At 39.9% G+C, this 72089-nt stretch overlaps 1 protein-coding gene across 1 annotated transcript; it reads left to right on the top strand.

Annotated features, from left to right (window-relative positions):
• The first annotated feature begins 40927 nt into the window (after window positions 1-40927).
• BTG1 (BTG anti-proliferation factor 1) lies at window positions 40928-43782 on the top strand. The gene is made up of 2 exons (XM_085321294.1): window positions 40928-41343; window positions 42494-43782. The coding sequence occupies exons 1-2, from the start codon at window positions 41196-41198 to the stop codon at window positions 42856-42858; spliced, it is 513 nt and encodes a 170-aa protein (XP_085177420.1). The 5' UTR covers window positions 40928-41195; the 3' UTR covers window positions 42859-43782.
• The last annotated feature ends 28307 nt before the right edge of the window (window positions 43783-72089 follow it).

Genomic DNA, 72089 nt, shown 5'->3' with positions numbered 1-72089 from the left:
TAAAACAACATCTGGAATTTTTGACTGCTCAGGGAGAATGAAGTTACCTGTGAACAAGTGAAGAGGACTGCAGGAATTAACACAAGAAAGGAGAATCCGCAGYAGAAATAAAGGTCAGCAGGGCAAACTGTTTAGATTCCTGGAAGAAAGATTAGGTATGGAAATACTGTTCTGTAAAAATATGAAAAATATGTCAGGTATTTTAGACCCCAAAGAAAGAGAGGAGTTGTTCAAGCTAAAGGATAGCACTTGCACTAGGAAAAAAAAAATGACTGAAAATTAGAGGGCAGTTTTGAGATGTCTAGGGAATAAAGCTCTGAGACAGTCTCTTGATGGGTGTCATAATTGTAAAGAAACATAGTTGTTTTAAGAAGGGCTTTGCTATGTTCATGGCCAGACTTGTGCAGCGTGTTTGCCAGTGATAGCTGAGGATTGGACCTTTTGATTTTAAGCTTTTTTAAACCTCTTGACTTTTTTTTTTTTTTTTGAATTTTGGATTGATTTTAACACATCCCCTCCACTCATGAGTATCAGAATTGAGACCTGTGGTAACACTTAAAGAGTATTTCATGTTTATGTGTAGACGGTGATTCATTTTCAGTTGTTGTTTCTTAGTTTTACCTTTTAAGTATGTAATAGTGTGATCTTAATGTTAACTTAAAATAATTTCTGTGGAGGATATATATTACGCAAAGATATWTATATATATGCTAAATAATGTCATACATACTGCAAGACAGCTGCTCAGAAGAGAAAAATATTCTACTCTAAATAGAAGAATACAGTATTAATATATTCCTTGAGTTCAACACCTTTAAATAGGCCCACAGAATTGCTCTATTAATGGACAAAAAATCAGTGCCTTGGCCTCTATTGAGAGGCTGTGTCCTGAGTCATCAGTCTGCTCTGAATGGCTTTATTATTATTATTGTTGTTGTTGCCATAGAAACTTTCAATAATTTTTTTCAATAGTTCAGTTTCAGAGAAATTTTAGAAAACTCCCAGGGAAGAAATCAAAACAATACCTAGGGAAAACAGAGCTGAAACACTGCAGGGGGAACTCCAGACAACAGATACTAATTTGTGAGCCGGTGGAGCTCAGGTTTTGTTATCAACAGGAAGTGGTGGTTCTGTAGCTGCTGCTTGCTTTCTGTTCCAGTAATTCTGTACCATTTTAACAGAAAGCAATATGTGGTTCAAATATTTATAAGTGTATAATTAATTTACGAGTGTCTCTCTYTCTTCTTTCTTTTTTTTAAAGAATTGATATTGTGGTAATGGAAAAATAATGGCAATAGTCAAAGTGTTTGAGAGGGAGAATGAGAAAAATCATTTTATCTGCAGTTTCATTTTCAATTATTTTTTAGATCAGGATAATTCTGCTTTTTTTTTTTTTTCCCTTCTGGATTTTATGTAGGGTACAGAAAAAAAATGATATTTTTTCTGTACTTCATGTTCTCTCTGGATCATTTTGCTACCAAGTGCTAGAGCTGAGTTGGGTAATATGCTTATTATTACTCTGGCAGAGTCTGGGAACAGGAAATGAATGTCTGCTGTCAAGGGAGGAATGGTTCAAAGCCCTGTGAGGTCAACAGACGATTTTCCATTTACTTCAGTGGGTCTGGATCAGTCTGTTTATCTCTGGTAATTCATTACAGTTTCAAGTGAGGTAAAGGGGCTACAGAATCAAATCCATGTATGTGTGAGTACGGAGAGGCAATTGGCAGCGCTTAGTGTATTGTGTGTAAGAAACAACTGGGCGCTTTTCTTATCAAAATGTGGAGGCTGATACTAGATATTACAGAACGAAGTATCATTGAGAATGGGGGAGTTTGATGCGGTGATAAAGCTAAGCAAATAAGCTGTATAATCAAATCAGAACTATAAATTGTTAAGGAAAATGGGATCTGGCTTATTATACCCTTTCAGTAAATTCTGCCTTTGATTTATAATCTTACCTGCTACACTTGCAAAATGCTGAGTTATATTACTATATCTGTTGGGGAAAATTACATCACATAATACGATTCTCTATCCATTTCAACCATAAACCTGATTAAAATAACATCTGGGAGGGCAAAATAAAATCCTCTGTACCGTATTCTTCAAATCTGCAGGATTTGATAGCACTCATAAATATACCATAAGCAATGCTGCTTTTATTTATTCCACTGACTTTTTCACATTAAAAAAAAAAAAAATCTTCCTTTATAAGCTAGAATTCCCCTTCTATTGCTTAGTTCTGTCAAGAGGTTTTATTTACTTAAAACATATTTTCTGTGATAAAAATGATTTTTTAATAATCAAAATGATTTCTGCTTCTTAAAAGCGAATCTACTGTTAACCAACCCGTCCTGGAGAAAAATGGCTTTAATCTCAGAGACTGCATTAAACTTAGGAAGAAGCCGAATCAATAAAGGTGAAGGTCATGGAAACAGATGATTAGAGCAAACAGCGGGCTGCCTACTGTAAAATAGGGTTATAAAATAAACCGAAACAAAAGCCAATCAGAATACATCAAGACTGAACTTTATGAATAGGTTCCTCTTCAGAATGCTGAATAGTCAGATTTATCTCCCTCAGGCTTTTTCCCCGCTCCTTTTTTTTTTTTTTTTCCTTCCTTCCCTCCCCCCAGGTCCTTTCTCCCTGCCCTTTTTCTCTTGCTTCCTGCTATTTTATAAACCAAATTCTCTGCTGGGCCTAACACGTCAGGTCTCGAATGTCCACAGACACCTTGAGCTGACACGTGTGCGATGTGAAATGCATACGGCTCTCAGAACGGGGAGAAGTAGACCTAACCTGTGTGCGTGGTGTCTATCTCGCTACACATATGTAACGCAAATTCCCATGTGCAATTTTTACCTGATTTTTGTGAGAGTCAGAAGGGCAATGAGGGTGGGTGGGTCTGGAAGCAGGAGGGCTGAATAGCAGCCACTATGATTAAGGACTTGGTTTGGATCCTAGAGCGTAATAACAGTTAGGGTTAATGGCTTGAGGTGATTAACTGGTTCCAACCAGCCATTAATCTGCAGGAGGCGTCTTTAACCTTGTTCATTATTGGTAAGAAATGACACCCTAGCATTTTGCTTGAACTTTCTTCTTTTGTTGTTGACAAATGAGTCTGAAAACAAATGTGGCTGAATCCAAACCTACAGCATGATGTCACTCCTCTGGGGCTCGTATCGAGGGCTGGCCCAGGGCTCTGCAGAGCCCTGGCCTGACCACAGTGGCTGAAATTTGGTTCCTAATTCCGCATCTAAGAGTCTGATTCTTTTTTTTCCTTTTCTCCGTGAGGGTACTGCGTACCGAGCAATTCTCAGCACTGTTGAAAACCAGGCCACCCACTAAACTGCATGTGGATTACAATCTTATGCTCATATTTTAAAATCAGGGATCCTAATTTTTACCCAGATATAAATTCAGAGTGGTGATGTTACCTTTGTCCACTCCCAGCATATCTGAACCTTATGCTTGCAACACAGAAGAGAATTTGCAGGGGTTGACTATAGATATTTTAATTTTGGTCCCCTGCACTAGMCTAAGCCAAGCGAAAACCTTGACAGTCCCCTTCAGCAGCAATGACAAGAGCAGTGCTGGAAATTTCACTGCAGTGAACCAAAAGCTGCTGCTAAGAATACACAAAATGATTAAGCTGAAGCTGGAGARGGTATCAATCATTTTGAAAGGAGGCTGTTTGATTCTTTCCTCAAAGTCCAATCTCACCTGACATGAGCCTGACAACATCCTTTCATGTGGTACAGGCCCATCACAGTCTCCTTCTGCTACACTGCTAATAAGGCTGGTGACCAAAAAAAAAAAAAAAAAGAAAAGAAAAGAAGAGCAATATTAGTGCATATGATGAGGATGAGGCAGAGGGTAAAGTAGGAAGGTTTAAAGGTTTAAGATGCAGCAAAAAATACATTTTAACTACTAATTTAAATTTACTCTACTGTTGCAGGCCTATTAGGCCTGTTTCTGACATCCATAGAGGCATGTGAACAGCCTGACTGGCACTTGCAATTACACTATGAGATAAAATACATAAGAAAAGCCTAGCATTTTCTTTTATTTGCAATACTAAATCTGTTCTTCCTCTCTCTTTAATATCACAGTTGCTTAAAAATAAAGAAAAAGAGAAGAGAAGAGAAGAGAAGAGAAGAGAAGAGAAGAGAAGAGAAGAGAAGAGAAGAGAAGAGAAGAGAAGAGAAAAACTAAGAACTGCTCCTTTTCATGAACAAAGATGGAAGGAGAAGAATTCTAAGGAAACCTCACTGCAGAAAAACCTTTGGCAGTAACAATGAATATCATGGGTAAAAAGAGTAGCTAGCCAAAGATTACCCTGACTCCAGAATTACATTAGACTTGGTGCAAAATATGCTTGCTGTCAACCTTAAACCTAGCATGTGGTCAAAAAATCAAGATACAGGCAAGGCTGCGTTCTGGACTTCTGTGACTTGAGCAGTCTCTTCATTTRAATGACTGATCTTTGTGCATACACAGTAGATGATTGCTTCCTGTAAGATGAGAGCTTTTTAAAAWTACATTATAAAATCAACACTGACTGTGACACAGGTGAATTCCTAGCACGGAGAGCTGAATGGGATGGCACGACGCTCTTTTTCCAGTGYGCGCTTCAGAGAGACTTGGCAAACGGGTCAGTCCTGAGAGCAGGCTCGAAAGCTGAAAGCCCTGGAGCCTGTTAAAACCACTACTTATGCCTGATCAGCCTCACCCTATGATTAAGGATTATTGTGTAAATAACAGTTTAGTCCTAATGCAGAAGATGTCACAGAGGACAGCGGATAAAGAACCATTTGCACTAGAAAAGCCAGATTCACATCAAGGCACAAGTGGCTCAGATTCACTGGTTTGATCTGGGCCAAGTGTTCCTGTGGTTCAAAAACCTCGTTACTCACCTTATTATAAGTGGCAGATCTAGTATGCCAGGAAGTATTTGTTTCATATCTTCTATATCAGGGTTTAGCAGCACTTCTGTAATGACAGTTGCCTATAGTGCCTAAAAGCCATGGAAAGAGGAATTTCTGACCTTTTTGGGCTAGTATGTCGAAGTCTGTTACTGGACCAGTGGTCTATTCATCTCTTGGCATTCTCTGAGAAGCCAAGTTAAACCTCTGRTATCAGACTTACCCTCTGGCTTCTGCATGCCCATGAGGCTTGCTTCAGTGCTTGCGTGTGAACCCACATGGCTATTCCTGGGCTGAGTGTGGTGCCCCTCCAGACACCTAGAAGGACCAGCTCTGGATCTGCTGATGGTGGAGAATGGACTCCCATATGTGGAAGCTGCTATGTGTGGCAATTTCTTTGCAAGTAGAAAGATGTGTGTGGCATGTAAAACTGGGAAACTGGGGCTCAGGGAGGCCAGGGTACACCTGAGCATGGCAGCCCCAGGCTCCTTCCAAGTTGCCTCCTGGCTTGGCTGGCCCTGCATTTTAGGGAAGAAGGGCTGAAATCTGAGCCATCAAATCGATTTAAGGTAGCCTGAAGCATTCCCAAGTGGCAAGCACATGAGTGGTGACTCCCATGTCTCTCTATACACAACTAGATGGAGGAATTTTGAACAAGATTTGAGGATAAAAGTACTTTTTGATCTAGTGCCCCTTTCACTGTCTTTTATTTCAGCAGCCCTCTTTTCTACATCATGAACATACTGTTTTATCAGCTTAAATCATATGTGGATTAAGGGCAATGTGCAACTCTATGTAACTCATGCTGATGAATTCCTCTTTGGGGGTAAAGTTGTAGAGGGGTGCTGTATAGCTTTTCTGTCACTTACAGAAATATCAGATAAATAGATGCAGTTTGTCAAAAACCCCACTGCAGTAATACATTTGTGCCTGAATGCAATATTTCCTTTAGCATTTAAATAAGTTTGTTTATGTTCAATATAACAAAAACAGAATGTATTTACTTTCAGCTTTATAACTAAATCCATGACGATTTATTTTGTCTGGAAGGTTAAATGACTTAATAATGATTTCTCTGAACATTTTCATATTTTCTGGATGTTGGAAAATAAGTACTTTTTTTTCCCTAGATAGGAAAAAAATACATCATTATGTTCTTGCTTTAGCAATGTAAATGACCTTACTGATAAATGAAAATTGATATTTCATAGCCGTAGTTTATTATAGCCTGATGGCATGTTAGCCCTTATCATTCAATGCAGTATTTAACTCTGAATAATATATTATGCTAACTCTCTGAAATTGTTATTATGAGATTTTAATGCACCATAAAGCATGTCTTATGATCTTCAGCACGCTAGAATGTCAGTCTAACATATTAATCTTGCATATATCTCGGAAAGCAGTAGTTTGACAAAATCTCTTCTTCATGTATAGTATTTCTTGTACTATATCTTATAYATGGATTTGTATATTAGCATGGGATTTGCAAATAAAAGAATAAAAGAATTATCTTTATTTTGCGCATATAAAACCTAGCAGAATGAGATCCCAGCCGTTAACTTGGAATTCTAGATTCTGTCACAATTTAATCAGAGTTGTTTGTAAAATCAACAGTGTTCGTGGCAAAGCAGCTATGAAACTGAAGCAATTTATGTGAACAGATTTTCATTTTTGCATTAGGAGCTTTCCAGGTTTTCCCTTTCTAATTTGAAAGTATTGGTGTTCGGTCTTAGTCTAGAGGTATGTATTTTATTTTGGAAGTTATGAGGAAACTGTATTAGCTAGTCTTGAAATGGAGGAAGATAGGGAAGAACAAAGATGGGGAAGTAGATTTTTTGGGGCTCAGACATCTGCAGCACCGAATTTCTTTGGAGGGTACCGAGACAGGATTATGAACTGCTGTCTCCAGTTTGGTGGGCCAGACTTGGATGTATTTGCATTTGTGCCAGCTCAGTTTCGGTGATGCTCTGGGCCTTGTGAGGATCACTGCAGAGCCATACAGTCAATGGGCTTCTCTCAAAACTGGAGCTAAAAGRTTGGCAGTGTACGTGTTGACACAAAGTAGTCAGCTAACCTTTGGAGTCTGCTGGGCCAAGGTGATACCTCCATCACACTCCTAATTTGGGTGATGGTCAGGGTGGGGAAAAAGGAAACACAAGCTGTCAGAGTGTTGTCMCACTGTCCAAGTATTCCTATGGTTAACTGATATAACTAGAGACCAGCCTTGCTCTACAAGTCTTACAGTTAGACCACTGCAAAGTGGTCAGCTTAGCATTGTGTGCATCAACCACAGCTGAAGCGGAGAAGTGAAGACTTTGAAGAGAAGACTGTCTTTTTTTCAAGTTTGAATTTAGCAAAGGAAGGTTACAAATTTAAATATTTTGAGCACCTCTCATTTCTCTCTATATTAAAATAATTCAAATCTTGTAATTTGGGTATTTTGATTCAATGGAATTCGAGAACTCCCCTGTRAAGAATGGTTCAGAGTTGAACTTTATTTTTTTATGATCTTTCCATTTTTGATGTGAATTGATAGTTCACAMAAAACACAAAAGATTAGATATTTTTCAAGGTAAAGCAAAAAGTCAGTGTATATGTTGTTAAATGTGTTCAGCATGGTCTTTGTTTAGTACCTGGAAAGTTAGTAACTGTAACCTACATAATTTCAAAATGTAGTGGAAGTTTAAATTAAGAAAACTGGTGAACGGAAAAATGTTCTTATTTAATTTTATCTATCAGTTAGGCAATGAGATTTGGATCAGTGAAACTTTGTAGAGAAAAAACAGCTTTCACTTGAAGCCAGGTGTTGCCTGAACAAATTCTTTCCCTGTGCATGGACTAGATGCAGTATCTTTACACAGTAAGTTCCTGTGAAATAAAGATACAGCAACAGTTGTCCTTGAACATGCTTATATTCTTTTCTTTCCATTGTGAAGCACTTTCTATTGCCATGCTTCGCATTATAAAGATGTGTTAAATTTGGTGTCTTACCAGGTTCTGAATTAGTGTTAAAAACACAGGCCCTGGAGACTCTTTCGAGATCRCTATTAGTATCATTTGAAGATACACATTCAGAAGCATCTATCTAAACATGCCTAAAACTATCTAATCCAAGTCTTTTACATTTAGGTGTTCTTCTTTCTCAAATTTATCATTGCAGCCTACAGGAATGGCCTTTGATTGTCCTAGTTAAATGTCTGTAATGATCAGAGACACCATTTTCTGATTTTAAAGGAGTAATAGAGAGGAAAGAGGAGAAAAATAATGACCAGATATAATGCTAAAAACAGAATAATTGAAAAGAAGAGCAGCATTTCTTAGTATATTGCAAAAGGAATGAAGGCTGTGTTGTTTAAAAGAGAGGTTACAGAGTCTATTGCACAAGAAAATTTCAATTCAGGGCCAGCAGTGGCCACCTGCAGTAGGGGAGATGCTAGTGAAGAAAAGGAAACAAGGAGTAAAATGCATGGATAACAGGCCTCATAAAGGGAGAGGATTCAATAAAACAGCGGCTGGAGAGATACCCTTGTGCTCCAGCAGTCTTTGTTAGGTGTGTGCTGCTGCTCTGCTCATTCCTGCTGCAGAATCAACAAGCAGCTAGGCAGTACTTAGGAAAAATAGATTGCATTTTGCCCTTGTTATAGGAAATGCGCTTTTTTGTTCAGGAGGTAATAATAGAAAAATCTATTTTTTATTAACGAGTTTGTGCATATCTTCTTTCATTAAAAAAAAAAAAAAAAAAAAAAGTCCTCCAACGAGTCTTTCTCATATGAATTTCAGGGAAATAGTTTTATCTCAGGGAAATTTCTGGATTGATGCTCACGAAGAACAGTCAAGGGCAGACACAGACTTCTCCAGTCCAAAGCCAAGATTTGTAATATGTGCATAATGACTTATCCACAGGAACTGCATATAGGCAGGCATAAATATAAATATAAATAAATAAATATGTACACATACATATATACGTATATATATATATATATATATATAGGCAAATGATTTATCGTGAATGTTATTGACACTAGCCAACTGCAGACAAATGGCAGTATGTGAAAATCCATGAACATCTAGTCATCACCGAATAGTTCAGTGCCAAGTAGCTCCAAGCTCCAAGTAGCTGGTTCTTGAAATGGCAGCATATAAAGCAGCTGAAAATTAGTTGAGTTCAGATCTTCAAATCTTCAGCAAACACAAGTGTGTGAAACTCCASTGAAATTCATGGCCTGGCACACACTTACATCTGCAAAAAAGAGGGGTTCCTCCATTTGAACACTCAGCAAGATGACTGCAAGTGCAGGGATGCCTCTGCACCGAGGCCCAAGTCAGGGACTGGGAAGGTGCGGGAATAAATGGGAGCAAATGACTGGACGGCCGTGTCTGCATTGCTCYGTGCCCCGGGTCCCTGCCAGTCATCCTCTCCCGTACAGGCTTCAGCATCAGTGAACAGTCCCCAGTGTGCACTGAAATCAGCCACGACCCTCCTCAAGCTCTGGTTAACCTCAGGGTGAATGTTTTAAACTATTGAACTTCATGCTTTTTCACTCCAGAGAGATGATCACACCACCTACTTAGAAGTGACACAGTCTACAAAACCAACCCAGCCAACCAGCCCCTCCAAACAAGCAAGCTTTGAATCTTCAAGTGAAAGTGAAGAGGGAAATTATTCTCTGGGATGACAACAAGGGAAAAATGAATCACAAAATATTTCCATCAAGAAGCTGTTGACAGTTTGAAGAAGGCAAATAATGCAATGACTAAGTGAGAAGTCTGTTATTTCTCTTTGTTGTATATTATTTGGGAAGTGTGATTTTTATTTATATACTCTCTGAGTAACAGTAGAGGAGAAGGGATAAAATCCAACACATTAGAAGGGAAAAATATCTTTTAGTTACACTCAGTAAGCGAAAGATGTGATCTCAGATAAAGGGTCCTAATGTTGGAAACTTGAACATTAATAGGGCAGGAAGACAAGCATGTATGYAGGTTTGTGTCATTACATGGATAAATTATTCTATAGCTTTTGTTTCAAGTGTGACCCCTAACACAATCAATCACAGTAAGACTGTCAGTTGTATAGGTCTGAGTGTAAGATGAGGYAACTCCTGTATATTTAGAGATGTTTTGGAGACAGGGAAAATATCTTCCATGTATACCTTGAAGAAGAGGAGAAAAATGTTTCTGAACTGAATCCAAAATACGTCCTGTGATAGGAGGATAAGAGCCAAAATAGGCTCTTTTTTGTGAATTTTTTTTTTTGTACATGCATGGGCAGTGGACAAAATATATTATTGTGGCTATGACAAACATATATTAGATTTCCCACGGCATAAATCATCAAAGCTCTGTTGAAGTCAGTGAAGCTTTGGCAAGATACAGCTGGCCAAAGATTCAACCCATAATATAGAGTGACAGCATTTTCAACAGGCTAGAGATGATATTTTGCATGACCCTCCTATACACAGCTGCACCGACATAAACCAGCCCACTTTTTTCTTTTCCCTTTAAGCAAGCAAGCAAGGACAGTATATATAATGGGGCTCACTCCATGCACATGGCTGATGATAGAACAACATTTTAGCTTAGACTATAGCCTTTCACGAAATGTTGTGCTTAGCTCTGACTTGCGCAGGGAAATTCTTCAGGGAAGTTTCTACAGAGAACTGATGCTTCATGTAGATGACTCAGTTACTAAAGTATCACTCTTTTTTTTTTTGAGTGAACGGCCTGGTATTATAGACAAAGTCACTTGGACGACCCATAAAACAGGAGATACTAGAAAGACCCAGGAATCTTCATTTAGAGTATAGATACTAGCTATGATTTTCTTGTGAAAGTGAAGTTTGAGATACTAAGTTTCTTTTGAGGCTTAAACCATTGTCCAGCATCTTATTTTCCTCTTTCCTGTTCTTTGCAGCAAATAGCTCTGGTCCTAAGCTGTTTATGGTAGTCACTGTGTGGTTGAGTTTCAGGAATATCTTAGGATGCTTAAATCACAAGTTCTTAGTAACGAGTATGAACTTATTCAACTGTCAGTATTTATCCATAACATACAGACATGCCTGTTTGCAGCTATAACTTTTTATTTTCTTCATGCACAAATGGGGCCAAACCTTGGCTYGCACTAGCAACACTGTAGATGGAAAATATAGCCATATTAAGTTTTTGCAATTTCATTTTTTTCTGTTGTGTGTTTAACTTTTGCTGGAGATTGCTCTAGAAAATATCAGTTTTGAGATGAAAATATACATTTATTAATTAGGACAATAATTAACAGTGGCTTATCATGAAATCTATCAATTTTTTAAAATAGATTTTTTTCTATTATTATTATGTGAGCTATGCATTGAAGCCTTCCCTATAAGCCAAGCTTGACAACCACAGAAATAATTTATCTGGCTTAATGTAGCATAAAAATCATTAAGAGTTTTTGACCCTTCTAATTTAAATCGTTCTCCGGCAGCTGGCCCTCTTGCAAATAGTTTCATTACCTTCAATCTCTTTCGGAAATTAAAGACAACTTGAGACTAAGAGACTGCAACGGTTGATTCAGTGCTTACTTTGCATCTAGAATTTGAAGGTCTTTAAGATATTACAGTTTAGACATAGCAATTACAGAAAAGGATAACTTTAATTTTCAAGATGAGTCCTGCAATTTGAATAGCTCAAAAGTATTCATTTTCAGGGACCACAATGTGTAACATTTTCTGAAAATCAGGCTGAATTAAAATGTCTCAAGCAGGTCTTTCAAAATCTTTGGTTTATTGAAATTTAAGCTYATGGTGTTCGCAATGGCCTACACATATTCTATTCTGCTATTCTGAATGTCTCGTTGACCTTGTTTCTGTATTATCAGTTACTAATATCTCTACTAAAGCTACTGGAGTGTTTTGAGAACAGTATCTCTGAGTTTCAAATTTGGGATAGTATTGCTCCTTTCAAATCTCAAGGACATGACAAGATAAACTTTTGATGGATTTTTATTTTTTGCACTTCCCTTAATCTGTTTAAATAGTTTGCTGGAGGCTCCAGGATGACTTCTGCTATGCTCAAAACTAAAAGGTTCCAGGTTTGTTTTCCTATATAACATTCGTTAGCACGGTATGCAACACAATAAAGTAAAAAGAGAGAGAGAAAAGTTCTCAATTAACTTCATTTCTGCTATTTTCTTAACAAAATGCGGATTCACTACTCATAAACATTCAGGCAAATCTTTCTTATTTCTTGCTCCAGCCGACTAAAAGCAACAATCTCCAAGCTCTGAAGTGTTCTTCTTCCTGCCCTAAGGGGGTGCTGATATCTTTCAGGGTAAATGCAAAACCCTTGGGGCTTTGCTTTCAGCGAACAATGTAGGCAGATGTTTCTTTCACTCCAGGCTGATTTTTCATATAAGATTTGTCACCTCTTCCTATATAGCCAAAAGAATATCTTACTTTTGCAGGATCCTAAGTGATGATGACCAGAAAGGGGAAAAAGTGTATATAAATATATTGCCTTGTATTTTCCCTAAATGAGTCACTTTGGAGGAAAAGGGGAAGCAAAAACTATCTTTGGTGACTTCTTTTTTAGAGATGTGCTTATATCGAGGAGGCCAATATAGCATTCCCTTAGGTATAAAAAGTGCTAGAATGAAGTCTGAGAGCTTGTCTCTTACGGCCAAACACAGCTGCAGAAGCTGGGAAAGCATAGCACCGGCTATAGAATGAGACACACGAACAATCGCACTTTTCTTTCCAAAATCCTCTCCCCTCCTCATTAAAGGTCGAGCAGAACAGCTTTCTCGTCTCCTGGTGTTCACGGCTGAGGACACGCATGGTAATCTTCCTCGACACCGAGCAGCGTTCCTAAAAACGCATTATTCATACTTAAGCGCTGCAGCCTTATGGAGCAGCTGCTTTGTAAATTCGMGAGAGGAAGGCGATTAAGCCCTTGTACGGGCATTGTATTACGCCCAGGCCTCTTGGTGTTCCCTTGCTCTGCTGCTCTGAACTCCGGGTGCCAGTGATTGAAAGGCTGCGTGAGATGACTACTCGCAGTTCAGCGCTGATGCGACGCCCTAGTTTATCCTACCGTCGCTGAAAAGGTGCCACAACAGCTGGGGGCCCTTTGGGATGTCACGAGCCCCTCGCTCTGTCCTAATGCTGGTTGAGCTTTGTCTATTTTTTTGCTCTCTCTGCCTTCTTGTCTTCTAATAGTTCTCTCCTGTCTTGTCTTTCTGCTCCTTGACCATTTGTCCCTTTTCCTGCTTTCCTTCCCTGGCCTTGCTTTCCGGTGCTGGTGACCCTTCTTTTCCTTTCCTGTTTTAGCTCTGCTTTCTGTTACCACTCAGGGATCCCTTGCAGGTGACATTGGTACAACATTAGCGATGCTCCCAAGGCACCATGGAGCAGGCTGCGCTTTGCTAATCAAATCCTTTTCCTGCTCTCTACGAGACGACTTCAGAATAAATAGAGAGTGTGACTCCAGTGATAGCAGTGTAATAATCCACTGCCGTATGGGGTGTAAAGGCTCTTTTTAAAGAGGGCATTTTTTTCCTGTTTTACTGTTTTCCATGCTCCTTCTTGCCTCCTACCCCTCCACAAAGCACACAGATGCACTCGGGCCTTAYATTCTGCCGAGAGCATGTTTTTACAAGCTAGACGGACTTTAAAATTATCCCCATGTGCCATTCCATCATCCTCCCAACACTGTGTCGCTGATATACATGTTGTATACCCAGAGGTGGCAGTAATATTTTCATGGCTTGATTTCTTCGGTGTCCTGTAACAGCTGTGTCGGGCAGCAACTGTCTTTGCAAGGATGTCCCTCGAAAATGAGATCTTCAAGTCTCCGTTGTATCCACAGTCCCTGTGGGGTAAATAAAATGAAGCTGTTATCTTTGGCCAAAGATACGAAAGCTGARAGGGCTGACTTGGTACAACTTTCTCACTGAACTTGGGTTAGGCAGAAACTGTGCTTCAGCCTAACCATGAAAAAGTATTTGTAAGGGAAAGAAGGGACGAAGGGAAATCAAAACTAAAGCAGACACAGCATAGATTGCCACTTTGGAAGAGAAGAACAGATTTTACTTTTCATCTGTGCTTTGATGCAGAGAACTGATACATATAAATAAATCAAAATATGGAATCACAAGCGAAATAGGGAATCACAAGCAAAATTGACCAGTGCTGTATTTTTTGCCTTATCTCATCCTTGTATTAAATTAGGTGACCTCAATTGCTTTTTTCAGTAGCATTTATAAGTTTGACTTCTGCATTTTTAATAAGAAATTTGCTCCCAGTTCAGATATTATATTGCAGCTATTTCAATTAATGACACTACATCTGCAGTACTTTATTTGGCCTGAGAGGGAAAATGCATATATAATATATGAAGTTACACACAGTCTGTGTTTCAATAACATCTGCTTCTGTTTCGGAGTGTTTCTCAAGACAGCTTGATTTTCCTGAAAATGCAGAGCATCTGCTCTGAGAAGCTATGGCTCAACTGGTACCAAACTTGTTAGTATTTTCTAGGGTAGCACTTAAGTGTATTGTGCTCCCTAAAAATATATGTACTTTGCATGTGCCTATACATGTGTATGCATTGCTATCTCTCTTGCCATTTGAGGCCACTTTCAAGTATTAACAGGTGATGCTTCCATTTAAAGGGTAAGCTCCTCAAACCAAGAAATGTGTTTTCTCCGCATAATATTCTTTATGAGCTGAAAGCTAAATTTCCACAGCACTCCCCCAGCACTGAGTAGCTTGCTTTCCAATAYTATTTGAGTATTCTCAAATAAAATACACACACTTGTGAGTAGGATTATTATGGAAAAAGAGAACAACTGTATGCCATTGCGCAGGAGCATTCCCCGGGCCACTGATTATCCACCCTATTTATTGAGCCTTAGCATTTCTATGGGTCATTTGGCATGTAACTGATTTTCTGTATATATCATCTTTGCAATAGGGCATCTTACCTATTTCCCAGATAATATCTGTATGTTGTTCATCTCATTACARGGAAGGGTTATTTTCCTATTAGCTCCTAAAGAAGGCAGAACTAATCAGCTGTCGATTTTTATCCCACTGATCAATGTCATCCGTTAATTGTATCAGAAGGCTAATTCCTTGTTTTTGCACTAAAGAACAATAGAAAAAATGCAGGTTAAGGACAAAGACATATATAAGCAGACAGACTGACTCCTGCCATAATCTGTAAGCAGAAAGGTAACTCTTGTTTCCTTGAAGCAAGTTCTGACCTGACAACAGCAATAAGCTCCTCAGAATTGGGTCAGAGAGACTGGAGAGCGAAAAAATTAATTAATGTTCTGCTGAAGCTACATGATTTGGTACTGCTGAGTGCACAGTCATTCCTCCCTGCTCCTGCTCTAAACTAATATGCCTAGAAAAGTCATATGAAATATGTCTCTGTTCTGATCCTAAATAAAACATAGGAATATTTTAAAGCTACATAAAATCAGTGATGGAACACTGTAAATCTTTTCAGCTTTGTTTCTGCAGATAAAGGGTCTTCTTTTTTTATCAGAGGAGATAAAATATGTAGTATTGCTGCCTCTTCTGAAAACCAGACATTCGTCTAAAACACATGCCCATTGGTCATAGATCCAGCAATTCTGATATTGCTACTACCAATTAGATGACTGTACAGCTGAATTAAGTTTGTTAGATGATGCCCCTCTAAATTTAAGTGAAATGCTCTCACGATGACTTGCAAAGTGTGAAGACAAAAGTCTCACCCTAAAGCAATCACTGAACAGAGCTGTTACCTCTCCTCTCTTCCTCCTCCTCCCCTTGCTGTCACATAGGGTAGTTGTGAAGGGCATTCTTTTGACTAATTGTTTTATCCGTCCACAGTGTCTGTCTACTTACTGTCAAGGCTGCAAGTGTGGAGGAACTTGGGTTTTTTTTGCTCCTTGTGTGGGTGGGTAGTGCCTCATGGAATGAGAAAAGCCATTGAACTGGCCCCACTGGAGCTGGGAGCGTGATAGCGGCTGCATATTTGAACATGACTCTGGAGGCTAGTGAAAGGCTTACTGCTTTATTGAATTAACTTTTGTAGACTTCACTTATATTCTTGCCTTGTCCCTTTTTTTTTTTTTTTTTTTTTTTTTTTTTTTTTTTTTTTTTTTTTTTTTTTTTTTTAATCATTCTTCAGGAGAAATCTATGCTAGCAAACACCCTGCACCAATAAAAACTTGCAACATTTCTCTTGGGCATGCACTATGTTTTGCTTCAGAGTCTTCATGGATGGATAATTTATAGTGAAGGAAGAAGCTGGGAACTTTAGCAGCCCCATGAGATGTCCAAATTTCTTTTTCTATGGAATTGTCTATGAAGGACATTTTTGGAGGCCTTCATTGGGAAGGCTATAGAGCTATGCTAAGGGGACCGAGAAGAAGCCAGAAAACAAGTATGCGGTTTCTAGGCAGATGGCTCTGTGCTCAGGGTCCAGGTGAYGATGACATGCTGATTTCAGCACAGACACTCTGGCAACGGCAGGTAGTGCAACCTCTGGAGAGTCTGGATGAAGCTGCTCTGGAGTCTTCCTTTCTCATGGTAAATGAGTCTTCCTGCTCGGATGTGTTCACACACAGRGTTTTTATGTAACTGTTGACTTTTATGCTGTTTTTGTGAACATATGCAAGCCCACTTCTTGCTGTGACTAATGCCCCGAGCACGTGATGTTTGTAACTCAGTGTTTGCATGGGGCTTATGCCTCTGAAGCAGCCACAGAACGGCTCCGCTCCCAGGTGGCTCCTGGCATGGGGCAAATGYGCTAGGCAGCCTGGGCTGAGTTTCTGATGTGCCATAGACGCATATCACCCCCTCAGTTTACGACGAGCCAGTTTATGGTGATAAACCAGGCATAGAAAAGCTTTCCCACAATCTGCAAGGCAAACAGATCGTGCACTGCAATTTCACCTATCATTCTGATCACTCTGCACATGTGTTTGTGTGCACCTGACTGGTGTGCATATGTGTATAACCAGTGTTTATGCAGAAAATAAATCTGCTTTTATCCCTTTCTACCCRCTGACGTGGGAACAAAACTCTGTGAACACCTGTGGAGGCAGAAAGTAAATAAAAAGTGTTCACACATGCTGCTGGCTCATACGCGTTGTCAGGTGCTTAGTGCTGTTTCTGTCTCTACCTGTTTCTGTGAATTTTGCATAGTAGTAGCTGGGATGCTCTAATACAACTTGTCATCTTTTTAATCTGTTAGCTTAAAAGAAGAAATCATGTTCTGAAAATGTTTAGTTTATAGTTTTTGATTATTTGCTCAACACTAAAACTGAACTTATATTTCCAGGGCATTGTTAGCTAATGAATAATGAACGTAACAATTGTTTTCCCTTTGTTATTTTAAGAAATACTTTTAAATGTGTTACCCACTTGCAGTCATAAGCCATAAATATTTCCTTTAAAGGCTTGAATTGGAGAAGTMTGTGTTTAAGGTTGCCTTTCCAAACTGAAGCAAATGTTTCAAACGTGCTCACATTTGTTCTTTTGTTATCTGTATGAGCTGCTCTCTATTGCTAGATAAAATTGGCTGTTTCGTCGTCCTTGGGTTGTATTACAGCTCAGAGACTAAATCTGTGTATCTGATTCAGGAGCTCTTCTCTTCTCTTCTCTTCTCTTCTCTTCTCTTCTCTTCTCTTCTCTTCTCTTCTCTTCTCTTCTCTTCTCTTCTCTTCTCTTCTCCTTTTTTCTTTCCTTTTCTTTCCTTTTCTTTTTTCTTTCCTTTCCTTTTTTCTTTTCCTCTCCTCTCGTCTCCTCTCGTCTTCCTCTCCTCTCGTCTTCCTCCTTTTCCTTTTCCTTTTCCTTTTCCTTTTCCTTTTCCTTTTCCTTTTCCTTTTCCTTTTCCTTTTCCTTTTCTCCATATGGTTTGCAGCTATAGAGTATGGCAATAGCCCTGTCTCCTAGCTAGCTAGGGAGAAAGCCTGCTCCATTATAGTCAGATAAGCCCCATACTTTGTGTCCTGCTACCCAATCTGGACAAACTCCTGAACTTCCTCTACCTCTTACCATCATGTAAGAAGAGAGACTACAAGCTTAATATCTGAAAGAGGGGGATYTTGTGCATGGCTCAGCTAAAACATTATCATTTGCTTAGCTGATACTTATCCCAGTTATAGTTTTGCAAGTAGGCATATTGTGGTTGGCTGCGCTTTACCTGGAATAAAACCAATTGGATCCATACCTGTGACAGTACCTGAGAATTAAAATGATGTCCTGTGGTTTTAGCATCTGTGCTTTGAAGAGAGGTGTGGGAACATACATCCTAAATGTATAATCAAGTAATGTGAAAAGATTAACAAGCAATATCTGCCCTCTGTAATCAACTTTGGAAACAACAATAATAAATCTCACTTGCTTGATTATTTGATGTGGTCTGGTAAATATTTGAACCAAATTAGAAGATGTGTCTATAACTGAAAACAGGAGAGTTCAAATAATCTTCAAGAAGTGAGAGCATCAAAATTCTCCCTCTCGCAGCCCTTCAYCCTGCACTGATCCACTTTTTGTCTGCACACCACCTTTCTATGGTCTGTGTCCTGACATAAAGAAATACCTTGCTGATGGGGCAAAATTAGGGTTTTGTGAAGCTTTGTCTGACTGACTGACCAGGACTATGCTATCTGTTTTGTCAAATGGTGGGYTACTTAATGCTGTTTCCCTGGTCCAGACACCTGGCTTCTAAGGAATGGTTCTCCCCTAAAAATCCCAATATTCTGGGTGAAAAAATCTAATTTTATGTATTACTCTATATCATTTTATATATCACTCTCTAAGTATTCAAGAGTCTCTCAAGCAATGACACTCTGATGCTACAACTAGTTGCTGGTTTGTTGCTTTTGCAACTCATACTTAGCAAGAGAAACACCTAAAAATATGAGGCTGTATTTAGTCCAATATTGTTACACCAAACGTGAGAATGCAAGAAACTTGACTGAAAATTACTAGAAAATTTGTACTTTTCCTTGATTTACTGGCCTATTCCGTTCTGTGTTCATACCAGCCTTGAGTCATTTTCCAGTATTTCTTAGAAGTTCCATTAGCATAAGTCATAGGATGCCAGTCAGTTAAGAAGAATAAAACTTAAGTCATATCTTGCGTACACTAGAATCATAAGGTTGGAAGGGACCTCTGAAGATCATCCAGTCCAACCCTCAGCATAGCCCCGTATGGGGACTGAACGTGCAACCTTGGCATTAGCAGCACCATGCTCTAACCAACTGAGCTAAACCTAATCCCCCACACACAACCTCACAAATTCATATATTTTTCTAAATTCTTTATGTAGGCCAAATAATGGCAGTATTTTTACATTCTTGTTTCTGTAGATCAATGTGTTGATAAAGATAAATCATTTTCTATTTTAGAGTGTATTGGTGGGCAGAAAAGTCTGTGGTGTGCAAATACTAAATTCACATTTGCATGTTATTCTGGGTTATCTCAATGTCTCCTCACCAGATGTGAAAACAAAATTGTTGGATGAATGTGAGGACTGGATAAGGCAAGGGCAACATTAGCCTCAGAGCAAAATGGTTGAGAAACAGATTACCATGATAAATACAACATATCATAGCTTTAATTTAGCTGACAAAGTCACTTATATCTGCCCTGCACCAGGATAAGGAGGAAGCAGAATCTGGGTCAAGAAATAAGCAGTCTGCTGGGACTAAACACTCCACATTTTTGGAGACTGGCTCTGGGTCAAATTTTGGAGTCTTTGCCCCATCATTTTTCAAAATCACCAGATTTTGCTTAGTCTATGAAAACACTTTTTCCCTCCCCATCATTTGGTTATGAAACCATTCACAAGAAGCACAGCTAAAATCAAACATGGGATCCTTGAAAAAATGCCTGGACCTCACAGGCTACCTAGTCCAAATGTTCATCAYGGCAGAAATTCCAAACTGGGCATGTTTTTGGTTTTGTTGTGAAACCTTTTGGACAGCTTGATGACTCTACTTGTTCATGATATTTTTGTCCATTATGAACATTTTCAGGACTATTTTCTTACTGAAGACAATCATTTTTATTTCTGTGTTGAAAACACTGAGTAACACACATACTAACAGGATGTTTTGTTATTAGTGTATAGAGCAGACTGTGGTTCACAACTAAGTACTTTTCATTAAACATATGAATCTCCTGTCCAGTAGTGCACAGCTAGTTACATAAAACACAACAGCTGCACAAGACATAAACTAAAGAAGTTGAAATGAAACCTCTTGAAACAGCATTTGCTAGATTTGACCRTAATGTATGTATGTGTGCATAATGTGTGCCCAGGACAGAGGGAGGGACACTTGGTCTGTCCTGCTCTCTTGGCTGCATGTATTTTGAGTAAGCTCAATTAAAAATCTATATTAAAGCAGTAACTTATGTTCTGATTCAAAAGTGAAAATTAAATTAGATGCTTTCATAAATATGCCTATAGTTAGGTAAACTTACAGACATTTTTGGAAATAAAAACCTGCAAAACAAGTTTAAAATTATTTAAAAAGACGGTCAAACAAAAAATCAATTTGTTTTGTAACTGAGCTTGGTTYTGAAATCATTTACAAAGCCATGGTTAAAGTCCTACTAGACAGGTTATAGAGCTCTGTACTATTAAATACACGTATTTTAAACTGGGTTAGTCTGTCCTTCAGGGCAACGCCACAATAGTTAAGGTAGTGCCAAAAAACCTCGCGCTTGCAGAATATTTACTTTTAAATAAGGAGTGTATTGTCAATGTGTCAATGTCAGCGGTTTCAGGATCCCATCTCCACCAACCCCGTGACTGCACGTGCTRGGAAGCACTCCTGGACAGGTTTCTAGAGGCATAATATAAGCAACATTATGCAGGGGTGGAAAAGGCTTAATTTCATATGGCTGCACAGCTCAAGAAGTGGTTAGCGACAGCCTTGTTCTTTTCGTTTTTTTTCACACTTTGTTGTGTGAACAGGCAGTCAGATGCATCAGCAGGAACAGCTTGCTTCCTTTTAATAGAATGGCATGGCACAGCAGTTCCCAAGCTGTAATATGTTGATTACGGTTGTGTGTAAACTGCAATCAGGTGATAGCTGAACTGGTTTGAAAGTATAGGATCAGAGGAGGAATCCATTTAAAATGCAATGATTAAGAAAGCTGGTGTAACTAGGTGTCTGATCTTCAGTGCAGTGCGCTAGGGATGATCAGAAAGCTACTGATAGAGCCAGTCATGAGCTGTAAATTCAAGACTGGAGTAAAGGAACAGTGTTGGTGCTTCCCTCTTTGCTTGTACAGTGCTGAGCACTGCACTTTATAAATAATAGATCTTTATACAGAGCCTTAACTTATTCCTTAATCACCATGATGACTGTGGTTGTGTGCTTGAATCCCAGTTCAAGCATTTGCAGCTGCTCTGACGTGTATTTGCTTTGTGCCCCTGGAATCCAGCCACCCCTTCCCCAAAGAGCAGTCCTTATTTTTTTTTTTTTTCACTTTCCATGCTTTCACTGTGCTTGGATACCATTGGCAAAKTTTTAGAGTCATTTAAGAAAAATGGTTGAATTTGACTTGAAATACTAATTCCAGCTTAGAGAACATATTTTTCAAGAAGAAAACTTGAGCATTAGGAAAATCTTCTATATTCTCAAAAACTTATTTCTGTATATGTGTGTGTGTGKGKGKGGGGTGCACGCATGTGTGCATTACTTCAGGAAGTAATGGGGCACTGGGATCTAGAATCTAATAAACTGGGATTGAGAAAAGGGAGGGCGCACTTTAGCCTTGTCTTCATGTTAGTAGAATTTGTTTTATTTTGTTTTCTTACTTAGCAATAAGAATTTTCAAGGACATATATACTAGAAAGCAAACATGACTGAACACCAGCTGCCTTTTTGTTATAAAGAGCCGTTTTCACCTGGTSCATGAAACATGTCTGCGCTAGTACGCAGCTGTCTGACATTTGTGCTTATCTATATTGTTGTCATTTCTGATTGTTGGATTAAACTTAGGAAAAGGGAGGAAATAGTGTTTTTGTATGCAGTTTATATAGGTCACAAAAGATTTTCTTCAGTCATTGTCTGTAAAAAAGAGAATGGTGTGCATGCAGCTCTTTTCCTCTTGTATCATTTTACTTAACTTCAGTTTAAAAAAAGAAAAAATATATATAGTAAATAGGGAGCTATAAATCCTTATATTTTGGGCTTGGGCATGCTGATGTCTGAAAATATTTCAGTGTTTTGAGTATAAATGTGTGGCATGCAATATTACTTACATACCCTGAGTCACACTGCGAAACACCTCCACAACATTTAGACAGGAAATAAGCAACTCATGCACTTAAATTTCCAAAGATAAACACTCCGACATTCAAGAACTAACAGCCTGTACTGTTTTGCATGCGGACGTGTACATACACATTTTATCTAAGACCATCAGTTTAGAGCTCTGACAACACTGAGGGTAAGAGGAAAGTATAGGTGTGTTTTTTGTTACTGAGGACTAGACTGAGGAAAGAGTCTTTGATTGATCTGGTCTGGCTGGGAGAACACCTAAAGACACATTTCTTCACATCTTGTTAGCATGACCTAGTTGAGTTGCAGCGCATGTGTKGAGTTTGACATTTAGATGTGCATGCAAGCATGCACAACCTCAATATGATACAAAACAGACAATCGAATCCACAACGGTTAGGTTAGCTAACACCTACAATTTCCTTCAGGCCTCTGGCAGCAATTGTTTTTTTGTAAGAAGAATGAAAATACTGTCTTCCTGAAGCCTCAGTAAATTTGGTATTGTTCTCTGCTTCCTACTGCAAGCAACTGAATTATGTGAATGAGTTATAAATTGGTAATTTACTTTGTGCAACATACGCAGTTATACAGGTTTTCCTGTGTTTCATCACAGAGGTGGTTTCTTTATAAAGTRCATCTTATCTGGAGCTGACACTGTCATTTGTTGTCCTGATAATGTGCTTTCAGCTGTTCCGAAGCAGGAGATCTCACTGAAATAAGACGTAATTTTGTTAGTGGTGCATCCCTAGAGTGTCCCTTCAGCAGACGTATATTGCAATTATTCTCACTTGGGAATAGTGATTTTTTGCTTGGATCAGCCTGCGCTCCTGACACGTTTGAACACCAGTTTCTGTGTAAATAAATTTSTCTGGTTCAAGAATGCATGGAGATGGTTAAAACATCAGGGACTTAATACTTCACCATCAGCAGGATGACTGGCTATATTTGGGGTTCTCTGATGAGCCAGGATCTGTCCCGCGCTGGAACCATAGATGAGGTTATGGACTGGCTGGTTGACTCTGGTGACCCAGTCAGTCAAGTTATGGGAGCTATAACGTGCAGCAGTTTCTAAGCCTCTTCATCTTCATACAGTTTTATTGCAGGATCTCAGTGTTTGCCTTATTTGTGGAGTCTGGGGCTTCCCCCTCGAGAAGATAGCTTCTCTCCTGACCTGAATCAATGGGAAGGATCAGTTCTCCAGCAAAATTACCTCCATATTACCCTATGGTGTAAAGCCCACATGACACTGTGGCTTGTACATACCTACTCATGGGACTTTTCCCTAAGGCTTACTAGCTACTAGGACTGAACCCAGTTTCCTCAGGATATGCACGTGGTAAACACCACTTTCTGACTTCCAACACTTTCTCAGGATTTTCTCACCTCCAGAAGCTCCACCTAGAACTGAAGTCAGCAGCACATGGGAGGATGAAGGCTATGTGTGATGCTGYGGATAAAAATGGATTTGGAGAGGAAGGTAAAGATTCCTATTTTGTCTCGCATTTCCATACTGTTCTTTTCCCCTTGTACACTACCCAGGGAAGCAGGCRGACACCAGGGGTAAACCAAAAAAGGTACTGAGGAGGTAACTGCACCAGGTTGTCCCTCCCCCAGTGAACATCTGCTCTTGGTGCCGAGGGAGATGCYGTGCAGGCAGCGTGCCCAGAGCGCCTGCTGGTAGGAAACTCCTTCCTCCTCCTCCCTGCCCTAACCCTTCCCTCCCTGTTCACATGCCTCCTGTGGCTCAGAAACAATAACTCGTTCGGCCATAAACTTTCACTGTTTGTAATTCCAACGATTTCAAAGGCTGCTTCGCTGCCATAAAACAATTTGAACAAGCCTGTGAGGGTTTTCTTGCCTTTTCAGCAGCGCTCGCTTCTGCTCTCCCAATCGCCCCGTTCCTTGCCGTTACGGAGGGCCAAACGGCGGAAGCAGGGCTGGGCGCTGAGCGCTGCTCCCACATGCAGCAGCGTGTCTTGCCTGTGTTTACAGTAAATATGAGAAATAAGATACCAAGGTGAATAAGGATTGGATGTGAAGTAGTAATTCAATATCAAAAAATTATTTCAATCGTAAATGTMTACTTACGTATTCCTGCAAAACAAAATAATTTATATTTGATTTACAACTTGCACTAATATATTTTAAACCTGAGTGCAGCAAAAAGAATAGCATTCTTGTGATTTTAGATTCTGTCAGTTGGCATGTTGTGTTTTTTTGCATTCCGAAAGAAAGAGGTCATGTACATATTTAGGGAGCAAAAATGATAGAATGAATATGACATTTATTTCCAAAAAAAAAAAAAAAAAAAAAGGTGAATATATGTAAAATGCAGTAGAGATGATCTCATCAGAAGAAGCTATACCTCCTTAACACGTTGTCATGTTTTCCCCTTTGTTCTCTGAACCTAGCCAACTCTAGTGTATCTTTTAAAGACAATAAAAAATAGAATGTACAGTGCCCAGATTGCCTGTTGCTCTGTAACCTGCCCTATAACCTGGTCAGAGCTGCTTCTAAGTTCTGCAGCATCTATTCTTTAAGGTAGATCCCAAATTTGTTACAGAGCTTAAACACTTATTAGTCGCTATATTAGAAGCCCATTCTCTCTTTCCTTCCTCAAGGGCACAGGACGCACAGACATAAATGAATATCGGGGGGTACTTATCCGGAAAACTATTGCAAATCTCTCTAAAGAAATCAAGCTAGTATGTAGAACTGTGGTGCCTGAGTCCCTGCGCCCTGGTACGAGGCTTCCTGGGAGCACAGCAATAGCTCCCCGTTCCAGGCCATATGCTGTCTTCATTTGCCTATAAAGAGAGACCCTGCAGTGGTCAGTGCACTACAAATGCCTAAGTAAATTAGGCAAATACAGAGTAGAGCATACATTAAAGCAGCCTCAGGCAGCACTGCAATATGTTAATGGAATAACAGCACAGTACAGTGACCGTGAAAAACAAGATTAATGAGGTCAGGCAGCATATACATCCTAGGGAGGAGCAGTGAACTCCAAGAGTCATTTTTTTTTCATTAAAGGTGCATTATTTCCCATAAAATGCTCATGTGGGAGAAACTCACATAACCTACAAGACCAGAGCCAAGGCCACAGGCCACTGGTCTCCTAACAAGGTCCTACCAAATAGGTGTTGGGTGTTTGCATGCGTTGTGTAARGACAAAGCTCTTCCTGCTCACCTCACCCTTATTTTGAGATACTTTGTGACTCAAGAGTATCTGGGAACTTGCCAATGTCTCACAGTCTTCATGCTCATTTACAATTGCTCCCTGGGAATTTTTTGATTAGTTTGATCCAAAGCAGGGTTCAGGAGCCAAAAGTAAGAGCAGATATAGCTATTTGCTTTGTAAATTGTCCTTGTGAAAGAAGATCCATATGCAGATACTCTAGCTAGGGCTACTACCTGTTTTCTCATATTAGAAGATGAGAATTTGATGCTTTTTTTAAGTCCAGTCATACAGATTGAGAACAGCCAGCTTTTTCCATATTTCTCTTCCTTGTTGTTTTTCTCTCATCAATTCTTCTGCCTTAAACAACATGTCTGAGAACTACTCAACTCCTCAAATTTACCCTGTCAAGCACCTTGGTGTCTTTGCTAGGTTTGAAATCCATGTCTAGATTCTCATATTTTTATGGGTTTCAGGAGAGAGGGTATTTTTTAGAATATTTTTCTGAGCTTTCTTTTCATTTTAGGTATTTTTTTTCTTCTCTGGGTCARAACAGGTGCTTCTGAGTTCTATATTTGGTAACACATGACGGCGTTGGTGTAAAAGTAGTCATCATGGCTATATATATATCATGGCTATATGTATTTTTTTGTTTAATTCATTAAAATACATTTCATCTCTAGCATTGCCTCATCTTTGTTACTCATTTCTTAGGGCTTAAGATCAGGTCCCTGATCCTTCCCTTTGAATACTTTAATTTTAACGATTTTACGATTTTAGTTAGATTTTAAGTCTAACTTCCATTTTCTTCAGTCACACATTTTGGCAGCTAATACTTTGACCACACAGAAACGTCCACATGTGGTTGGATGTTTATAAGACCTCTCAYGATTCCTCAAAATGTGTCTGAAAGACTGTAATTTCAGATTTTATCTAAATCAATTCATTATTTCTGCTTTTGTTTTCCCCCTAGGCTTCAAAAGGAGGCAATTCAGAAGTAATATGTATACCATTGATCTCTTTAGATCACAGAGGCCATTTAGAAAACATGCTTATTGAATCTCGAGTACCTAAATCCAGTGGCCTATTTTAAATCAAAGATTGGAGACAGTGAGCCAGGAATTCATCTATAATGTTGTCATCTAATACAAACTAACCTACTTCAGAAGTGGAACCTTATAACAAAACTGCTACTTGAATTGTTTATATGCCATTAAKTTTTTCGGCAGTTACATTATTAGTAGCAACAGTATCTGACTCTTGCTAGCTCTTTGCTTTAGCTTAGGGCCTTAATTGAATTAAAGGGTATGAACATAAAAGAAGTTTCAAGGCTCCCCTGTGTGTAACTTCTTCATGCTGAAATAGTGAACAATTAAAGTAATAAGTTTTTTTTTTCTTTTTGCAATTCCCAGTGGTACTTATTTGAAAAAAGATAAGGCAACCTTGTTATCCTCTGGATGACAAAATCAGGGGTGATTTTGCCATACAAGTGAAGCAGGTCATTGCCTAGGGAAAAACATAGGAAAAGTAGAATGTTCTATAATTATATTGGGGATTTCTGAGGGAGAGCAAAGGGAGTCCTGTTTGCCTAGGCAACAAAGCCTTAAATTCAGCTATGAACAGATAAGCAATGAGAACAGCTTGCTCAGAATCAAAGGATCAGTTTCTACCTCCTGAAACACGTAAGACAGATAGCTGACACACCTTTATGGGAAGAGGTGGCATTATGTCTAAGCAGGGTATTTTCTGCATTGCTCTAGTGGTGATGCAATGAAATATTTATACTTGAGCAGTTTGCTTTGCTGCAACTTTAAACRTGATTTTTAGTATTGTTCTTTAATAAAAATAAAGGTGGCACACTTAAGGCATCTAAACCACTAAAYAGATGACCTCCTAATCATGCAGCCTGCTCCACCCTAGAGCAATTTACAGAGTTGAAGGAAGCCATCCTTGGAGAAGGAATTGCAGTTGTTGCGATTCACTATTATAGACAGTGACCTAGTATATTTAAAGCATGCTTTAAAAAACAGTGGAAAAACAGGTCATGGAGTTCATGTTTGTCCTGTCATCAGGCCAACTGTTGTGCCTCAGATGGGTGATAGAGAGTTGTGACTTTAATCTATACATGGTAGCCCTAATCACTGATATATTTAGACAGTCACATTATCAGCTGCAAGGTGGACMTGATTGCTGCTAGGAGCCCAGGCCCTCCGTTGTCCCAGCACTCTGCTTGGTATAGCTGTCATAAGCAGGCAGCCAAAATATTCTGAAGTTCCTGACGTCCACCTGATCCGCCTGATGCTGGGGCTCTCCACAATGGGTCCCACGCTCAGCAAACACTCGCAATTCTGTACTGACAATTCTCCCCATGCTTGCAAAGCATAAAGAGCCAGACGCACTCGCTCTTTCCTTCTGAGGAAGCTYTGATTCCCAGTGGTCCCTGAGATTATAAATCAAACCCCAGTACAGAGTAGGTGTTTGTAAGCTTTTAGTACATTTGCAAACTGATTGCGAACAATCCCTGACTACAGTGAATCGTAGGATGCAGCTGCATTAGAGAGAGCGTTTGGCAAGAGGGCTCCTTTAAAATGCATCTCCTCACTGCCACCATTTACAGTGTGTTAGTTCACTTTGCAGAGTGGTCTTGGTGCACTTGAACTGGATTCCTCCTGCTTGAAGCTAAACTGGAAGACACAACCCAGGAGCACACATAATGCATTCTGTCTACTAATAGACGTAGAGCCCATGGGACCAGATTAGAAGTAGCCTGAAGTAACCCCCCAAAGTGGGACCTCAGCACCGACTGGTTCGCTCTGTAAACTGGCTTTTCTTGGGTCACAGCACCTGCCTTTACATGGACAGGGCTACAGAGTGACCTCATGGACAGGGCCACGTGCTGTAATTCAAGGCGAGGACATCCATCTAGAGAYGCAAAGGCTGTCCTGTCCAGGTTTTCCTTCCATGTGTGTCTTTGTGGATGCAGCCTGTGCTACCCGAATACAGCTCTCCCAGGTGCCATGGGGTGGGTGGTGTTGGCCATCAGCCCCACAAACAGGTTGGTTCCCAGTTGCTTCTGCAGGCAGCCAGTTAGAGCCAGGGGCAATCAAAGCAGGCACAAACAGCCTGCTCAAATCTGAGAGAAGGAAAAGATATGTCTAAGCTAGGGAAAGCAGTTCTTAGAAGCTGCTTCAAACCTTTTTTGGAGCGTTATTCTTAAAAGAAAGATCCTGTTTTGGAGGCGGGAGAGGAATTAGTTAGGCCAGTGATGGTGCTTGAAGCTGTCCAAAAATGGAGCTGTTTTTTGCTTTTCTATTCTCTTGGACTATACAACTTGTAAAATCCWCTAGTAATTTTGCATTACTATTTATTTCCAATGGTAGCCAGTCTGCACTCCAGAGGAATAAGGCAAAAATTGTCAGCTAACTTCGTCTTTCAAAAAAAGCTTTGCTAAGTGGTAGTAAAAACAACTACGCATCCTTTATGAGCCAGATATACAAATGACATACCTAAATAAACTTGCACTATGTCACTATTTTCAATTAAACGTTGTCTTTGCTTTCTGTCCTGGTAAGTTGAAGAGTGTTTACAAAATTTTTTTTCAGGGGATGTCCTTGATTCTCTTCAAAGTACTACCTATGCATTTGAAAATGAAAGCAGAAATGAATTTATTCCTTTCATGGAGTAGGTATTTATTTATGTTGGYGAAAAGCTCCCAATTCAACATCACAATTTTAAAATATGTTATCTGAAAGCATTTTCAAATTTCTTTAGAGTTTAGTTTTTCCTTTACACCTAACATGCAAATGATTTCTGAGAAAAGTGTCCTTTGTACTGTGTTTTACTTGTGCTGTAATCCATGTGGTATCTGTTTTTAAAGTTTAATGCTTGTTATTTGTTATAACTGTATATGCCATTCAAAACCTTTTTTTCATAATTATTTTGGTATCAATTTAAACAATGATTTTTGTACTTTTAGTAATGGTAGAAGAACTAAAATAATTTAAATTAGAAAAGATGGATAATATTCATCGCAGTTTGTGCTTTTTAATTTGCAAGTTTTATTTATTTTATTTTTATTGTTTTATTTGTAAGTTCATTCAGCCATTTCAGAAATAACAATAATTGCTCTTTCCATAATCTCTTTTTGGGGCCTTTGTGTCTAACATCCTCTGAAATAACTGCTCAGGATTTTTAATAACACTTCTAGCTTTTAAACTTTTTTGTGGCACGTACAAGGTGATCAAAGTTTTCCAGTCTTAAGACTTCTTAAATACTAGCTGCTAAAAGGTTACTGAGATGATGCAGTTCCCGAAGAGCATCCTCTGACTCTCCACAATGCCTGATCTCACACTCTGTTGCTGCCAACAGCTCAAGAAGGAACTCCTCTATTTCCCAGCATTTCAATGCTTTCTCAGTTTAAACTGAGAAAATAAGAAGTGTGAAAGGGAAAGTGAATCAATAGGTCAACAGTCAGGTGAAGGAAAAGAAAATTGGTTTGTTAAATTTTAAAGGAAAGATTTCTAAATCATTTAGCACAGCAGAAAATGTTGTAAAACCTGATTCTATTTCCACAGAAATCCGTGGCACAACTCTTCTGACATCAGAAGAAAGCCTTAAAATTTGGGAAGTGTATGCAATGGCAAGCAGCTCACATCAGCGCATAATAAATATAAATAAAACATAATAAATAAATGTTATGCTTCAAAAACAGGAAGATTTGGATAAAATGGCTGGTCCCTTTTTTTTCTTAAAGAATTAGTGTGATTGATATATAATCAATGAAGAAGTTAGTAAAGAAAATCATAAAAATGCTTGGAGAGGGCTTATGATAGTTATAAAAGGAAAAATATTCTACTGTCTTTGATTCATTTGCTTCAAAAATGTAAAATTCTCTTCCACCCTCCATTAAATACCTGCTTGGTATCCAATCCTTGGAGTTAATGAGCAACACTATTGCATTTTTATGTGACCATCCATCCTTTTATTTACTCTAGGTGATCTTTTATGTCTTTATCTTCACAGAGGAGAGTGTTTACCTTTATCAGGAACAGTAAAACTGCTATTGTCTTTGTTCTTAAACCTCCTCCACTGATGTCCTAAGCATTCCTGTGGCTAATGTACTCCACTTATAGCTGGAGTAGTGAAGGTACAGTAAGTTTCTGGTAGTTAAAAAAAAAAAAAATACAAGGCTAAAACAATTCATTATTAGACTCTGAATGAAATGAGACCTGCAGTTATCAAATGCCCTGCAAGCTGGCAACAGGCTTTCCATCRGCACACCAAGAATGGAGAATTCCTTACCCCATCGAAGCTCTCTGAGGTACTGAGCCCTCAGATTTGTTGTTTTCTTCCAAAGGCTATAACTAGTCTCTTCAAAAAAGCTGAAGTTGGTCCTTGTTATGCTGTTGGCCATCGGCTGAAATAAGTGAGGTTACACTGGCAAAGCAGAAAGTACGGTTTGGTTCATCACTCTGTCAGCTTTGTGTTGAAATTACTGCAGTAGTCCAGCAATTAAAAATGTGCGTGTGCAAAATCTAGGTTTCTAGCGCTATTTCTTATTATGGTTTTCACTACCTTGAAAAAGAAAAGTATGACTAGTTTTCAGGAAAAATCAGCTATTTCTAAGTCATCTTTACATAAGCAATAAGCATAAGCAATGAATTTGCATTTGATACAAAGTAGGAGATTGCTTAACTGAAGCTTGGATCATTTCCTCTAGGAGTGTAGCAACTGAAGGAGCTTCCTGATGATAGCTCCTGGACATCTCAGTCATTTCTTTATACTGCGATATCTGATATACTGTGATACAGAAAGTCCTGGGGACATGTACCTAGACTCAGAGGTAGCTTTGAACAGATGTCTTGGAATTTTATAAGAAAAAACACATTTTTTTTTTAATGTGAAACATAAGCGTTTAGGTGCTGGCACCAGCAGCTCTGGCATGGCTCTATGGAACCATGCTGCCTGRTAGATGAGATTGAACCTACCAGCTGGTGGGAGGAGATGACTCTGCAGGAAATACCCTAAAGCTCTGGAGTGGAGCTCAGYGGAAACTGAATGGAAACAGTGAAGGCATGTCTACTCAGAGGGAAGGAATGCACTGCGCCGATTGCCTGCCTTGGCTTTGGACACATTGGTTTCTCGATATGAAGCAGTGCYGTTTCAGGAGTTGAGCTGGCTGTAATGATGTGGCACCAGTGTGGGCTGAGGTCACTGGTGGCACTCCACCCCAGCCTACGGTGGAGCACAGCACTATGTTCCTATTACGTAGTGTAGATATGCACRGTTTCACCCCTTCTTTTCTCCCCCTTTATTTCATATGAGTTCCTACTTCTTCCAACAGTAGAATGCTTGCAGAATGGTTATTTTTGCAGGAAACCCTAAGACAGAGAAAATGTTGCTGCATGGACACTATACAGATCTTCAAGCAATGCTCTATGTGACTGCTGTTTCTTATGTATGTGTTTCATAAGTTGGCCTTGACTGCTTTCATGAAGCAGGGAACTTAAAAAAATCYTGATATTAAAAGAAAAAATGTCCCCTTAAATGATCTAAAATTGAACTGAAACGCAAAACTGAAAAAAAAAAAGGAAAGAAAGAAAGTCCCCAAAAGGTAGGTTCATCCTCTGCAAGCTCAGGYTCTTATATTAATGCGTGGTGTAGCAGGGAAGAAAATGGCTTTCTATCTTTGCCTCTACGTTAGCTGCTGCGGGAACACTCTGTTCCCTGCTCGCAGGAGCACTCAGCGCCGCTCGCTCGCTCAAGCGTGTGCGCCCAGCGCTACGCGGAAGGATCAAGCGGCTCCTCCTACACAGCCAGGCACATCTCCTTTCTCCGGAGAGGGGGGCATCAAGCAGCTTTTTGTTCCTCTGCCTCTGGAAACACATCAGAGACAAATGGGGGGTGGCGGTGGGGGAAGCGGTGGCTGCTGGAAGGTAGTGTTGGAAGCAGGAGATGAAGAGACTTAAATCACCGGRCTGTTCATTTTTAGATTCATAAATGCTAGGCATCATTTTTTATTATTATTACTAAAAAGCCGTGCTTTTCTTGTTTTTTATCGCAGGCCTGTCTGAGACAGCTGATCAGTGGAAATCAGAACTAAGGGCCTAATTTTATAGAGCTGTATGATTTTACCGTCAAGATTTTTGTTTCAGTTTTCGTGAGGTTTTTCTGACTTTCTCTAAAACAATGGAGGAAGAAATCCTTTCATTTTTAGTGAGATAAAAGTAATCTACTGCTTCTGTTTGTATTCAGGACTCTMTCTTCCTTCTTTCTGTGTTATCAAGGATGCTCACGTAAGATGCTTGTGTTAACAGTCAGATGTCTCTTGTGTTCTGTAAAAAGAACATTTAACTATTTTAACGGGAACCAGAACTTTTGGGCTTTTTTTTTTTTTTTTTTTTGTAGGAATAGGCAATTTATAGGCAATATAGGACAAAGCACGATCCTGAATGTATGGCACATCTCTCAGAAAGGAGCAAAAGTGTGAGCTCTCACTGGCGGAGTCTTGGCTTATGTGCACTAAAGGCASGATCCTGCCCATTTGCAATTACGTGGATAGCAATCAAAGTCAGGAGATTACTCACGTGAGTTAATTTAGGAAAGCTAGTTACTGAGTGGTCAGGTTTGTTCAGCCGGCTCATATTCAGCACTTCTGGGGAGAGAGCACTAGCTGTGCGGGGACTCTGCAACCACTAATTACAGGTGTGGGACATAAAATAAAATCACTTTAAAGGAAAGAATGCATTTCACACAAGCGTGTTTGAAGTGCTCACACCCAAATGTAGCTGAATGCCAGTATACACACAGCTACACATTCAAAYAAAAACTGGGTAACTGTGAATTTTTTTAAATAGTCTTTTTTTTTTCTTTTTACATTTGATCATAGCCAGAAAATCTAAAAAGGTAACATACAGACTTTCAATGTGATATTCCTTCAACCTGCTGAATCTGTCCTAAACAACTAAATATTTTAATTTTGACCTGAGAATTCACAGGCTGAATTTCTGTCTGAGACTGATTAAAATGCCTGAGTTAAAACTGTTACAAGGAAAGAAAAGCTGTAATGGAAACAGTGCTATGACTACAAATGCTAATGAGAAAGTGAATAAGTTGTGGTAAGTATTGACTAGGAAAAATGAAAAAAATAATAAGTGTCTGCTTTTACAGCAGCTTATTCATTGCATTGATATGCAGGATTAGATATGACAGATGACAACAAAAGATGAAAAAAGCTGCTAATCTGAAATCATTTGTTCTCCAAGCCAGATCCTGCATTGAATGAAGCATGTGCAGGATTTTCAACCAAAAGGAATCACCYCCAGCTTTGACTGAGGAGAAATATGGCTCCATTCATTTCCTGTTATATCATGCTCTTTATTTCCTACTTCCTGTACGTCACAAAATGTTACGATTTTGTGAGGTAAGTGTGTACATCTATCTACATACTACATTCACTGTTTCACTGTCTCTTCTGTTTTAATAAGTGAATAGTATGCAACCTCCTTTGTGGTGTGCGTAGGCCTAGTCTAAAATTTCCAGTGCCATCATTTCCATGTCTCCATGTTTTGCTGTTTTGAGTTATTTTTGAGAAAAGCACATTTGCTGAAGGTTGTAGCGAGTACTTAAAATCTGGTCCAAAAAAGCCATCCGTTTGAAAATTCAGCTATCGTTTCCAAATCACAAACCTAAATAAAGCTGTTTAAGATTTTTTTATGACATAACTGGAAAGTAAATGAAGGCCTTTTTTTTGGAGATTTTACAGGATTTCTAAAAAACTCTCTAGATTTTTTAACCATATCATATAGCGAGGTACTCAAACTGCATATACTAAGGAAAAATGAATACAATTGCAGGACCATGATATCTGGTTTCTTAAAATCTTTAATTATCTTAACTAAGATTATACTTAAATCTGTAGATATTRTAAATTTTAATTCTAAAAGACAGGAAATACTGTTAAAAAGAAACTTTAAAACCCATGTTCTTTGGTCAGTCTAGTTAGGCTGATGKATTCTCCACTGCATGGAGCTCTATTTTAGAAATATGCGCAGATGTGGTTAGATGGATTAAATGTTGAGGTGGTTATTCTGTGGCCTACATTATGCAGAACATGACATTGCAATTCATAACGATTTTTGCTGYCCTTAAAGCAGTAGTTGATAAACTGTCAAACTGTAGTCTTGTTTACCTGCTGCTGGTTTCACAACCCAAATAGTAGCATATGTTTGTCGTGCTCAGGATACCGCGTGTCACTGCTGCGATCCCTGCTCAGGGTGATGACCCTCCTTTGGGAACCTTTGGCTTAAAACACAGAAATCAACTCTGCAAGAACACCAGTCGGCTTAATGTGGGCTTGAACGTGGGACTAAACATTTGGGCCCCCCTTCCCGCCTCTCTAAGCTGCTTCAGCATCATGAAGAATCACTGAGGTGGCCAAGGGGGCAGCACAACAGTCTTCCTCCACTGTCCAGTTCTCCCCTGACCATGGGAGGACAGACGGCCCTGTGCAGACTCACRCATGCTGTTCTGGCCATCATCACTCAGTGCAAAAGCCTGTACATGGCCACTGCAGACTTGGGAGCTTTGGAACGATTTCAGGCGCTTTGTAAAGATGTATAGCAGGCCAGAAAAGAAAACCCTGGGAATCAGAAAACCACAAACCTATTTATCTCCTCTCCTGTCCCATTCAGGATTGGGATTGTACCATATGAACCTACAGGAGAGGCAAAAGCTTAGACCTGAAATTTGAGATGACACCATTTGATTGCAGAGCATGACAACAAATGGTTAAACCAACCTCTTAACTAAAAAGCTCCTTTCACTTTAATATTATTCTTAATAACCCTCCCATGTAGGATTGCAATGTCTGATTGTTTATCTCATCTATATTCGTTCCTCCTGTTTTATTCATAAGTGAGTACAAATGAAAAAAATGGACATGTAATAATGGTTATGTATAACGGTATGTTGTGAGGAGCTTTCTACTGACAAGCTTTCAAATATGCTTCTACTCTCCTCTTAAATTTTTGTAGTTTTTGGATCAACACCATGATTGCTTGGTTAAAAACAAGTGCCCCATTTGCTGTCATATCTGCTGCTATCCCACTGGAAAAGTGTATCTTTATAACAAAAGAGAATACTACCATTTTCTGAATCTGCTTTTTATCTTCTATATGCGCATGCTATCACATCATTCCCTTGTTTGCTGAAATCGAAAAAATAGCAAAAAATAGCATTCAACCTTCTGCTGAATCTGTCATGGGCAGTTCTAGTTTCTGCCACCTGAGACTCACATTGCAAGGAATATCTCCAGTAGGAGTGATCTCTTTGACGTAAACTTTATCACCCACAGAGCAAGCTTTTTTTGGTATGGAATAAGTGCAGCAGAGTTTAGGATGATGACATTTAGGATGTCATGAGCTGGTTTTCCTGAAATTAGTTTTGCAGAATGCGCAATAGTTATAACCAGCTCTGATAGCTTCCCCTGGCAGCTATCCATTCTCCCTCAAGCTTTCCGTAGACGTAGAGATGTTTCTTGGAATACTGCTGGATTGCAAGAATGGGCCTCTGCCTATGGGACTTGTCCCACTCACTTAATAGAACAGCTTGTGTGAGCAACGGTTTGAAGAAGTCAGTGCCTGCTCAACCAGTCCAGAAATGCAGTGTGTGTATGTGTGTGTGTGTGTGTGTGTGTGTGCACGCACACGCGCACGCGTGTGTGTATACGCATGTCTATGTTGAAGAGATAGGGGTTTCCCAGTGTGGTCACAAATCAGACTTTTGCCCTTTCTCTGACTCATACCAGTCTGTCTTACACTTGCAAAAGCAAGACTTCTCCATTTTGGAAGAAGTTAGAGACTGACTTTTCCACCCCCCACACTTTTTCAGGGTAAAACAGGCACATTAAAGGGATACTGTGGTTGCTTTCAACGTCGTAATGTTAGGTCGGGAGAAAGGCTTATAATCAGAGCTGAAGAGCCCTTATCCCTGCCTCACTGCAGAGTGGCTCTTTACAAATGGGCTCTATGTAGAAAACCTTTTCGAGCTCGAGCCTGAGTCCAAACATGCCATGTGGCTGCACTGTATGAATTGCAGTCTGCACTCAAAAGATTGGCCTTAGCCAAAAGAGGGGGGAAAAAAGCCCAATACACCCTTTGACAAGAACCTAAGCACATTCAGTCAGCACTGAGCAGCATGACCGTTTCCGTGAGTTTTGCACTTTGATACAAACCATGCGACCAAAGTCTTTCCCAAAAGGACTCCAAGCACTGTAGCTTGAAGGATACTTGTTTGAAATGTTCACACACCACCAGGGGAACTGGCAATCAGACTATAGCCTACAGGTGTCCGGCGAACAGCAGTGTGGACCTGCAGGGCTGATTACAACGTCTCTGGGCTACGACTGCCTCCTAGCCTAGCAACTCAATGTCTCTGTAGATGTAACTAGGTATTCAGAGCAAAGACTAAAGAGAACTAAAATATTAATAGATGTTTTACACACCCCAGGGTAAGCTTTTCTCTGTAGAAACAAAACAAAAAACACAAAACAAAAAAAAAAAAAAAAAAAAAAAAAAAAAAAAAAAAAAAAAAAAAAAAAAAAAAAAAAAAAAAAAAAAAAAAACAAGGATCCAGCCTTTTGCTACAGGCTTTCAAATACTGGAAAAATGACAGCACTAATGTGATATTTTAATATCAACTTACATTAAAAATAAATTCTATAAAAAGAGGGGAGTGTTGATGTATCCTGTGTATCACACACAGTATTTTTCAGCTAACAGGTGAGAGGAAGCTTATGTCAATCTAAGGCACACGTACAACTTTTCAGAAAMAAATACCAATTATTTTTCAACTGTTACCTGTTTATTAGGTCAAAGACAAACCCTGAAAAATTATAGCTACAACTGACAGAGGAATAGGAAGAGAACAGATCTAGCCTTTTTCTATACTGAAGGACTTTAAAAAGATACYACAAACACGTCTGTAACGCTTTTGCACTTTCTTGTATTTCCTTGTATTATCAGGAATGATTTCCCAAACAGGAAAAAAAAATCCCTGCTGTACATGTGGTTTATTTATTTTCATAAACAAATATGTGTTAATTCAGACCCTAAGACCATAACAAATGAAATTCCTCTCCTTTGAACTCTTGAATCTTCCTACTTACCATGAAGAACATTCAGTAGCTTCCTTCAGAAAAAGCTGGGAAAGGGGCATGTTGCAATAGTTATGGGGTGTGTATGTGTGTGGCACAGATAAAAGTAGTTGTATTTCTATTATTTATTTCCATTATGACAGAACTCACAAAGTGCTAGGCTCCCTCCAAACCAACAGCGAGAAACAGTTCCTGCCAAAAAAAGCATGAAAGATGTGTTGTAAAGGTTGCAGTGTATTGCTTAAAAGTTAGGAAATATCAGAAGCTGAGTTGCCAATACAACCTTAACTCAACCCTTCTGTGCATATTCATTACGATCCAGTCTTTAATTACATGATCACATACTCTTTTCTTTATTTTCCTCTCCCTAGGGTCCCTGCTACGTTTAATGTATCAGATGGGCTGAATAAAGCAGTTATTTCATGTTTACATTTATCCTCCTCAGTGCCCTGCCATCAAGGTATCAGCGAGCATCTGACACTAYTGACTAGGCCAGGCTTCTTCCTTTGCGTCTGGACCTGCCAAGGCAGGAATAGATAGCTGGAAACCRGCCAGAGAAAGGAAGAACCTCTGCATATTCCCTAAAATGTACAGGCACCAAAGAAATTCAGAGTAAAGTAGGAGATCTGTCAAAYGCTGTTGCCAGAGTGGCAGAAAGCTAAGGTTCAATCTTGCAGCCTGGCTAAAGTAAGGCCAGCTTCTCTGATGTTCTCTGCTGAAGTCCTATCAAGAAGAATTGACCTTCCCCAATTCCATGAGCTGTACGCCAAAGTCTTCATTATCACTAAGAGCCTGCATACCCCAGAGGAGAGGCAAGGAGCCTTCAGTGTTTCATAGCCAGGAAATGGCAGCACCTATTCCTCCATAACACTGAGATAGAGGTGGACTTGGCCAGGCTGGGGAAAGAAGAAAGGTCTCCACATCAGCAGCTCCTGCGACCATGCTCCCTCCCATGGCCAGGGAAGAGATCCTGCTGCCTGGCATCTGACAGAACCTGGAAGCTGCACTTGAACTGCTTGAGAGCTGCACACTTAGGGCACTGAGGTAGTTTATTCCTCAAATGTATATCAGATGTGTGCACACACACATTTAGCCTGTCCACAGACAAGGCCTCCTTATCAATGCCATAACCACCTGAAAGTAACAGGGGATTTCAAAACTTCTTCTGGATTCTTAAAGTGGTCTGATTTTACTGACTTGCAGGAGATTTGGGGGAAACCATTTTACAGACTACCAATTTTTTTTTAAAAAATTTTTTAATTTTTTTCCCCTCTTGTAGAGTTTATGATGAAGTACATGCTGCTATATTACATTCTGAAAGTAAAATGCAAGGGAGGCAATTCAAATTTGATCTGAACAGTCTTGTTATCCGTAACAATGAGAGCTCTACCAAGTTGAGAGTTTGTTAAACCTCATGCTTTGGGGTGCTACTACATACGGCCACTTATTCAACTTTGGAGTTCCTAAAACTCCTTCTAGGCATTTGATTCGGCTGGTACTAAGTAGGAAAGGGAAGAAACTGGCCAGGGTAAAGCCCAGCCCAGCAAAGGGTGTTAAGTGTTATACTCTTTTTGTTGAAGTATTTCTAGTAGTTATTTATTTTTGTATTTGTAGTGTTCTGAGAATAAGGTCAATTTTGTACAAGAGAGCTGGTATTTAGTAAGCTAACGGGTGGGGGTAAAGAAGCAAATACTGTTTTCAGGTTCRGAACAGAGGCAACAAATTCCAGCCCACAAACAAAATAAAAATGGCTTCTCTGAATACACCTTATGTATGCTGCAAAAGCACTGGAGAAGGGATGCTGGTACCTATGGAGYACAGGGTAATACTAGGAGGAGGAGGAGGGATAAGGTTATCAGCTCCTCCCTCCTTGCAGGATAGAGGGATTGGTCATGATTACTGATGGAATATTCAGTGGTTAGTGGGGAAAGAAATAAATGAGGCTGTGCCCTAAGGCCTACAGGATTTTCAGTATGCAGCTGAATTGTGAAATTTGTGAATTTAAGCTTCCAGAATTGTCTTTTCAAGGTGTTTTGCAGATCTCCCTTGTGTACAAAGAGTCAAAGAGAGCCCCCTGAGGCTGAGTCTTACGACAAAATAGCTCCTGAGCACAGAGAAAACACAAAAAGGATTATATATTTCTTACACATACACACAAACCGCTATATTTTCTTATTTTATACGTATTTATTTTTACGTATTTTTGAACTAATATATATTTTTATTAAAAATCTGAGGATGTTATTGCGCTGTTCACTGTGCTTTTAATGGCCCGCTTCCTGATCTTTGTCCGGAAGCGGGGTGGTACACACGTAAACATCAATAGTGGTGGCTGCACTCCATTCACATCTTTGCATAGGGGCAGGGCATATAGCCTAAGGGAAAAAGGTATTTTCCATCAAAGAAACTAGACCTTGTGCTTTTAACAAACAGAACAGCACTTCTGCTGTCTTTCACGTCCCCCCTGGTTTTGCAAAAGGGGAAACACAGGCCTGCCGGAAGGCTTAAAGCTTTGCCCTCCTCTGGCCGCTCCTAGCTGAGTTGGCAGTCCTCAGCCTCCCCTGCCCACCCTGTTTTCTCCCCTCTCTCAGGGCGAGCGATCCGGAAAGCCAGTAGGGCGCGCACGCTGCTGGGCAGGAGGTGCCCCAGGCCCGCTCCCCACACCGCCGGGTCGGAAGCGCGGCCTGGCGCCGCTTCAGCCACGCTGCCCCCGCGGCGGCCGGCAGCCCCCCGCCGCCCACCTCCCGGTTCCTCTTCGCGCCCCTCTGCGCGAGTTTTACGCCCGAGATGTCCCCAAAAACGCCAGCGCTGAGGCTCGGCCCGTGCCTCGCGGCGACGGCACCCGACGCCAGCCCGGGCGAAGGCACCCGCGGGGGCCTGGGGCCGGTGCAGGCCGAGCGGAGGCTCGCGGAGCCCCGCAGCACCCAGGGCGGCCGCGCAGCCGCGGAGAGGAGCCGCCTGCGCTCCGCAGGCACGACGTGGCGCAGGGGCAGCGCGACGTGCCCGGGCATGTCCCGGCGCGCAGCCTGCCGCGGCACGGCGCGGTAAGCTCAGCCTCCCGTGCGCGCCCGCTACCCCGTCCGCAGCTGCCGCGGCCCTGCTCCCCGACGAGATAACGCGCTCCCCAAGCCCGGGCCGCGCCACGCGCGCGCGGCGACGCGCACCCTGCGCGCGCTGCGCCCCGCTGCGCCCCCTCCCCCCACTCCGCGGCCCGCTGCGCGCTCCGGCTCTATTTGTTTACAATCGATTACGTCACCCCCCCTTCACAGACCCCGCCTTCCCCCCCTCCCTCCTTCCGTCACAATGGTGCGATCGCCCGATTGGCGGCGGCGCGCCCCTAGCGCGGCGACGCCATTTCCGCCCGGCGGCGGCTATAAGAGGCGGCGCGCGGCGGGCAGCTCCCTTCGCCCCTCGCAGCAGGAGATGCTGGCTGCGCTGCCGCGGCCGCCGCAGCTGCCGCCGCCCCCCTGCCGCAGGAAGAGGAGGCGGAGGCTGCCGCCCCCGGGATGTGATCTGGGCTCCGCCGCCTGCTCCTCTCCCAGTTAGAGCCGAGCCGCCCCCGCGCCAGCCACACTCCGCTTGCCCCGTCCCGTCCAAGTGCCGCCGTCCCGCTCACCGCCCGCCCCGGAGCGCTGGCTGCCGCCCGCCGCCGCCTCCATGCATCCCGCGCTGTACACCCGGGCCAGCATGATACGCGAGATCGCCGCGGCCGTGGGCTTCATCTCCAAGTTCTTGCGGACCAAGGGGCTCATGAACGAGCGGCAGCTGCAGACCTTCAGCCAGAGCCTGCAGGAGCTGCTGGCAGGTGAGGGGCGGCGCGGGCGCGACGGGCACCCGCTCCCCCCCCCCCCCGTGGGGCCTCGCGGGCGACCGTTGGGGCAACGGCCGCGGGGTGAGGGAGGGGAAGGGGAGAAGCCTCCTGTGAGGGGGGTGAAGCTGCGTCCGAGCCGCCGTCGGCACTGCCTTCCTTGCGTGCGTGGCCCCTTCTCCAGCGGCCGGCGAGGCGGGTGGGGGGTGGCAGAAGCGGGCTGTAAACAAAAGCGGTTTCGCCGTCACACAGCGACGCCTCCCCCCTGGCCGCGCACACGCGAACACCGCTCGGCTGAACAGACAAAGCTTCGGAGCAGCCCGCACTTTGTGCTCTGCTCCCCGGGGTCACAGTGCCCGGAAAAGCGCTTCTAAATGCCCTTTTTCGTCAAGTAAAATTCAGTCTCARTTCGTCTTGTCTTCTGGAAACACTCTGCGGTTGGTTGTTCTAACAAACAACAGCYGCCGTAAAACTCCAGCTAGGCTCAAACACAAAGTTGTCCTACACTGCCCTATGGGTTTTGTAATCTCAAGACAATGTTTTGGGGTGTTTGACCCCTGTGACTAGTGTCTCGTGCTGCAAGCAGCCTCACAATTCTGAGGGATCTGGGTGGGATAAAACTCTTAAGGTAAGTCACTGGTATCCAGCCCTGAAAAACAGTCAGGGAAGAGCAGTAGAGAAATAGAATTTCAGTAAGTCAGAGCTTGTCCGACTCTTTCTCTAGTTGTTAGTTATTCTTGGGATGTGAGGAACTAAGCATGGGTAAGATGRTGCTGGAAAGGTGCTTTCTCCTTCTCTATCTCTGGATTTTTTGAATCCCTTAAACTTTTCTGCTCTATATGTAATTGCTTGTTTATTTTGTTTTTATGAATACTAGGAAGTTAYTACATTTCTTTCAGATGTCAAACATTGTTCTCTATATATGGTGGTATGGAACAATAACTTTGTACATGTGCACTTCCCAAGGGACACTGCATTTACATAAATCATCTGCAAAAATAAAGACCATAATGATATTTCAAGTGATTGCATACTAAAATAAGTTTCTCAACACCTTGAGTTGTGAAATAGGTAAGACAACAAAGGTCACTGTACATCTTTTTGAATACAGAGTTAAGAAGGATAATCTTTTTTTTTTATTTTATAGAACATTATAAACACCACTGGTTCCCAGAAAAGCCATGCAAGGGATCAGGTTACCGATGTATCCGGATCAACCATAAAATGGATCCTCTCATTGGACAGGCAGCACAGCGGATTGGATTGAGCAGTCAGGAACTGTTCCAGCTTCTTCCAAGCGAACTCACTCTATGGGTTGACCCGTATGAAGTGTCCTATCGTATTGGAGAGGATGGCTCAATCTGTGTGCTCTATGAAGCTGCACCAGCAGGAGGTAGCCAAAATAACACCAACATGCAAATGGTAGACAGCAGAATAAGCTGTAAGGAGGAACTTCTCTTGGGCAGAACTAGCCCTTCCAAAAGCTACAATATGATGACTGTATCAGGTTAAGATATAGTCTGTGGATGGATCACCTTAAAATGGATGGATAAATTTGGTTTTTACTTTGGGTGGGCACCTCTGGGGATGGATTATGGAATTTAAACCATGTCACAGCTGTGAAGATCTGGCACACGCTAGAGTGGTATACTTTAAAGTGACAGTGCCATAGTTTGGACAGTACCTTTCAGTGATTTAATAGCCTGTGAGTCAAAATGATTACAACTTGCTAGGGAGTGAAGAAGATCTAGGAAGGGTCAGTTTCTCCAAGACATCTTACTTAATTTCTACACCAATTCTTTCAACTCCAATCTGTATTTATAAAGTGATTCTCTGCAGTAGGTCTTGCAGAGTAAATTTGCACTATTACAYTTATTAATTCTTAGCATTTTTGGCAGCTCAGTAACAAGACTTACTGTTATGAACACGATATACTGGAAATTTTATCTTTCAGACTTTTACCTAGCACTTACAAATATGTATAAATGTACATAAGACAAACTAGTAAGTATGACCTGGGGAAATGGTCAGATCTTTATATTGGCCTCAAAAGTAGCAAGTGATCAGAATCTGCCATGGCAACAGGCTTTAAAAAGACCATATAAAGACACTGTCTGAACTGTGGTGTTAGCACCAGCCAGCTATCTGTACATTTGCTAGCTTGTAGTTTTCTAAGACTGAGTAAACTTCTTATTTTTAGAAAGTGGAGGTCTGGTTTGTAATTTCCTTGTTCTTAATTGGGTAAAAGTCTTTTCCACAAACCACCATCTATTTTGTGAACTTTGTTAGTCATCTTTTATTTGGTAAATTATGAACTGGTGTAAATTTGTACAGTTCATGTATATTGATTGTGGCAAAGTTGTACAGATTTCTATATTTTGGATGAGAAATTTTTCTTCTCTCTATAATAAATTGTTTCCTATCTTGGCATTTTAATTAATCTCTTGTCGTGATTACATAGGACCAGTTAAACTATTTTTGTCTCACAGTAGATACAAAGTAGGTACTATAAAGGATAAGAACATCAATGGCACCCTGGTGCAGGGAACACTAGATACAGACATGGATTAATGAAGACGTCGTTATGTATAAATGCCTGGAAGTTTAGGGAAACACTGTATTTTACATGTCACTTTAAAACCTTTTAAAAACAATCCATGTGGAAATAACTCCAGGGCCAGTAATTCCAGGATATGAGGAAAAGGTACAGAAATAACATCCACCAAAGATGACTTGAATAAATCCAGAGGATTAAAGTTTACATGGCTTCCTGATGAAGGATATAGCAAACCTAAAGTGTCCATTTTGACCTACTTTCTCACAAGTTCTCAGTTCTTCCCTGATGGATTCCCTGCTCAATAAGAGTTTCTGGGACAAATGTCCCTTAGCCTTAAGAGCAGGTTAACCACTCTACAGAAAGGTTGCTCGCCTTTTGCTTTCTTCAGATGCAAGACTTTCACTTTAGAAATCATTAAGATGGGATTCAACAAAAGGTATGTAGATCTTTTTTCCCAAATTTAAAAGATTGATTGAGGCTAAACTAAGAAGCACATATTTGTGTGTTCAAAATTAATGAATAATGTGGAGATGTGATTCACTTAAGCACCACACTAATGTCATTTATATACTGCACAGTGGTTAGATACACTTGAGAAATTCGTTACCACTTACTTTACACTTGTTAAAATGCTGGAGTAAAACTTAGGAACTTTCTGTTCCTTATCTCCTGTGTACTTTGTACTGAGTGTTTAATAAAAGGCCAACCCAATTTGGTCACTTCTGTTATGGGAACAAATGTAATCATAGTGAAGAAAAAGCAAGCAAAGAAAACAGTCATTATTTGCAACCCAAATTTGTGTTAGCTATGGATAAAATTGAACTTCAGATTTGCCATGCRCTGTGGTAAGTCCTGCTGAAACAAGCCTTGATGTGACAGTGATGTGTTGTATCTCCAGTTCCAATCTTTGTCTTCAGATTGGTAACATGGCTGATTCATAAGCAAAGCATACAGCTGTTCTGTTCCCCTTACTACTCATTTCTTCSCCAGTAGTTCTTCTGAAAATTCAGCTTTGCAAATATATATAGATCATATATTTTTTTTTTAAAAAAAACCTTCAACATTCAGCATTTTTTTCATCTGCAATAGTGCTGTGCAGCAACATTACTTTCTGGAGTAAAGTGGTGTATAATTGCTACCGAGGCAGTGAGGTTTAAAGAGCTTGCTCATCTAAATCTGGCAACAATAGCTTTAGAATGAGCATGCTTTAAACTGTGTTATACCTTGGTTGAGTTGTAGTTTAGCTACACATCTTCATATGTTTAAGAAAAAGTGCTTTCTAAAAGACAATGTTTTCAACTTAAGTTTTTAAGAGAGAGATTTATTGAAGCAATAGGGATACCCAGAGACTTCTGTTGTGTTACATCTCCATAAGCAGCATATAGCATGTCTGAACAGAAACAGGCAAGAAAAATTGAGCCTGGCTACCTGTAAAGCTACATTAAACTTTTGTTGACTGCTGCCAACATAGCCGCACATAGCATTAGTGTATAATGGTGCTGCTTATAGTCATTTCTGCTACAYGATAAGAACAGCAGCAGAAGGGGTGGCTGTATAGTTGGTCTTCAACATGAGCTATGCAAATTATGAAAACATCAGCTGTAGACACTTTCTTTTTGATAAGCTGGGCATAGCTTTGCAGGCTAGCAAGTAGTCCATCTGTGAGGCTGGCATGTGACAACTAAGAATGAGTGTGCTCCCTTAGATGGTTAACATTTTAGTCCTTTTATGGTAGGGTGTTTTCATTCATGACATAATTTGTAACTGCAGCTGTAACTAGCAATTGGTACAACCTGTGCCTTAGTTGTTGGGTTTTTTTTCCAGCTGTTTTTTTAAATATACACCAGTGTGTACACAATGTGCCCTTGTTTGATTTTAAAAATACTTAGTGTACTGTGGCAGCAGGGCATAGGAAGAACTCCTGAGAGAAATGGGGTAGGGCTGTAAGAGGAATCTGTTGCCAGACCTCTGCTTTGGTGCAGGTAGAGCAAACAGTGCACTAAACTAAATGTCTGCCATTTGTTTAAGATGTCTATGACACCAGCAAGGCTGATATTTTAACACAATTATTAAATGAGAGCATATTCAAGATGTGCTTGCCAGATGCAGGTTAAATTAGTTGGACTTTATGTGTGTAGAACTGAATAATTTTGTTGCTCTGGGTGTTCTGAGGGTGCACTTGGCTGAACACAATTTTAGTGTTACAGCTTTTCTTAGATTTACTTTCTACGCTGCTGAAACTTGTTGACCAGTCAGTGAATGTCTTTATGAAGTGTACAATTGCCTTCCAGTTTATGCCAGGTGAGCAAACGTTTCTGGTTCTTATAGCATGTTGCCTTGCTGTGGCTTGTGTAAAATTCATCACACCTGAGAATACTTTTTGGTGTTTTATGTCTTGCAATAATGCTCCTATAGAAAATTGTATTGTATGTATCCTGTAAGAATCTGTCCTAATCTTTTGCATTTTTTTTTCCTGAGTAGTCCAGAGACATACATCTGGCTTAAACAGTCGTCCAGACCAGGAAGTTTTCCTCCTGTAGGTCTTAAGGTTGTTCTTGGGTCAGAATAGAGATGTAAAGGCTTTCGTACAATTACTAATGTTGCTGATTTTTGTTTTCTATTTTTCTACTGACTTGCAGGATTTTCTGACAGATCTATATGAAAGGCCTCATCAGGCCATACGATTTTCTTGTAATTGAATTGCTCTATCAGTCTTGAGAATATGAAAATAACTTATGCAAAGTAGTGTTCTGATACAAAAATATCATTTTGTTGTATCCTTATGATTTTATATTGAATTAGTAGGATAAAAAAAGTCTCTTTTAGTCGTCATTACAGAGATTCTKCTTGGATCAGAAGGTCAGGTTGTGCTGTCTCTTGTCATAATTAGCAGTGATCATTCTGAAGGCTAAATATTGTTAAACTTCTGTACTTTCAACTGCCTTCAGTTTAAATTGGAAAAGATGTAACCTGATGATTTGGAAGCAGAGGGAGCTGTGCTGTGGTAGGACCTTACAGAACAGTTTAGTGATGTGCAAAACAAAGAATCCAGTTAACGTTTCTAGAGTGGTGAGTTTGTGCTGATGCTTGTAAACATTTTGGTTACCAAATTAAGCAGATGTTACTGAACATGGACACCAAATCCATGTAAGGTGTCCTTCTAATTAGCCTTGCATATTTATGCTCTCAGAATATGATCTCCTGTTACTGCACTGCCTAGCAATGCATAAAATGAAGAACTTCACTTCTTTTATGTATATCTGTGTTAAGCTTACTTCTGAATTTCCATAAATCAAGTAGCACTCTACATTTTCCAAAATTTCCTCTACCTGATGCCATAATTTTTAGCAAAAATAGTTTATATTGGCAAAAGTTGCCACTTGACTGAAGAACATTAAAGGTGTTTTTAGTTTAAAGAATGAAACATGTATAGACTGGAGATAAATAGCTCACCTAAAAAGGAATGTGTATTTACACATTCTTGATGTAATAGCAGAGGTTATTTTTACATGTTTCACATTTACATTCCAGTGTGGCATAAAGCGAACATTGTGAAGCAGGATGTTAATTCAGTGGTTTTCAAGGGTTGGTAGAGCAAGTCAGGCTTAGACAGTAAATGCTGTATTAATGGTTAGCAGTGACAATTTCATCAACACAGGAACTGCAGGGTATAATTAACATCAGTTGCTTTGACACTATGCTCTTAATGTATGGTTTCAACCTTTCTTCCAGTTGCAGTTGGAGAATGTACTGTGACAAATCATTGCTGATACAAAGTAGGTCAACAGTAAAATGGCTGACTTAAAATAAATGAAYAGATCTGGATTATTGTAACTTTATGTCCAGTTAAATTTTCTTAGTGGTTGTCTTGTGCCCTTGTATTTGTAAAGGCTTGTATTCAGCTTTTCCTAGGTGTTTTTTTTTGTTTTGTTTTTTGKTTTTTTGTTTTTGTTTTGTTTCTTAACCATCGAATATTTTAGTCTGGACAAGAACAGTATTTCCTTCCAGCTGCTGGGAAGAAATCCRCATGAGTAGTAATGCTGTAGGTGGAACAACAGATACTTGCCTGTGTAATATTGTAATTCTGTGTCTGCAAAATTGGCAAGGAGAAATGACTCTGAAATGATAAAACAACAACAAAGTTTTGGGGTTTCCTCCCCTGACAGTGACACAAGACAACATACAAAGAAGGGAAATAGCATTATAATATTACTGGATGAGAAAAATCCTAGGCTGAGGGAATCTCAAGGGCATTTACATTTATGTAGAGGGAATCGTTTTTACCTTGTGATTCCTGTGCTCAGCCACCCAGTGTCTCATCAGGGCTCATTACAGACTTTTAAGGTTTTTTGAGAGGTTTAGCTTTGTTTGATGCTTTTACCTTGTACGTGTCAGAAAATGGCCTCTAGCTTTGTAGTTTCCCTGGGGCATTCTAGAATCCAGTGYGATAGTTTCATGCGCCTATTATTTAAGAGAATAAAACCATAAACAAGCATGTAATGTATTATGATTTAAAGGGTACAAGAAGGGAGACCTTTAGCATTTGTGGAGCTGCTCTGAATATATGCAAAGGGTGGCAATGTGTTGAAAGCCAAACAATAGGGTAGCGGCTGCGGACGCTGGCTTGCTTTCACCTTGTGTTCCTAGACCGCAACAGTGGCTCCTGTTGTACACCTAARTGGCTGTAGTATAGAAGTGAGACTTGGGTACTGCTTCGAGCTCCCAGATCAGCATAAAGACAGATTTCTAGTACTGATACTATCATTTGCTGACACTGGTTGCACGTAGGAAATTCAAAATGGCATGCCCTTGCTGCTCTGTGCTCTGTAAAATTCAGGTTTATTAATTTTTAAAACTGAAGAGCAAGTAATGGTTGGTTTCTTTCTAGACTGGCCACAGGTCAATTAACAAGTTGCTTGTACTTTAAGAACTATAATGAAAAASACAGCATTCCTTCTAGGTGTTGAAGTTTAAAACAAGTTTTATTTATATACCTATACACAAGCACACACACGTATTTATTGTATAAATATATATTTATTTATTATAGCCTTTTTCACTGGGTCATCTTTATGTTCCTGCTTGTTGTGATTTAATTCACATTCCACTGCAGATGTTTTGCAGATTGTAAATGAACACAGATGGGTAATAATGACCTTCCTTATTCACTTTTTATGTTGTAATTAACAGGAACATGTATTCATATTTCCCCATTTTCTCTTTCAATTTTATAAATGTGATTTTGAAGCTAGGTTGCATTTGCTAGTCAGCTGAGCAGATTTTTCAGATTTTCTTTCTAATGCAAGTTGCAGTTGTATAAAGTAATACGTCATGTTTGCAGTCATGTAATTGATTTAATGTTATGCTGAAATTAAATGGAATGAAGATACTCATAGATTCTCAATTTTATTTTATATTCATACTGATAATTTGAAAAATAGGAGATTTCTCTCTACTTTCTAGTAAGCAGTTCTGTCTGAAAAAATCAGTAAACCATCCATTTCAGCTGAGCCTGACACCCTTCCCTACTTAGGTGGACCAAAACAGTTGCTTCTGCCTAGGAATGTTCAAGCTCTCTGATGTGTAGCTTAGAACTTTGTTTACAAGTGTGAAAAACTTTTGTATCATAACCGAGAAATAAAATCAAGCTGCCCAAGTGTGGTACATTTCATGCTCTAAAGGTATTGGTGATTTTAACTAGCCTTTTTGATTCCACCTTTAAATTTATTTTGGATTATAGTGTTATCTTTTTTAACTCCCAGCTGCTTTTCTTCCTTTGTCATTTACAGCCTACAGTCGAACTCTTCCCACTTGCAGTCAGTGTGAGGTCGTTCTGTTTGTAGACTTCAGATCACCTGGGGAAAAAAAAAAAGCTAAGGTAGTGGAAATGGCAGTATCAGTCTGAATCATGATGACACTAGAGCAAATGATGAATTTAGTGCCATGTTTATAAAGGAACCAGTTCTGTGTGACTAAAGTACTAGACTATAAATTTTGAAGGTATTTATCATGCCGTATTTGATGTCTGGATGTATTTAAGGAGGAAAACAACGTTGTGAATATGTAAGTACTTTTCAGTAGGACACCTAAACAAATATAGCTGCTTGATTGTTTGTACAAATGTTCTTGTGACTATTTTTAAAGCTTGTCACTTTGAAAGAAGTCTTCTGCTTTGGTTGCTTGCAGAAGTGACAAGTCCTGCATTACAAATAGCAGAACACTAACTCTGAATACTGAAAGTTGCCACAAATACTCAATAGAAAAATATGTGCCAGAGTCATGTAAATCTGAAATCACTATTAGTAGAACTTATGGAAGTTAATGAAGTTAATTCCAAACCTAGCTGAAATGTGTACAATGTAACCTCATGACTAATTTTGTAATACAAATAGAGTTTTCTTTTTCTTGCCCCTTCTCCGTACATACTCCTATCTATATGAACAACTCTTCTTAATTATTTTACAGTCAATAGAAGGAAAATTGGTTTTCCAATTTGTTTTGCAGCCTTAATATCTAAGATCCCAGTCCTTTGCACATTCTTAGTTTTACCTTCATGAATATCATGAAGTCTCTTGACTTATTCATGTGAATACATCATATGCCTTTTAGTATTTTCAGGAATCAACTATGTGTCAAAAGCCTTTTCAGTGAGGCAGAAATGTGTTTTTTGTTATTTCCATAGGCATTGGAAGGAACATTAAAATCTTAATTATTGACTGAAAAGGAACTTTCCTCTTTATTACTGTAAAATAGAGACACTGAATAGAATGAAAAAAGAATATTGCACATCTACTGCATCATGATCTCATTTTCAGCATGATTGCCACAGTATTTGCCCATTCATGAGTCAGACTCCAGTATGTGATTTGCGTAAAAGTTTAAATGTCAGCATTTTTATTTGCAATCTCCCTTTGAAGATTTAGAAGTCAGAACTTCAACATTTTTTTCTACAACTATGAAGACTACAAAATATCTGTACCTTTTTCTTTTAAATGAAAGATGAGAACTTTGGCAGATGTGTTAATAGGTCTGGCCTAGCAGCAAGTTAAGAGAAAAAAAAAAAAACTACCCAAATCTGCTTATTTCACCATTTTGCCAGAAATGATCATTCTGGTAGGTGGGGTTGCTGAAAAGGTGTACGKGGTGCATTCCTTGGCTAATGGCTATTACATTCCTTGGTCAAAATTCATTCAGATTGTTAAGGATGGTAGATCTGTGCCAAGTCAGACTGCAACGCCTGAGATATGGCGGGTTCRTGATGCTGCTGGGGAGATGACGGCCTCGGGCAGGGGTTGAAGCCGATGGCCAAGTGTGTTGGAAACATTGCGAGGTTCCCTTCCCTTCACGAGCCCTGAAACTGTTGTTGTCACATGATGCCAAGAGCTGGGATGTCTGAAGCCAACACGCTTGTGCTGAAATTTCAGGAATGGGTCATGTATGATTTGTGGGGGAGGTTAGGGAGTGGAGAGAGCAAAAGACCAGACAAATTATCCATATGGTGAGTCAGTGAGAAAGAGCTGAATGTAATCCTAGCCCAATAATGACTCACAGTCCTCTTGTTTATAGTTCTTGGGAGAGTGTCTGATCACATGGGCTATAATATACACATTTATATACTGTCCTTTGGGACAAACGAGGGATTTACAGGAAAAAAAAAAAAAAGCTTTTAATTTTAGCTTACCTCTTTTTTTGTGTGTATATTTGAAAGTTTCCATTTACCCTAAATCTCGGTGCCCCAGGCTTCTGTGCTAGCAAGCCTGGCAAATCTTTGCTTTTGAATTAAGCCTACTTACTAGGAATCTTGCCAGCATATCGTAGCTGCTTTTAAGATACCTCCAGGAACGTGGGGCGCCCCTTTGCAGCAGTCATGTTACATGCTTGTTAAGTAGCATGTCAGTGGTAGTTTGTGAAATGGACTTTGCACATTCCCAATTCAGTGGATAATCCTATCCTTCATCTTTATGGTCCTTGAGTTTGGTATGTGCTTGACTGTGTCCACTGTTACTATATATTGCTTGAATCCAAGATAAAGGGCAGAGCTGGTTGGCTAGAGTTGAGTTCTCAAGTGTTTAGTTTCTCTGCAGCCTGCTGTACAGATGTAGCTGGAGACCATGTGGATCCAACGTAGGCGGCGGATAACATGGTAAATGGATAGGGGGCTGCAGTGACTTACAAAGTAGCTATTSAATCTGTGGGGGTTAAGGTAAACTGCAAAGGACATTGGGGCTGATGATTTCAAAAAGAAGAATCTCTTTCAGCAGAAATTATTCTGAGAGAGGAAATTGTGGTTGATTGGTTGTTCCAATTGTGGATCTGCACTGCAGTACATTGTCAAAAATGTTCAAGTTATTTAAAATGTTTAACAGTTCAGTTGTTTATGTGCTGCATATATCTGCAGGTTAGCTCATGCAAATATACAAGAACCTAGTTACTATAAATGTGAGGCTATTAAAAAACGAGCAAGTGCAAGTACCTCATTAGTATAAAAGAGAAGACTGAAGTGGTTTCAAATGTGCGAGAAGATTCTGTAAATGCCTTGGTATTGTTAAACAATTATTATCATATAATATTTATGGGAAAAATAGTGGACGCAAAAGCCAGGAAAGCACTCTTTCCTTCTCCCTAGAAGCTTGGAGAGAATTCTTTGATTTGGACTTTTTTTCTGAAGTTCTGCCCTTTGGAGAAGTGGCAGCTGAGAGGAGACACTTGATTGCAGAAAATTAAGTGAAAGTCTGAAGTTAGGTCACATTAAATTTCAGTTAAATTATTAAAAGCTAAAGTCATGAATGAATGTCATTTCCTGTACTAACTGTGGCACAGCTCTCAGGTCTGTTTGGATTGAAATGAACTTGATTGATTTTTATCAGGAACAACAGACTGAACCACAGGTGGGGAAAATAATATGAGGGAGTCTAGGCACTTCTTTCCCTGGTGCCCTGCATCCCACTGAGAGCACCTCTCCATGGCTGGTTGGCTTATTTCTCCCAGCATTAACTGCCTAAAGTCATCACTCTGCCTGAGTTTGAGACCTCTTTCCTAGGCTCTGCTTACAGTCAGTGTTAGAGAAACAGACCCCTTTGTGGAAAAATCCTCAAACTGATTTCTGAGGCCAGCGCTAGAAGGGATGCACTCTAAAATAAGCACTGGTTTCCTACAAAGAAAGGGAGACAGCTTGCTTAGATACCACTGTCTGCATCTAGTTAGAGCAGTCTCACCTTCTCCTGAACAAAGTTCCTCACGTGGTTGTTTAATGTGCTTTAACTTGGAATATATTGATTTCACACCTGTAATTATTATTTTTTTTAATTAACTCTTAAAGCCTCAAATGAAGAGCTTGTTCTGGTCACATACTCATTTTGCAGCCCTGTGGAATTACAGTACCTTAGAGGAAATCATTAGCAATATGTTTCCTGAATTTCAGGAACATGTCCTCATGCTGTGGGAACAATGGAAATTTATTTCTGAGAAGCAGCAGAATTTGACTCTTCCCGTGGCAGCTTCTCATTCTCTCCACCCATGCATTGCCCATCCTACCTTCATGAGAGGAGGAATGTAGCTGAACACTTTTCTCCAGGAAATTTTGCTCTGGGTACTAATCTATACGTATTATTTTCTTGCTGTAAAGAACAGGAAATAAGTATTTATTTCAGTTCCCTACACACACTTCTCTCAGTTTTCAAAAGTCAGTAAAACTATTGCTAAACAGAAGGGGACAAATGCAGCTGCTGGTGTCAAGGTAAAATGGCTCATTTGAAGTCACTGGATTCACTTTGGATTGACATCCATCTAACTGCTAACCAAGTTAAACTCCCAAAGTATATATTTAGATATGCGGTTCCCTTGAGAAAAGAGTACTCTGACAGGACCTCAGTGTGGGTCTATTTTATTTATTTGTTTATTTATATTAGCTCCACTGAGTTTGCACATAAAACCCAGTGGAGTGTTTTGGTTTTAGCTGCCAGCTGCTCAGACACAGCTCGCTGTGCTGCGGACAGACCCGGGCTCTCTTTCTCGCATGGTGGCTGTGGTTGGGAGAGGAGGAATCACAAGGTGGAACAGCCCGTTTCGTTCAGGTGGCGTTGCAGGCCCTCAGCAGTGCTTTTGCACTGGCTGATGGCTGTAACCAGCATGCAGGGGAAGTCCTCTCCCTGCCTCTGGGGAAGACTGTCGCTGCCGTTTTAATGTGGTGGTTCTTCTGAGTTGAACTGTTGCCGGCTGTCTTGCATAAACTGCACGTGCCATTTGAATATTGTTTCTAGCGCTGCTGCTGGCTTCCTGTGAGATCTTAAGGGATTTACACGACGTTACTTTTCCTTAGTAGCTAAAGTTCACATACCTATTCGCTCTCTGTAACCCACTGGTGAGGATGCCAACAGTTAACCYTATGGAGTCAGATTAGGAAACAGTAAAATTGACTTTACCCCTGGCAGTTGCAAATCATTATTGTATCATCTCTAACTTCTTGGACATCCTTTTGTGCATGCAAGGAGCCTGTTGCTGCTGGGCACTGGGTTACTAAAATCTAGAGGGGCAGCTGGGATCCAGGGCAACRCTAACATTGCCCTTATGAAATAGTGAAATGAGGTTTGAAAGACACAGGGATAGCCCATGTGTTTTCTTGCTTGCACTAACRCTCCTCCAAAGTGCCTTCCTCCTTTTCGCTCTGTGAAGCCCCGGGGATTGCTCATACTGAACTGGCCCCTTGTGAAAGGCAGCTGTTGCATGGGATGAGTGGGATGCTTACTCATCGCAGCCAAGGGCGCGCCAGATCACTGAAGGAGCAGAAAGATAGGCTGCTAGAGGTGTCGTTTTTTTTTTAGGTGGTGCTGCAAACTACCTTATCTTTCTTTAATATGTTGTAAAATGAGGCTGCCTCCTACTGCTGTTTATCTGTCCAGCTACTAACATTTAGGATCAGTGATGGTGAAGAAGATCATCTTCACAGTTCCATACAAGACAGTTGACTTTCATTGTTTTTCATTAGTTGTTTTCTATTTTCTATTTGCCTTTAATTGGAGGGAGGGGATCTTTTTATTTTTATCTTGTGGGGCTGTAGACTTCAGGCTTCACTGCAAAACGAAAGTGAAGCATCGCCTTTCATTTGAGCCCCACACAAAACCCCATGGAATCATAYTTTTTGCGTTGTGATACATAGATAYGATCAGGCARTGAGTTTATCCCACTTGTAAATTCATACCCTTAGAAATAAATAAATGTGGATTATTTGTGGGTTATATGTGGATATAAAGTAAGTTACCTTCTGCSTGRGTGYGATCCTGTCTAAYATGCTCTAGGTGACCCTGCTTGAGCAGAGGGGTTGGACTAGATAATCTCTAGAAGTCCCTTCCAACCGCAACCATTCTGTGAGTCTGTGATTCTGCTTTTCAGTCTTGGCTTAATGTCTGTACTTCTGAATTCTAATGGGACATTTGAGCTAAATCCAGTAAAAACTTTCTCAGCTGACTACTGTGACTCACGTTATGAGGATACTATTGATTATTGCAAATGAACTTCCTTTGTACTAGTGGCAATGTAAGAATGAGTTGTGATTTAATTTACTGAGATAAGATCAGTCCCAGCTCTCATCAAAGGACATTCCAAAGCAGTACTTGATTTCAGAGAGAACAGGATTTGGCCCTTGTTATTCTGACACACAGAGCTTTCATTTGTTTTATTTTTCCTAGTCATAATACCTATGTTAAGAATTATGTAATGTACTATAGAACACAATAAGTGGAGTAGAACTAGATGTTCTCAGAAAGACCATCAATGAGAACTCATCGTTGAATGGAAATGCTTGTAGCAAAGTCCTGAAGGGGTTGATACTGTAAAAATGCTATTAAACATTTTCATTTATGATTTGAAAATACATATAAAATCTCTGCTCTTAAAATGTGTATATGCCTTAGAGAGGTTTAAAACAAAGACAATAAAGTACTGATACTGAGTGGTCTATACAGTTTGCCAAGCAGTCCACTCACGTTACACTCGACCTTATTGAAGTATTCAGAATTATCCATACAGGAGCAAGAAACACAGATCCTCTATCTATGCAATGGAAGTCTATCCTGGAAGTCTATCCTGGAAGTCCGTGACTCTGGAATGAACTTCCATCTCAGCAGATGAGCATCAGTAGCAGCTAACAGCACGCTATTACGGCAAAAAGGGCTTAGTGGGACACTTGGGTGTATAAGAACTGATGGGAGAAAAGTTGAGAATTTAGTTTGGGACACGGCAGTGGCAGGACTGGTAGTAGAAAATGGCTTTCTGTGCTGATGTCAATATCAATGAAAAGATCTCAGAAACTGTGGAGAGTGCAGAGCGGTGTCACCAAAACAGCATCAGGGTATGAGAGCTCCTGGCAAGTTAGACCTTAGCACTGAGTTCTGATTAGCACATCAAAAAGATATGATTGAGAAGCCACGTTGTAGCCTGAAACGACCTTCCTAGCGCAAAGTACTGAGTGATAGAGAGTTCTAGAGCCTTGTGGAGACGGAGATAACAAGACGCATAGTCTGGGAAACGCCTGAATCCAGGCACTTGTCAGATTAGAAGTGGATCACTCAGTTTTCACATAGAGAAGGTTTAAGCCTTCGAGCAGCCCACCAGAGGAAGCAAAACACCTCATTTCTTGATATCTGCAGATCAAGGCCACATGACTTTCTGGTAGATAAGTATAAGGCAAACATGAATCACTAGGTTCAATGTGGGGATAAGTAGGTGAGATGTGGAAGCTTGTGATACATGAGAGGTCGAAACAATAGAACAGCTAGTAAAATACTGGAACGTTAGGCCCTTTGTTTGTTCTTAAACTCTGAGTTTACAAACATGTAAACTCCCAAGTTTTGAGTATTTTCTCATTTGTGCCCGCACCCTTGAGCAGTAACCTTGAGTACTGTGCTGTGTCTTGGCAGTTATTCTTTGTATATGGGTCTATGGTCCATTAGAGAGGTGCAGATTTTTTTAGATCCGTTGTAGGACTATCAAGGGATCATCTTTTTCTTAGAAAAAACTCTCCTTCCATTAACAGGAATGATTCTTGCACACTCAGAGGCACTCACTATGTTTTCAAGGTCCGCTAAAACTAAAGTGTTTTCAGGTCTGTTTCTCTAACAAGTTGTAGTACTGTTTTCTACTTGTGGACTATACCTTTTAAAATACTTATTARTATTACTGTATTCTTGCAGAGTCAACTGCTCTACTACTGAGGAAGTGAAGGAAAGTTGGAAAATTTCTGCTCTGGGCAGAAATAAAATAGCACATAGATGGTGGCATAAAGTCTACTGAAAACAAAACACTTGGTATGTTCACCTGAACTGGTATAGGAAGACTGGTGGAAGGGTGCCCAAGGGACTGGAAAAACAAAGGTTCTTTTCCTGCTCATTTGATACTGTTAATATTGTTATCTTTCAAAGGCAACCCTTTCATTGTTTTTGATGCCTATTCTCTGCTTACATTATGTTATCATTTTGGTTGCTTAGTGAATAGAGGCTAGGGTAAATACAAATAAGAAACAAATGCATGCCCAGGGTTTACATAGGAAAAATTACTGTCTAGAAGAGACTGATGCCCAGGTGCTTCTTCAATGCATGTATACATGTATATTAGATTCTCAAATGCATCTCACAAGCACTGATCATCAGCTGTCACTTCACAGCAGGCAAAGGAGTTACTTGCGTCAGATTCCAGGTGGCTTTTGGCCCGCTCCATGATTAGTGTTGTATTTTGGAACTAACAGTAATATTGAAAACAGAAACATGTTTGATCTTGCCTAGGATAAATGATTTTTTTTAATTATTCTTATAAATACATTAGCAACTAGAAATGAAAACTAAGTTTGGGCCCTAGGTGCTAAGCACTGGGTATAAATGAGGGAAAGATTTCCTCCAGTAAGACATGTATAAGCTAAATAGATATGGTTGTAAAGAAGTAGCATTTTACAGGTGTTGGCCAAACTACTGTTGTGTGACATGCCATAGGGAAGAGGAAATGAGCAGACGTTGTCCAACTGCCTCAGCTATATGTCTTTCTCACTTCAACAGTTACAAAACTCAGAACTGATGGGTTTTCCTTGATTTCTTTTTCCTTAAACACAAACTCAAACTAGAAGGCTAAATGAAAGAGCAGCTTTTGTGTTTTACGTGCACCATCCATGTTTTCACATTTTGTCAGTCTCTGTTGAAGAAATCCAAACTGCTGTTACCCARACATCTTTGTGAACCAGTCAGATCCATGCAAGTGGTCCCTCCTACGTTCAGTCCTGCAGGTGTTGTATTAATAAACATGAGATGGTTCTCTCTCATTTTGTCTTTGAGGTTGGGCAGCAGTTAATTTTGGAAGTGTACAACTGTTGTTAGTTTTAACACCAATGTTTCATTTGGACCTTTCTGTGGCTTGAAATGGACCCTGCTATTTCGCCAGGAATATTACTTTTTATTTATTTTTCTTAAAATATTCATAGAGGTCTTGATCATTTATAATGAAAAAGGTAATTCAGTTTAGTTCCTGTAACACAGTGAGGGGAAGGGGCTGAAGGTTGACACAGTGCCTGTTGTTCTGCAGCTGTAAGGGTGGAAAATAGTTAACCTGGCCTTTTAAAAAATGGCTTAAGTTACAGTACTGAAAGATTCTGGGTGCTYGATTAGAGGGACTTTAGGGACCTGAAAGCTTATGCACTTCCATTGCAGTGATTTGCTTGCCACAGGGAGCAACCTGCTTCGTATATTCTCCTCCTGCATTTGGGTTCATGGTAAACATGCTTTTGATGATTTCTCAGTGTTAAAGAAGTCTTATATCACCATAAATAATCTAAAGAATCATTATTAGGGAAGTTGTATACATTTAGAGGACAAAACACAAAATGGAAAGAAATGCTCAGATTACTCAAAAACAATCAAAAAAAATCTTGCTTCTAGAAAGCTTTAGCAAGTTTCTAGATGAAAACATCCTGAAATCAGAAATCTACATGCTTTATTTAGTAAATGTTGGTAGCAAAGGTTTCTGTGTTTCTGACCTTTTTTCTTCATTTTCATATGTCAAAATTGTTCACTCAATTCAGATCTGCAAAGCTTTTGGTATCTCTGAAGGAAGTTTTTAAGATGTTTTGTTTTCTTCAAACTAATAAAAAAAATCTCAGCAATAAAAGTTCAATTTTATTTTTACCTGTCTTCTCAAGATTTTCCCTAAAACCCTACAAAACATGAAAAACTACTTCTTAATGTACTTCACAGTGCTCATAACTTGAGGATCAATTGTGTAGAGCTGGCAACAGTTTTGCTGCTGACTTTCAAAGAGACCGTGTTTTTGTTCCACAGAGCTTAGCCTTAAAAGCTAATAGGAAAATTCACTTATTAGTAAGTGATTTATTTCTATCAGTACTAAGAGAGCTAACTTAAGATCAGCATGTTGGCGTGCCTTGTACAATGGTAAGTAAAGGGGCTGCCTGTTATCCTCTATCTGAGCATGTTGCCTTGAATGTTAGGCAGGATCAGACCTCAGTTTCAAGCTTTAGCTCCCTTCCATTTGCCTTGTTGAAACCTTTAATGTCGGCTTAAGTGTCCTGCAAATGGTGTCCTGAAACTTATTGTCAAGGGTCAGCTCTGAGAAGCGAGTCAGGGCTTGGGTCACCATGAGGTATAACCATAGCTTATCCTGGAACAGGAGGAAAGAGGAGAAATCGAGAGTCCTGGTGAAATTTTCCTCCTTTGCTTCATATTTGTTCTTGGTGTCAGGTGGCCAGGGCACTGCTGATCAACCGCTCTCAACTGGGAACAGGAAAAAAGGAAAATAACCCTGCGGGCAGGACAGGCTCGACACACTGGCAGGTTTGCCGTGCCTCAGCCCAAGGCTYTGGAGTGGGCTTAGATCCAATGCACACGGAGCCATACTGCCTGGGCTGTGGCACAGCRCCGTCCGGGAGGCGAGCCGTAAAGATAATAGTGCTAATTCTTTTCTGCTATTTTAAATGCTGTRTTCTTGAGGTTCTGATTAATCTGTAGGTATTGCCACTTCTTGCACRTAATTATTTTTTCTGTTTATTTAGGCCGTGCTAGTGCACACAACTGGGTGTTCTGAAAAATATGTTGACATAAATAAAACATAGTAAATGTGGTAGTAATTCGAGGTAGTCTCAAACAAGGCTCAGGTTTTGTAACAACATGTTAAAGGCACAAGAAGCAAAAATGCCCTGTAGGAATAGCTGATGTCCCCTTCAAACAGGGTGTATATGTGTGTGCAGCAGTCAGATAGCGATCCTGCAAAACACCCAGCAAAGGGCAAAGCTAGTATCTAACCGACATATCAGCAGCTCTGCTTCCTGCTAAGGGTGCATGAACCTGTGTTCTACCGCTTTTGTTTGCTTGGTTGGTTATTTGAGTTTTTATTTATTTATTTATTTATTTTGGGGGGGATTCTTTTGACCTTTTGTACCTATGTAACGAGTTTCAAGATCATCCAGCATTAACAGCTGGAAAACTATTTGAAATATATCAGCTCAAAAATTCACTTCTTCCGTAGCTGTGGACCACTATGCATCAGATATAAATAGACCAGAACAGTTAATAACCTGATCAGTCTTTCACATGGGATGTAGGCCAMTCAAGCTGAAGCTCTTCTTCCCCTAGCCTTGTGGCCACTAGTCTGTGTTCTAGGGCTCTGTGAAAAATGTCTAAATATGAAATATTCATTGAAAAATACAGTGTACACGAAGATTAGAACTAGGAGGCTATTTTAGGGCTTATTCTCTTTGTCCTTCATTTTGAATCAAAATTTTATTCCAGACCTGAGAAACCAGTTCTTCCTGAACATTTTTATCAGAAGTAGGTCATTCTCATGGAGAGTTTCAGTTTCTATGAATTACTATTTATTACAGTGTGGGAAAAAAATACCTTTTAGCACTGCTTAGTTGAGTTATGCTGGTCTTTGCCATAGAAAAGTTCTTGTCAACTGAGGTCCCAGTCTGGTATTGCGGAAAATGATGTATTTTGGTAGATAGGATACTTAGACTCAGGAGGTTTGGGGTTAATTTCTGGTTCATTTTCAGCCTGAGGGACTGGGGCCGGTTTGCTCCCTTGTCCCAGTGTTGTCATCTTTGAAACTGAGAATACCGGTACTGATCTCAGTCACAATGTACTTCAGAATCTGCAGATGGAAGTGCTCATGAGTATTTTAAGTGTTTATTTTATGCATGTTCCAAGGGAACATTTTTTATCGGCAGATTTCAACAACTAGTCTCTTCCAAACATTTTATTTTATTGGCACTTGTGAATAATTGAGCCATGCTGAAGAGAAAATGGTACCTTATAGTGGCTTCTTTTGCTGGAAACAGGAACTTGACCCATAATAATGTGTCCTCTGGGAGTCCTTTGCCTTTTGCTTGGAAAATGGCGTGGTTTATCCTGAAACCAGTTCATTGTTACTGAATCACAGTGACATGAAAAGGCACCAGGTTTGAGGTAAGCCTCAAAGTTGACTGGGATCTGCCCTCCAGATTCATAAAAGAGCTACAGGTCCAGTGCACGAATACGACCAGCTTACCCTGTAATCCCTCACAGTTTTGTAGTTGTCTTTGTTTGCACCTGCACAGTGCAGCTTCAGCCGATGTGAGTGAGGGGGCTCGGTCGGTTTGCGTCAACTGGTGATTTCCCTTAGGATTTCCYTCTTCCTACTCTTGCCTCTTACTATGATACCCTATGGGTGGTGTTGACTTCAGAACATTTGACCGATATTGATGTGAATGACTTTATGCAGGTATAAAGTAAATGTYACCAGTCAACATGTTCTTTCAATACACGGCGATATCTTGTTTTACCTATTTAYGGCTCTTTCTGATATTGTGAGCAAGTCTATCTCATCTAATAAAACAACAAAAGCATGGCTCTTTCATATCCTGACAAAATGCTTTTCAACTAATTCATGTTAAAGTAATACAATTTAGTTTAATTTAAACATGTAAAATCTTTTTCTTCATCATGTTAATATCTAAATCAATATTCTGTGTTTCGTTCATGTTTTTTGTTGTTGATTTGCTTGTTCTCTCCACACACAGGTACTGTAGTTTGCAGATAACAATTAGTGTTTCTTTCTCTCAAAAAATCATGTTAAAATGATATCCCGCAGCTCTCTGTTGTTTACATAGTATTAGCACAGGGAAATACTACTTTCAGTTTGATGCATAAAGCCCTCCTTGTCTCTTGTGCCTTTTGTCTGTAGGCTATTATGCATGTGACTAAAACCATGCATGACTTGAGCAAATGTTTGAATAGGGTTCTTGTGCAGCAGGACTGTATAAGCCATTAGGCGTACCCTCTTTAACTTAGTAATGAAAACATTGTGGTACATTTGGTGGCACAAAGTGAAGTAAAATTGCTTTTGTGGAAACAGCACAAATAGCATTCTAATTTGGTTTTGTTATTGTGCACATGTGTGTACTGCAGACTGCTAGAAAAATTATCTGGCAGGACCAAGCATGAAAAGTGTTAAAGCTGAAAAGTGTTAAGGAGTTCTGGGATAAAAGCTAGGCCGAAAAGAGATAAAAATTGTATTACTTTTTCAATTCTGAAATTTGAAATCAGTATTATTTTGTCTTTTGTTGTGATCACAGCCCTGAAATCTGTTAGTTGGTATGTGAAACTGTTGCTAGCATTTTTTCTCTCAACATATAAAACCTTTCATAAGAGCATTATTTTTCTTTCCTCTCTCTATATGTAAGGAATACTATGGTAGGGACTTGAATTTTGCTGTGGGAATGTGAAAAACATGGGAAGCTGCTGTCTGTCAAGCTATTTCCTTAAGGGTCCACTTTACATGCTGCCAAATCGATGACCTGTCAGGTGTAGTTATGTGGCATAGCAYTGATATGAGGTCAATCAGATGAAACCAAGGTAAGTATTCCTAGTAGATGACAGTAATTCATTTCTGTTTAACATTGTCAAACTAAATTTACTTTGGTACAGAGCATCCTCTCTCAGTTTAATCTGTTTTTAGATTTGAGTAACTCTGCATCTAATTTGTGACATTCTCAAAATGGAAAAAAWTATTTCATTTATTTTGCTTTGTCTTGAAATAGTATACTATATGTATACTCTTTTGTTTTTCAACTCAAAACCATGCTTGCTATATCTATTTGCAACTCTTCCTGATATTGAGAAAATGTCTTTCACCTAACAAAATGAACAAATATTTTTTTGAGATAAAAGTGAGCTGATTTTCAATAACCTATTCTACAGTAACATGTATTTAGTGTCTCTTAAAAGCATACATATTTTCTTATAAAATGCAGCACAATAAGTGTAACAAACTTGTTTTGCCTTGAAAGACCATGTATGTGACCCAAAAGAAGTACAAATTGCCTCTGTAAATTCATATTCTCACATGGAGTCCCTTCTTGTTGTATCCTAGAGAACTTGGATTTTACCAACATTCCAAACATTTTGATCTAAGAAGCAAAATTATTAAAAGAGAGTTAGGATTTTCCTTTTTTTCTRAATGACATGAAACAAATTGTGCTGTTAGGCTGATGACTGAGAGCGCTAAACATCAAGAAAAAACACACATTCTAAATACCATATAYTGCATGCAATATATCAGAGCAACAGGATCTTTAGTTACGGTATGTATTTCRTTGAAAGTAGAAGACATAAATAATAACCCAGTGCAGAAACTTAACATCTGGATTTAAAAATTGTACTACTTAACTAAAGTTACAAGAAATGAGAAAGAGAAAGGATTTATTAGAAAAAATGAGAGACTGAAGTAACAGGAAACTAAAACTGAAACCTTATAAAATGTATATAAATTATCTCATTCTGAAATGCAAACACTTTGGCAAGAAGCTCCTCTAAGAGTTGTATAGAAAATCTCCATTTGTTTTCAAGATGTTGTAATTCATCCTTAATTTGTTGTCTTGTTGAAGATATTCTGAACACTATAATTTGGACAAAAGTTAGTGTACATTCATGCTGTGATTTATTTCTTCCAGTTGTTCTGAAGTCATCTGTTGATTTTCTCTGCTGTAAGACCAGTGCTGAAGGATTTCAAAAATTGTGTTTTATATTTCAAAAACTTGTAAAAAAAAAATGACCAAATAGGAGAAACCTGGTTCTGTAATGGAGTGCTGGGATAAGAGCACAAGGGTRGAATGTAAGATGACACCTAAATCCTTTAGTGGGGGATAATTTGTAGTTAACTTATGAAGTTGATACACAATTTGAGGAAATGAGCATCCCACCCATTTTTGTTTGTGTGCTCCATAGAATTCACATCCTTCCATTTCTGTTTTTGTTTCCTTGAATTGTGCCTCATAACTTATTGTCATTACTCATTAGCTGTTGATGAGTTAGGAGAGCTGTTTGGGTGGTGATACCGCATGGAAATAGCTATGTAGTTTAGAAGAAAGATTCCAAATTCACAGTGACCTCTATGAAATACAAAGCTTAAGAAAGCTTAAGAAAGCTGCTTGGAGTTTACAACACCTGAAACAACGTGGGAACCATCATTATCTTTGGGCTTTGCTGTCATGATATTTAATAATATTGTAGTGCAAAGGAAATGCACCTTCAAGTGGGAGAACACTTTTATCATTGTTTTGGTGGATGGGCTATTCTTGTTCAATGCTCTTTTCGCTCTGACCATCAGGATTTAGGAACTGGTTGAGCCATCTCTAAGGTAGGGATGCAACGTGGTTTGATATGCAATCCAGAGTGGTGCAACACACTTCTACCTTCCCCATTCTCCTGGATGGAAAGAGCTGCCTGTAACTCTGAAAGTGTTGTATGAATTTTCTCATTCTAATTCTTCCCTATTGTCCTGATAGCAGCAAGGAAATACCAGATTCAGCCCTGTTCCTCCTTCACACCATGCYGGGGCCATGCTGCAGTAGCCACTTGCGTTGGTGCAAATGAGCTGGCAAAGAAAAATATCCATATGAGAGCTGTGCGGGATGGCAAGGCGGAGACGAGGCCCGAGGGGTTGGCGCTTTTCTGGGTAGCTGCATTTGGAAAAACTACAATCTGGCCTTCAGTGTGCGTCTGCCAGCAGCGTGAGTCCAGCAACAGCGCTGCTGAGGGAGCCCACCGGCAGCAGCAAGCCCTCAGCTGCCGCTGCGCTCCAGCGGAGGTGATTGAAGCCTCTCTTGCTTTCATCAGGTGAAAAGCCAGCCCTGACTCCAAACTCTTTTGAGTTTTTCCCTCATCTGTTTTATCAGAGAATGAAATTTGCCTCTCCCTCCGGACAAACATGCTGCCAAGATCGAGTGCTGTCCTTTCTAAAGCCCAGCATCCCCTCCTGCAGCCTTTCCCCTCTCTCCACTGGCTGGCACCCCTCCAGCTTTGTCCCACCTGGATGCATTTTCCATCCCTGAACCGCTAGGCAGTGGGGAGCTATCCCAGCTGCCTGGGGTCCTGCCTGCCTGTCTCCAGAAGACGCATCATGGTCTCTCCTTGAGGTTGCTACTTGCAGGCCCACTGCCCTTCCACTCCATTGAGGGAAGTTGCTTTACACGTTTGAGGATTTGGTGGTGTACAGGGAGCAGAGGGAACCRAAGCTGTGACGTGTTTCTGGTAATGCTAGAATGAACGCTAACCGAGAGGACATAAGAGCTGAATGATGCTAGCCTACTGCCTTATGCAGGTGGARAGCCTATTTGCATTTGTCACGTTGCCTTTGAGCAATTCTCTTCTTTCATCCACATACATAAAAATTGAGCCTTGAGACTATAACACTGCCCTGTCCACCTCGATTTTTTATGGGCAGCTCATTCTGGACACTTCACAAATCTGTCTGGTGGGAGATATGCTGCATACATCTGGCTTGCTCATATTTATATAAATGAGCAAAGAACTTTATTTGTGATAGTTGCCTCCATTTGAGTGGCACTCTAGGGTATWTACCCAAGAAGAAATGCCTGCCATGCTCTAAAATAGGGAAGATTATCTATGTGCAGTTTGAAAATGGAGCTGTGTAACAGAACCTGCTCAATCACATTATAAATAAAGCCTGGATGGCAAGAGTGGAGACAAAGCAGAGAATATAAAATGCAGTTTTATTTTAAGTGGAATTTAAAATCTACAGCTTAAAGAAAATGCTTTCTTCACTATGTGGTAGCAAGGAAAGAACACCACATTTTCTAAGCAAATTGCAGAAGTTCAGGAAATTCTTGGCTTGCTATTTGTTCCAAGTGATATAAAGGAGAAGGAACAGCCTCTATCCCGCATAAATCATATTTTTAAGAATTTCCCAATATTGCTTCCTGTCTTTGTTCTTGGGCAGCAGACTGTATATAACAATAAAACAAATTTGCTTTATCTTTTCAGAAGAAAGCGCCTGCTATATCATTTACTGGCTCTCATTTTATCGTTCATTCAAAAACAGCAGGAAAAGAGCTTTTGTATTGAGAACAGTCAAGGTCAGAGATTTTTGTTTTTGATGTTAGCTGCCAGTATCTTGACTTCTCTGACTACTATTTCCAAGTCAATCTCAGACAGCAATCTAATTGTTAGCTTACAGGAAGCCATATCACAGCTACAGGTAGCTGCAGTGAGTACAGAGCAGCAGGAGACTGCAAGACAAAATTAAACATTCTGTGCTGTCTCAGCCCCTATTCATGCCAATCTCAAGTTAACCAATGGCGACTTGCCTATTAAAAGGCTGCAAAATTTGACCCTGATATTATAAACTGATTTTCAGGCACAAACACCCTTGAAATGTGTATGAGTAAAAGCTTTATTGCCTACATGACTCAGTTTATAGAATCAGGACTTTATACATTAGTTTTCACCATAACAAATATTTCCTTTTTATAGTGAGCAATTAAAAACGCAAAAGGCTGCTGTGGTTCTGTAGGAAACAGGAYCAGTATTCTGCAAGGGGTGCTGCGTGCATCTGGTGCCTTTCTCACGCCGTAGTTCTTTGACGTGGTGCTCTTCCACTGTCTTTTTCACAGTCTAACTGCTACACATTTAAAACTTTGAGTTAATGGCTATGTGTCAGTAAAATAAAGCAAAACAAGCAAAGCAAAGATACGTACACCAGACAATACCCGTATGGAAGTATGAGCATTTCTTGTCAAGCTTCTTTTCTTGGCAACAAGTCATCTTGGTGCCAAGCAAGCACAGCAGAGATAGAAAGGTAGAAAAGTTTGTTGTGGTTTAGTCTCTGTAAAGCAATCTACAGTGCAAGAGTGCAATTTTAATCATCTGAACACTGACAACTCCGATTTAAGCCACTCATTAGCAGTTTGTGACATTTTTCACTTTTTTCTCCCCTTTAATGTAATTGTCGAGATTTTATGAATGTATCAATCAGAAATTTCCGGTAATGGAAACCAGGTTTCAAACTCCTTGGACAAGTAAAATGAATTACTAAACATATGGCCTTTTGTCATTAAAAAAAAAAAAATAGTAAGACAGAAGATGAAGTAAGTTAAAACAGCTGAACAACGATCTGAGGCAGTCGTATGCAAAACCCACTACCTTGGCTTGGTCACAGGCAGCTTCTTTAGCAGACTGAAAGAAAATCTTTTTCAACTCTTTATTTCTTGGCTATGTCAGGAAAAAAAAAAAAAAAAAGCAATGAAAAAGCCATCTCAGTGCTGCTTTTCATGGTCTGCTTACTTTGTTTTCGCATGAGATCCTGTGCTACCTTTGTTTTTTCCCTGTGCTCTTTAGAGGGCTCCTTGTGCAAAACAATAGAGAGGCAGGATAACAACAGGCAGTTGCTCCAAGGCCTAGCTGTTTAGCAGGATTCACTCCAAGAAACCGAGAGGGGTGTGTGGAGCTTTATTTTTTCCATGCCTAGCCTTTACAGTTAGTGGCCAGATGGCACGATATGGGTGCAAAAAAAAAAAAAAAAAAAAAAAAAAAAAAAAAAAAAAGGCAAAAAAAAAGCCCTCTACAATAAATAATACCGCATCTTACAACGTGGACCGAGCTCGGTTACTTCCACTTCATCACACTGTTTGGATCTCCCTTTGATGTACAAAAGCCCTCTCTAAGATAATGAAATGCGGTGGCAGCTGGCTAATGGCTGGGAAAGTGCAAACCCTGCATTGAACTCTTCCCACCAGGCTATTCAGCGCCCAGGCAATGTCAGTCTCAAGGAGACAAGGAGCTGGGGAAGAAGAAACGGCGTCTTGTTGCTGCGCAGCCTTTGGGCTTCTGCGCAGGCTGCTGTAGGTGGAGTATTATTTGTGTTACTGAATAGAAATGATGTGCCCAAGGCGAGGAGAAAGTTTTACTGTCTTAACACGTTAACCTTCCAGACTTTGTCCTAGAAACGCTAAATGAAGCCACAGGGTCACACTGCTTGAAGAGGCACTGCTGTTGGGTAAACCTTAAAATGATCCATATTTTTTTTTACTGCAGTCCCATCAGTCTTGCAATCATGGTTATTTTCCTTTTGGTGAGGACTAGTTCATGGCTCAGTTCCATGAGAAATAAAACAATAAATACATGCAGACTTTTCTCTCAGCTGCTCCAGGCCTAAGTGTGGGGCAAGGTGAATGACAAAGATCCAAAATAGGCAGCAGACCCAGGCAAATATGAAAACCCTATTTGTTCAGGACCCTCCAAACAGTAGGGGATTTATCCTTAGAATACGAAGAAAAGTTGCTGGTTCCTCCATTAAATGATCTTGTATAAATAATATCATAATGAGGTCTGATCCTGCAAACGCTTGATCGGACATGCACTTACCTTCATGCACATCATCAGTTGAGTTGAGATTGAGAGAGATCAATTCTAGCTTTTATTATTTTGTAGAAAGTGATTATTTTTTAACAGTTAAATTCTGGAATATTCATGCCCAATTACAAACTTTTAACTTACCAACTGTCCAGTCTCAAGGGCTGGCTTATTCCAAAACATTGCTGTCCTAGCGGTCACTATCTTGCAGGAAAGAACAGGGTATACACTAGTCTTGTTGTGACGGTTTTATCCTCAGATTAGGAGTTCATGATTGCCTAAGAACTGTGGTAACCCCAGAAAATTAAAAAAGGGATATTTTGCATACTTCACCTCATGTAAGTACCCAGATGTATACTGAGTCTCAGCGTGTATTTTCACTGACTGGATGCCAAAGACATACTGACTGTAGTTGCTTAGGATAATGCTTAGTGTATCCAACAGTACAGCTCTAAAATATTTCCTAGGAGTAAGCATGCATAAATGTCACGAAAATCTTGAGTGCCAAGTGGGTTTTAATACAAAGATTATGGCAGCAAACTTCTGATCTCTTCCTTTTGATCCCTTATCCTGGCAATGTGTAGTTGCTTTTTAGAAAACATCTTTTTGTTCCATTAGATTGACATTTAGTATGAAATCCTGGCCCGGTTGGATATATTGGCCCTATCAGTCAGTGTTAGACCATTTCTTCCACAATACTCATTTTATAACTCTGCTTTTGAGAACTCTTTGTTTGACAGACTGCTTCACAGCCTTTCAATTGTTTGTTTCTGGTTCTTTTTGATTGCTCTGTTAATCTCTAGACTTTGGCCTTGAGGCTATTATTTATATTGTACTTTTATTGGTGTTTGTTATTTGAAACTTTATTTTCTGTAGATTTGCTGCTTGTCTCTGAACTGCTTTTCTGATTAAATCCTGTCACAGAGGTTGGGTGGATTGCTCTACCTTCCTTTTTTTCCTCCTCCCAGTTGTTCAGTTGAGAACTCACCTRCCTTTTGTTTATGCCTTCCTGTGTGATTTGTTCTCAGATTAGAAGAACCTGTGCAGCATTTACTTTTATTACTTCTTTGCAATGGGTCAGGCAAAATATTAACCATCTCCCATGTATTGCTCTCCCAAAACTCCAGGTACGACAGACTCTTTCCCCCCACAGCTCAGCTTAATTCTTTTAATTCTTCTACCATCACCTCATGCAGGTATTTTTGTGTGTCTAGATGTGTCTTCTATAATGAGGGGATGAGCCTAATGTCAGCACACGTGAAACTAGTCTGATCTTTCTGACATTTTTGTCTGAACTTATTTTTGCAAGAGCTTTAGTGTTAAATGCGAATCGAAATGTAGGTCTCAGCTGTGCAACTCCAGGAACTCAATGGCACTGTATGCACGTCTCCAGTCTTTCACGAACACAAGTCTTTCCAAGGCTTTGTGGTTCTTAGCCCTATGATTTGTTGATTTTATTCACAACAAAATGTAGTGTYATCCTTTTTAGATCTGCTAATGAAGTGGCTGCTGTCTTGGTTTGGGTGATTTGCAAAGTTTTGTCATTTCTCAGCTATGGAGTTTTCTGCCTCTGTTGCACTTTACTACTGATTGCTTGATCAACGCCATATCCTTACTGAGGAAGTAACTCTTCTAGAATTTGCTTATAATAATTCCTGATGTGGGGCTTTCTTCCTACTAATTCTTTCCAAAAACGTGTTTTCTTTTTCTTTTGGGCTCAGGCGTAGATGGGGAGGAGGGAGAAGGAGTGGGATACACAGATGAAGCTATTTACCTCCCTGAAGACCAATCTTTCATACCAAATATCAGAAGTTCTTTTACTAATTTTAGGTTACTATATTTCTGTAGCTCAAATTGAAGGCTCCAGTGCCTTGGCTGAGCAAGAAGCTGAACAGCCACAGTGATAACCAAAGCCAAGGGGCTCTGCAAGCACTTCAGTTCTTCAGAAATCAARCAGGATATTCAGAATAGGAACTGCAGACCTCAATGGCAACAGACTTAAGTGAGAAACATGGCTGATGATAAAAGCTTAAGTGCCAAATATTTGGGATCCCAAATTAACCTACACACTATTAGTGGATTGCTTTGAAAATGTAGCTCTTGACAAAGAACGATAACAATGTAATAGGCTAGCCAACTTTGAACTTGCCCATGCCCAGTGTCTGTTTGTCTACATAATGTGTGCTGAGGCTGATAAAGAAGATTAATTAGTTTTCTGGTTAACCATTGCTATTTGTCTGCATACTGTGCTGAGTGGTTATGTATCATCCAGCTGGTCTCTGATTATTGACTCTTGTTTTTCTATTTAAGATTCRTTTCATAATAGGCCATATAYGTCTGTGGTGAATGAGATGTGTTCRTCTCTTGAACTATCCCAATCCTGACATGCTAAACCAGATTATAATTTCTTCTTTTACTTCCTTATGTTTCCAGTACTAGCAATGGATTTTCTTTGTTGCTGCTTCTTAGGTTGAATAGTTAGATTATTCTCTTAGTTCTGCACTAGCTCTTTTAACCTCATTTCTGTGCAGTTCTGTGTAAGTATTTGCCTCACATTTTTCAAAGGCACATTAGCATTCATCATTTTCCTGACTCACTCTTTCTAAGCTCCTGGCTGAACGTTTTCTGGGTTTGTCTCCATTGCTCATCCTTTACGGATTTTTGGCCATTTCAATTTGCATTTTTATCAGTCCCCTCAACCTTCCATCTTTAACTTTATTAATGCGGTAATTGATTCTTTTTGACATCTAGGGTTGCTGAGGCAACAYGCAGAATTTGTCGCCTTCGTTTTTCAGGATGATGTAGCGATGGTCTCTGAGGGTTCTTTGGGTGAAACCTGTTCCCGTTTCTGGTTTGCAGCTTGAGCTCCTTCTAAGCTCTGTTTTGTTCCACTGCAGGTTCCAGTACTGCGGTTTTCCTTTGAACCACCAGAGCTGTTTATATTAATAATTGGATTATAAGCATAGTGAATTGTTTGATCCTTTGTGCACTTTCCATGCAAATTCTACTTCAGCTTTTTCTTTTTCTTTTCTTTTTTCTTTTTCTTTTTTTTTTTTCCCAAATAAGGATACTTTGAGTAAAGGTAGTATCCTAGGATATGCATGGATTCAGTGGATCAGTCACTATTCTGTATATCCATTATGATTTCTCTCTGCCAGCCTGATTCTGTCAGAAGTGCATGGCATTTTATAGCTATTCTCTCTCTCTCAGGAGTAAGATTCAACATCTACTGTAGGACTGACTTCAAAGACTTTCTCCCAGTGCAACCTCTCTGCAAAATTTAGGCTGCTTATACCAGCAACTCTATGAACAACTACATTACAGTGTCTTATCTGCTGGAGTCCACAAAGCACTTAATAATCTTCTTCAAAGACAATGCAGTTAGCTGGTTCATTTCCAAAGAAAAAGCGAGAAAAGCATAAATCTACTAAAAAACAGTGGGGATTTTTTGTTATTTTTATTTATTTATTTTTTTTTAATCAACCTAAACACATTTTCTCACCAATGTG

The sequence above is a fragment of the Rhea americana genome, unplaced genomic scaffold, assembly GCF_003343005.1.
Source record: "Rhea americana isolate MKP2758 unplaced genomic scaffold, rheAme1 scaffold_69, whole genome shotgun sequence".
NCBI lineage: Eukaryota > Metazoa > Chordata > Aves > Rheiformes > Rheidae > Rhea > Rhea americana.
Note: the sequence above shows the minus strand (reverse complement) of the source record. Positions and strands in the feature narration are given on the sequence as shown.

Excerpts from the sequence above, each read along its gene's own strand:
- BTG1 (XM_085321294.1), top strand. The coding sequence starts at position 41,196 with ATGCATCCCGCGCTGTACACCCGGGCCAGCATGATACGCGAGATCGCC. Across the intron at positions 41,344-42,493 it reads CCTGCAGGAGCTGCTGGCAG|AACATTATAAACACCACTGG; the intron begins GTGAGGGGCGGC and ends TTTATTTTATAG.